The 72089-nt window shown below is 34.8% G+C and overlaps 1 protein-coding gene and 1 pseudogene across 10 annotated transcripts; both read left to right on the forward strand.

Annotated features, from left to right (window-relative positions):
• Positions 1 to 6656: 6656 nt before the first annotated feature.
• Positions 6657 to 6775, forward strand: LOC120596668 (uncharacterized; annotated as a pseudogene).
• A 4335-nt stretch (positions 6776 to 11110) lies between these two features.
• On the forward strand, positions 11111 to 55901 carry TSC22D2 (TSC22 domain family member 2). Of its 10 annotated transcripts, XR_005651204.1 has the most exons (6): positions 11421 to 13431; positions 24564 to 24635; positions 26154 to 26171; positions 34798 to 34956; positions 53117 to 53168; positions 54161 to 54220. XR_005651204.1 is itself a non-coding variant. In XM_039855067.1 (5 exons), exons 1-5 carry the CDS (start codon positions 11459 to 11461, stop codon positions 54419 to 54421), a joined length of 2376 nt encoding a protein of 791 aa, XP_039711001.1. In that variant the 5' UTR covers positions 11421 to 11458; the 3' UTR covers positions 54422 to 55901. The 10 variants fall into 10 exon arrangements, 4 of the variants coding, with proteins under 4 accessions (XP_039711002.1, XP_039711001.1, XP_039711005.1 ...); XR_005651207.1 differs by lacking the exon at positions 26154 to 26171; XR_005651206.1 differs by lacking the exons at positions 53117 to 53168; positions 54161 to 54220 and adding an exon at positions 51746 to 53086.
• Positions 55902 to 72089: the final 16188 nt, after the last annotated feature.

Genomic DNA, 72089 nt, shown 5'->3' on the forward strand with positions numbered 1-72089 from the left:
TTTCCTATAAATTGACGCACCTTATAAAATAGTTAATGTTCTTAAGGAGATTTTATTCTAAAAATAAGCTATATGACAAGGCTATTGTAGCTAATCATCTTAACTTGCTTATATTTTTCTGATTATATATATGGAAAATACTATTTTTATCAAAAATACTACCTATTTCTTCATTTTATATGTCATAGTAATTATGGGATTAATTACCCTAAAATTGAGTATCTTTCAAACAAACTGGTTTTGTCATCAGTTGTCATATGTAGCCTTAATGTTGAACAATAATTGGTAAAATCATTGTCAGTTTGATGGATTTAAATAAAAGTAGTGAATTTATAGTTCAGAATGAATATTATGATTATATTTTTTAGAAAGCACTATTCCCATTTAAGAGGCAATATTTTGCCCTTTGTGATAAAATCTTATGTTTTTTATCTAAGCTGTAAAATATAAACATTATAACCCATGGTTTTATGTGTTTCTTGTGATCAATGTGGTTAAATACTTAGAGCCAACTCAGTCTCTCTAAATTTGTTTCCCAAATTAGATGAATAATAATACCTTACGTTTATAATAATACCTTTGTTTTAAAGAGTTCATAATGTGTTGGACAACTCTATTATTAATTCTGAAACATTCCTGTAGGATTCATAGAGGGCATCTGTTAAACGTGGCTTACCAAATGGGAGCCACGGCCATGGGCTGAGTGACTTGTCCAAGGTCACACCAATGTAGAATTCTGACACATGGCAAGAGTTATAAAACCATAAAGCGTTACCAGAATGCAGGATATGACCAGAGATATGAACAGATCTGTGTTGAGTTCTTACAGTTATTGATTGCTATTCTTAATAGTCTTTTCCTTTGACTTTCTGGCCAAAACTAGAATAATACTTGCCAGCAAAAAATCTCATGGAGCATAGTGAAAAATAAGGAAAAGTTGGGAAGTATACAGAACTCCTGGGAAATACGAACCATTGTTATTTTCATGGATATTAATAGTGACCCCACTATTGAAGTAACCTCCACAATTCATTCATTCATTTAAAAATAAAACAATTAAGTTTGGAATTCTGACCAAATTCTAATTTGGGAATTGACTTTCAGTACCTCTGAATCTCTCTTGCACATCTACTCACTTTCCTACTTGGCCGGAGAATTATTGAAAAATCTTGTAGTGCATTTTAAGTACTTGCTACACTATGCTCTCTATACAACTACAGAATATCAGCAAAACTTGTGTATTATTCTCCCTTATTCTCAGAACTGTTCCAGAGTATAATAATCTGCTTCAAAGGGGTCTGAAGGCTTCTAATGAAAGGTGTTTAGGATGTGCCAAATACAATGGTTGCTATGAAAATTATCAACCAACTAGAAACATTAGCTATTTTTTGCCAAAAAACAAAAACAAACAAACAAAAAACAGTGTTTTAACAATGATTTCTTTTTGGTCATTAGCTGATTATTCTGAGTTCTCATTATCTTGAAATTATATTGGCCATCAGAAAAAATATGTTTTCAGATTTGGCCACTTTTATGTGATAGTTCCATCTCTCAAGTACCAACCATAAATTCTTTGCCTTTGGGACTGCAAATGCTTCAGAATGTAATGGAAAGTTAGTATCACATGGCAAGACATTTGTTCCCACTGCAGAGTGAGGCCAGCTCTGAAATTCAAACCCTAATGAGAACAAGTATGTAAATGAGAGCAGCCAAACCAAACAGATGAAGAAAATAAAGCTGGAGGAGTCTATAAAAGACATTTTTTTTTTAAGGCTAGGTATTTATTAATCCAGAGCATTTAGATTATGTGAATTAAAAATAGAGCTTTTTTTCCCTAATGGTTTGTGACTACAGTGACATATCTATAGATCTACATTTAAAAAACTAAATAACTATTTTTTTACCCCCAAAGTGGCTCTGTTCTCTAAATTTTTCTATGTAAAAAAAAATGCTATTTAAACTAGACTATTACACCAAATAAAAAATTTCAATAAAAAATATTTGAATGCACCTTGAATGAAATATGGTTAAGAATGGCTTGTGTCAAAGGAATGTGTACTTTGATCAAAATTTCAATCTTATGCTTTCTACAGAATATACAGTGCTGTATTCTCAGAATACTAAAGATGCTTTCTATAGAATACTTCTACATATGATCTAATATATAGCTTGCATATTTTCTGAAATTTTTGCAAAGGTTTTAAAAAAGCTTTGTCTAATAATTAAAATGACTCTTTTTTTCTCTTAAAGATAAATGTTTATTAAAATATCTGGTTTTATAGGGAATTTCCCACTGTAACGATGTTCCATGACTTGGACCCAATTTATTGCTTTATTTTCATATTGAATGGAAATGTTGTAGGATCTTATAAAAATGGGAAATTTATTTACTGATACAATATTTAGTGATAATCTAATATGTGCCAGGCTTTATTGTAGAATACAAGAATGAACAAGACAGATTAAAGTGTATGAGCTCCTTGGAGCAATCAATTTTAGTGTGGGAAGATAGACAACAAATAAAATAAGTTAATAACATATTAGAAAGTAATAAGTGCTCCAGGAAAAAATAAAGCAGGAAAAAGAGAAGGGAGTGAGAGAGACTTACAGTTTAAAATAGTGTAGTCAGCATAGGTCACACTGAAAAGGTGACATGTGAGCAGACCGGAAGTAGGTGAGGGAATGAGGCAAGTAAATATTTCAAAGAATAAGCAAAAGGAACAGTAAGTGCTAAGGTCCTGAGGCTGGAAGGTACTTTGGGGGATCAGGCAATAAATAACAAATTTGAATATTATCAAAGCAGAAGCAAAACATTTTGTGAGCCCATTTGTATGTTGGCTGTTAAATGCAAAACTAAGACTTTAAATTTGTCCTTTGGGAGTCTAGATTCATAAAATTTTAGAACCAAAAACAGCTATCTTCACTAACTCCTTATTTTACAGATTAAAGAATATGAGACTCAGAGAGGTTATGACTGGTTCAAGGACACATAGCTAGCTAAAATGCTGCAGAGCCTACAACAGAACAAAAGTTTCCTGACACCCCATTTTCTTTCAACTTTCCTTCTCATATTTTAATTCTTTTTCTGTCCTTTATGTCCTTTTAATTCCTTTTTATTTCATAAATTAACTCTTTAAAAGTGTACTTGCATTAATCTTATTCAACTGAAAAAGCACTCATTATTCCTAATATTATATTAAGGTGGAATTAAAATACATACTATTTCTGAGGGGCAATTTATCTTGGGATAGCAATTATGAAGTGTCATCTATCACATAACTAAAATTGTAGTCTCATCTATTGTGATACCTTTAATTTTGATTTAGGTGATGTGTGTGGATACATTTTTTTACATAAAAGTAATACATTCAGATAAAAATCATATGTGATCATTGCAGAAAAATTGGAAAATATAAGAATATCAAGTAAAAAAAAAAAAAGCCTATAATCACCCAGAGGTGGCCACTATTTAAATTCTGATGTATTTTTCACAAAATTCTTTTTCTATGTATGCATACATGCAATTTTCTTTCAAAGATAAAATATAATTTTAGTATTTTTTAATTTGATATTTTACCATATTTATAATTTTTAAAATATCGTTAAGTGATAAATGTTCATCTTCAAAATGTTTTTGATTTTTGAAAATAGAAGTCAACTAGAAATAAAAGTCATTAATAAGGTGGGCTATAAAGTTTGGGTAATATTTTCAACCCATAATAAGGTGCTATTATAAACTAATATGATCAAACTCAAAACTTTCAGAATTAAGTTATAAAATAATTTAAGTTTTAGAATGATATTGAACAAAAATGCTACACTAGAACATGTATACCCCTCTAAAAGAAAGACAACTCACCAATACCAAAAGGTATCACCTTGCTTCCTACCTCTTCCACAAAGTTCCCTGCTCTGTGGCCCTTTTATGACTAACTGAATGCTTTAAAGTATCACTAGATTTATCTATGTATATTTTTATCTCATTGCAAAAATGAGGCTCAGACTGAACCTCCCTAAAATTAGCTCTAAGTGTTAGAAGTTCTCCTTGTCAAGTGGTTCTATCACACTTATCTAATAATTACATTTAAACAAAATGGTTTCTTTTTTCACAGTTGTTCAGAGTTGTTTCTTTTTTAAGTGGGCCATTTCAAATTCTTCTTAAATAATAAAAATCACTGCCATTTAGTTACTTAAGTTTTCACTGAGAAAAAGATTTCTTACAGATCTTTAATCAGTTGTTTTGCTACAAAGTTGTTAAATTTCTGTATAAGAAATGTCATGTAGATTGTTAAATATGTCTACAATTTTGGTGTGATACAATATTATAGCCCTATAAAGAGAAACTTATCTTTGACTATGTAAAAGAAGTTTTTTTTTTCTTACACCTGTCTAAACATAATACACAACATATTCTTAACTATGAAAGGTCAAGAAAATAAAAAGTTTTCTTTTTAAATGTAAATCAGATGATGTTAATTCTCTGCTTATAACCCTCCTATGGCTTCCCATGAAAAGAAAACACAAGTTCCTTCATCTCGCCAACAGGGTCCATAAGATCTGGGCCCTGATCCTTCCAGATACCTTCTTAAATGCCCTCCTCTCTCCCCTAACTCACTCCCCACCAGACACTAGTTTCTACCATAGGGCCATTGTCCACACCAGTCTCTCTTCCTTAAATACTAGCTATTGACCATGAGCTTGCCCTTGGCTGAAAGAGCCTTTCCTCAGGCCTACCTGCCAGACACACCTAAGATGCCCTTGCCCTCACCTTCCGCTGTTATTTTGTTTCTTCTTAACACTTATGAATATTTGAAATTGCCATATTTAGTCTATTTTTTTTTGTATCTATTCTCCTATTAAAACATAACACCTATGAGAACAAGGGCTTCTTTTTCTTCTTGTCTAGTTCATAACTGTTTTCTCCAAGTCTAGCAAAGAGGCCTGCACAGAGGAGACTTCCAAACTTACGTTGAATGAATGAACAAACATATTTGGAGTGGTTTGTTCAAAATATAAGGTTGATGTTACTAGGTAAATTTTTTCTTACACCAAAATAAAATATTTCAAATAAAATATTAATAAGCAAAATTATTTTAAACACAATAGTTAAGCTTAAATAAATTCAATGGAGAATACTTGACTAATATGAATGAATTATCACCACATAATTTATCTTTTTTGAAAACACACATTTTTGTGGGATGGATTGATTTTTTTCCGTAGAGAGTAAAACCATTGTATTACTGGAGTACCTATAAAACAAGTAAGAATGCAATATTTACAAACTAAAAATCTAGAATTAGATCAGTTGTTGAATATACATATGCAATATGCAAAAAAGAAATACTAGTTTCAAAATCCAGAAAAAAATGGGGTGAAGATGGAGAAAATATTCTAAATATTTGAAGATGAAAATATATTTGTAACTAGTCAATTTAATTTAAAAATAGTAAGTGTCACAAAATGGGTGTCACAGTAATACTGTTCTGTTTATTCATTAGAGATCTGATGGAATGACCCTATAGTTAATATTTCACCAGTTTGTATCTTCCTCCTATTTCTTTATTGCTTATCAGCTTCCTTTTTCTCTAAAGATCCCAGGTTATAGATGGGGTTGGGGAGTAAGTATTAATTTGCAGAGAAGCAGTTTATTACATGGCCATTTTAAGTAACTCCCAAATCCTTGTGCAAACATGGATCACGGGCTGAGCTTTTAATGAGTATGAATGCTGTCAAACTAGGATTTCAAGTATTCTCAAGTTAAATGCTAAAACTGTTTTATTTCCAGTGACTAAAGAACTAGTTATTTTGGAATTAAACTATAACTCTGAGTACAAAGTAGTCAAGATTCTATCTGTGCCTTTCAACCCTTGGTTCCTATGAATTAAAAGTAGTCCAATCAGCCAGGTTAGAATAACTTTCGGATTATCAATCAATAACACTTAGACCATGCTTCATGTCTAAATCAGTTTATACAAGTTTCTACATTCAAACACATTTTTAAAAATCTTTAAGAAGATTTTTAAATCTTTAAGAAGCTGATAATATTAACATTCAGAAAGAACTATAATCCAGAAGTCTAAAAATTGGCAATGTCTTTCAAATTTCTTTCGTGTTAAAATTACAACTTAAAATTACAGGTACATTATCTACCTCTTAAATGCAAAATCACACACCTGCACATACACCAAATTTACACAGACAAGAAATACAAGATAGATAGTGATGATTCACTTTACCAAAGGACATGCCACTCAATGTCTTATAACTACTTCATGTATGACATGAAGTAGTTATAAGACACAAAATCATGTACACCTAGAAACTGTTTTCTTTTTTAATTAATGGTATTGATAATATTACTGCCAATAGGACCACACTGAGTTATGCTCTGTTCTCTCAAAGATGCCAAAACACTGCCACATGTGTTATCTTTTTCCATTCACTCTTTCAATGAGATTGGTAGTTTAAGACCTCATCACCACAAAGTTGCTTCATTGTAGTAATGGCAAACTGAGCAATTAATAGACCTGTCAGCAGTCACAAAACAAGTTTATAGAAAAACTGGAGTGTATTTGTGATCTCATTTTCTCCAACTAGGCAATGTAGCTTTCTTTAATTTTATCCAAGTGATCCCATAAAATATAAACATTAAAGTCTATGGCCATGCTACCCTGAACAAGCCCAATCCCGTCTGATCTTGGAAATTAAGCAGGGTTGGGCCTGGTTAGTGCTTGGATGGGAGACCACCTAAGAAGACCAGGTGCTGTAGGCGTAAAAAATAAAAAAATAAAGGATTGTAAACTGACAAGGTCCTTGCAATTCGTGAGGTCAACCAAGGGTTGCCTCACCTAAAAAAAAAAAATACACACACACACACACACACACACACACACACACACACATATACATATATATATATATACATACATAAAAAAGTAATTTGGTCATTAATAGATAATCTATTGAAGTTGCCTTACATTGCAGCATTTAAGCTAGATTCCAGAACCACAGAACTAATATTTTGGATTCTAAATTAAGTTCCATAATAAAAGAAACCAAGCTTTAATAGGATATTATATTATTAGTTCAAAATGCACCCTTTCCCCACCCCTCACACCAAATTGCTGTTTTGCCTGAGCTTCAAAGGTCTTTGGGACTCAAGGAAATCTTCTCTATTAAAAAAAAAAAAAAAAAAAGAGAGAGAGACATCATTGCTTCATAGTATGTTAAACTCTAGAAGTGTAATGGAACTTTTCTTATATGTGAAAATTTTACTTCATTCTCAAGTAAAATTTGTATATTTCAATCGGATTATATTTTTCTTTATAAAAATATTCACGGAATTTCATTAGCCTTAGTCTTGCTTTCATTGCATTTCCTCTCTTCTTGAATAACATTAGACAATGGTCTCACTGCAAGGGGTTAATAAGATATTGTTCCAGAAATGGAACTCCAGGAAAATCATACTAATAAATCAAGTTCTACTTGTTTGGACATCTGATATATATTTCCAGCAAACGCTTTTTAGAACCTGAAAACTAGTTCTCCATTTTTTATTTTTCTAGCAATTTAGTGATAAAAACATAAAAAATAAACATAAGCTATTTCTAAATTCCAGAAAAATTTGTTGGCTGGGATTCAGGCTGTTCAATTCCTAATGCACATAAAGAGTGCTCTATTAATGTTACTGTCTGACTGTTATTGTTAATTCTAAAGGGTTATTTCTCTTAACCTAAGCAGTTGCTTAATTTTTGCTGAAAGTATGATTTTCTTTTCTTTATTCCAGCGTGTTTAGATTAATATGCCATTACTATTTTAAGTTTAATATGCATTCATTGAAAAAAAAAAAAAGTTTTTGAGTATCTGTAGTTCACATTCCAGGATCTTGTGACTGTGAAACAGTTTACCATCTGGCACTGATATGGTCAGATAATAACTTAGTAGAATTTGGAGGTATGATGCTCTTAAATGATGAAAAGATCTTCTTACAGTAGTTTTTTTTATTTTTCATCAATGGAAACAGTCAGTGCCTCCCCCCACCCCTGCATTGTTCTTCCTAAATGTACTTCCTATACATTGTTTCAAATAAAGTATTTGAAGAAAGTACCGAGTGTAGGACAGTCAAGCTGGGGACTCTGGAGCAGTAATCAAGGATTCCTACATTTCCACCTAGGATTTCTGGGTGCAGGCATGGAACCAGGGTAGCTGCATTAAGACCCCTGGTCTTCAGATTTGAGATTCGAGGGATATCCCCCAATTCTAGTGAGTTAGGCTACCATGTTAACTTACTATCAACTCTCCACACATGAAGCATACATACCTGCATGCACATCTTGCTTTTTATCATTTTAATTAGTTATGTGAAGGCTTTTAATCCTTTGTGGACCAACCATGAATTACGTAGCTTTTTGTAGCATGATGATAGTTATACGATTTTTTGTCTTCTGTAAAATGATTCCAAACTTAATTGCAACAACCAGAATTCTTATTTCTTCGTAGGAGTTTTATGCAATAAATTCTCTACATTTTTAAAGGGCAAATGTATAAAAGAAGCTAGAGCCTTTAAAACTTTTGGAAAACTTGCTTTTGAAAGAATTATTTTATTAGTTTAAACACACACACATCCTTAAACATAAAGAAAACACTTAACTTTATCTTATTTTTTTAAAGATCTCTTTTGACATCTTTAATCCCATCCTTTCTGGAAATACAGCCCACTTACTGATCTCTTCTAAATTATCTTAATCATCACTTTCATTTCATAATAAATCCTTTCCAGTTCTTTAAGGAGAAATGGTCTTACGGATCAAGATTTTTCCTTAAAATGTGTGATTTGAGAGTACCATAACAAGTAATCAAGAACTTTATGTAATAACATAATGTAATGAGACAAGCAAGTATATGATACTATTTTCCCAAAAGCTGCATGATCATCCATTGATCACCACTTTTAACAATCTGGTAAATCAAATCTAAATTAAATTAAGCTTTTAAAAGTTCAAATTGAATTTAACCAGTTGATCTAATTTGATGGAAAACTGTCTCTAACTAAAATTACAGATTTAGAAATGAAACATTTCCATTAGCTATCTCTGCCACAATAGCAGCATAATGTTACACATTGTTCCTTTACTCTCTCCCACCCCCTTAAGAAACAAGGATGTTATTATATGGTCTTATTTCCCACCCTGGCCTCGGTTACCTGGGTTTGGAAGACATGGTTTCTACTAAGGTTAAAAGACATATTTCTGTATATTATTTACAACTAAGGACCTAAAAAGTTCTCTGTAAATTTTAATTATCAAAACATCCTTTAGGATAAAAAAGTATTTCTACTCTTCAAAGATTAGAGAACTGAGTATAATAAATACCTGATTTATGTAAGTGATCATGATATGACTGATAAAGCTATAGATGACATTTTGATTTCCAGCAAGGCTTCTTAAATTTTACCTAAATTATATATTAAAATGTCAAAGTTCAAGAGCTTCCTTCCTCATTTTTCTTAACTGTTTAAAAGAATGGCCTTACCACTTTCTTTTGCCAGTAAGTAGCTAAAAGATAATAAATTTGTCAGCACTTTCATAGCTACTATCTGTACTGGGACAGGAAAGGGTGCTTTCTGCATTGTTCTGGTTTTCATGGCTCAATCCAAACCATATAACATTCTGGCTCCAACTAAGAGTTTCAGAATAAACAAAAGAAAGAAGTGTAACTATTTAACGCAGTAGGTTCTACATTTATGGAGCCCATAAGCTGATTTCCTGGGGAAAGTAACAACAGTCTCAAGACTTTAAATGAACAAGAGTTCATTGCTGGAATCACAGCAAATTCAAGAAAATTAGGAATATGTTGGTAACCTCTACTCTTTTTTTAAACTGACCTCACCCTGGGCAAGTAACCATCTCCTGATGCCATTGTTGGAGGGGATTTCTGGCTGAAAGATCATTTTTCTGACTCAATCTGGCTTGCTTTTCTTGGTTAATTATCCCCATTTCTCTCAACATTTCACTCCTCTGACTATAGTTGTCAACATTTATCTTCAAGAAAGATTTTTTTAAGGGATTCGGTTCCCTCAGCCGTCTCCCTCTTTATCCTAGCTAAATTCCCCCAGCCCGCACGCCATCACCCTTGTTTCACTAAGATTTTGCTAAACATTAGACACAGCACATGATCTCCAGTCTTCACTGTTTGGAAACAGATATAAAAACATTCGATTGGCGAGGTTGTAAGCTTCCCTGGGCTTGGAATTTGAGTTATTAGCTCTTCAACTCATAAAACCCTATAGTGCAAAATTTAAATTTAAAAAATTTAAAATAAAAAACCGCTCCCCCTTTTTTAACCTTTAGCCACGCCCACTGCCTCCTCTCAATCCTCCACGCGAAACTGCAGGAAACCGGAGGGGGCGGGGCGGTGACGTCATGACGCCGGTGCGTCACGGAACGGCGGCGGCTACGGCGCTGGCGGTGGCTACGGCAGCGGCGGCATTTTAGTCGACAGCGGCGGCGGCAGCGGGGCTGCTGCTCCTCCCAGCATCCCTGGCGCGGCCATTTCAGCCCCATCTTGGCCGAAGGGAGGGAGCTGCAGCCGCCGCTTCAGCAGTTTGAATTTCAGTTTCTTCAGGGTCTGCGAACCCGGCGCACCGAGGAGGAACCGAAGAAGTTCCCGCTGCTACCTCACAGCAAGAGCGCCTCCGCTCGCCAGCCAGTCGGCCGCCGCCCCTTACTCTCTCAAGAGCCGCGAGGGGAGGCCGGGACTGCCGCCGCCTGCGGGGGTGGCTCCCCTGTGAGGGGAGGACTGAGCCGGCTTTTCCCTCCTTCCCCCGGAGTGGGTTTCCGCCAGAGACAGTCAACATGTCCCTGGGGCTGAGCTCCGGCTAGAGCCGGGGAAGGAGGGCCGCTCGCCCGCGCTGAAGCTCCGCCGCCAGCCCGCGACCCCTCGCTGAAACAGCCCCGGCACTGACGCCGGCACCGGCCTGCGGAGCCCGAACGGGGCAGCACCGCCCCTCACGCCGCCGCCGCCGCCTCCCCTTCGCCCTCGCATTCCCACCCCCAGCCAAGGCCTGCTGACCGCGCGGAGCGCCGAGCTGGACTGACCACGGCGGCCTGGAGACCTGAGGAGGAAGCAGCTGGCCCGCCCCTGGGATCACGCTCTCGCCGCCACTGAGTGGATTGAATTGAGGCGCCGCCGCTGCCGGAGGCGAAAAAGAAGGAGGAGCCGCCGCGCGAGTGAGAAGGGGGCAGAGCTGAAGAGACCGACACAGAAGGAAACGGGGAGGAGGATGTCTCATAGAGCGGCCGGCGTTCAGATCCTCCCGTGACTCTCACAGCGGCGGGCCTCAGACCCCAGCGCGGACTCGGACTTTGTCTTTGGGGGCCCGTGCTCTGCCCTTCCTGGTTTCCGGCAAAATCGCGGAGAAGCCGGCGTGCCTCTCCACCCTCCAGCCTTCCTCACCATGTCCAAGATGCCGGCCAAGAAGAAGAGCTGCTTCCAGATCACCAGTGTCACCACGGCCCAGGTGGCCACTAGCATCACTGAGGACACCGAGAGCCTGGACGACCCGGACGAGTCACGCACAGAGGACGTCTCCTCTGAGATATTCGACGTTTCTCGGGCCACGGATTATGGCCCTGAGGAGGTCTGCGAGCGTAGCTCTTCCGAAGAGACGCTCAACAATGTTGGGGATGCGGAGACTCCCGGGACGGTCTCCCCAAACCTCCTCCTGGACGGGCAGCTGGCAGCCGCGGCGGCTACTCCCGCCAACGGAGGAGGAGCGGTTTCAGCCCGGAGCGTGGTTGGGGCGCTGGCCAATACTCTGACGGCGGCCGCCACTTCAGCCACCTCCTCAGGAGCATCCAGCGCCCCCCCGGGCCCATCTGCCGGGCCAGGGACTGCAGCGCCATCGCAGCCCCCCACCACTTGTAGTTCCCGTTTTCGCGTGATCAAGCTGGACCACGGGAGCGGAGAGCCCTATAGACGTGGCCGATGGACGTGTATGGAATACTATGAACGGGATTCTGACAGCAGCGTCTTGACCAGGTCTGGAGATTGCATTAGGCACAGCAGTACTTTTGACCAGACTGCGGAGCGAGACAGCGGCCTGGGCGCCACCGGAGGGTCGGTGGTGGTCGTGGTGGCCTCTATGCAGGGGGCTCACGGGCCTGACTCGGGAACAGACAGTTCCTTGACTGCTGTGTCACAGCTACCCTCTTCGGAGAAAATGAACCTGCTGGCTTCGGCCCCGTCGCGGAGTTTTGGCATTGGGCCGCCCCAGCCGCCGCCGCCTCCCGTAGGTGGGGCTGTGGTTGCAAGCTCCGCTCCGATGCCGCCGTTCCCAGGAGCTGCGGCCGGGCCGCAGCAAATTATGGCAGCCCCGCAGCCAAACCAGCCCCAGGGAACCGGGACGGGCGCCGTCCCTCCGGGGCCCAGTGCACAGGGTCTGCCACTGACGAATGTAACCCTGGCGCAGACCGGCATGTCCCTGCAACCGCAGCCGGGCCCGGCCACCGGCGCTTCTGCGACGCAACAGCCCCAACAGTTCGCGTATCCCCAGCCTCAGATTCCGCCGGGGCATTTGCTACCCGTCCAGCCCTCTGGTCCGAGTGAGTACCTGCAGCAGCACGTGGCCGGCCTACAGCCGCCGAACCCCGCGCAGTCCTCTGCCACCGGCGCCGGAGCGAGCCCATCCGCGGCGGCCAGCTTTCCGATGAGCACGGGCCAGAATGCCTCCGCTGGAGGCGCGCAGCTCATGGGTGCCTCTCCTCTGCCCAGTGAAGCCGTGGCCCCGGGGCCGGGACCCGTGCCAGGCGGACACGCCGCGCCTTTTCAGCCGGCTGGAGTCCCCCCGGCTGCTGTAGGAGGCGCGGGGCAGCCGGGCCTGGTTCCTACCGGGGCCGGGAAGCCCCATTCTGTGCCTCCATCGCAGATGGGTGGCAGCAGTACGCCGTCAGCCGGGCCTGGTGGCCCTCACGCCCTGGTGCCCGGAGTTCCAAACGTGCCTGCCGTCGTGCCCGCTCCAAGCGTGCCTAGTGTGTCTACCACTTCTGTTACTATGCCAAATGTACCCGCGCCTTTGGTCCAGTCGCAGCAGCTGAGCAGCCATACACCAGTCAGCAGAAGCAGCAGCGTAATCCAGCATGTTGGGCTGCCCTTAGCGCAAGGCACACCCAGTGTACCAACAAGTCTACCACAGTCTGACCTAAGCCAATTTCAGACTCAGACCCAGCCTTTAATCGGGCAAGTTGACGATACTAGAAGAAAATCAGAACCCCTACCTCAACCACCACTTTCTCTCATTGCTGAAAATAAGCCTGTTTTGAAGCCTCCTGTTGCAGATGCCCTGGCAAACCCACTTCAGTTAACACCTATGAACAGTCTGGCCACCTCTGTATTCAGCATAGCTATTCCTGTCGATGGTGATGAAGACAGGTATGGAAATCTTATTTAAAATATTTGTTGGGATGCTTGGCCAAACGTTTAGGATGCAACTTTGGGAAAGTGTTTTTCATTTTGAGGCCCTCAGCATTTTTAAATATAAAAATTAGTTTGTGTTTAGTAAAGTTAATTTATCAGTTGTTGAAGACATTAGATTGCTGACGTGTGTAATGGTAGAATTATCTTGTCACAGTTCCTCAAAACTGAAGTGGATAAGGATGCAACGTTGTTTATTTTAAAAAGTGGATTTTAGCTTAATCCTCTCAATTTAGAGCTGGTAACTTAGTAGGTTATACCCGGTAGGATTGATTGTCCCTTTCTTAGATGTCAATCACACTTGATCATTTATGGCAGAGGCTTTTGTCAGTGTGAGTTTTGAGACAGACATAAAATTAGAAGTTTCCCATTCTGGAAACCCAGAAGGCCCTCCAGTAGAAAAAGATCCAAGTAAAGTATCTACCTCCTCCAAAGTATCTGGAAAGGCTGGAGAGAGTGGTGAAATGTCAAATCCAGCTTTGAAGAGCATATCTTCATTCAGCCTTTTAATGAAAAAAGCTAGAAAGTCAGGAGGCTTCCCAGTCACTCTAAGATACTTTTTTTTAAAGCAGAAGTGTATTTGAAGATGCTCTTATCTTCCATTAGTCTTTTTATTATAGGAAAGGGAGGTCTGAGATAAACTCTTTGGCAGTAGTAGAAGCTGTAGTTCTTGAAATTAGAGTAATTTTATAGTAAAAGGATAAATGTCAACAGTTGGCTCCCTCAATTTAAGGGATGCTTTTAATAGTTTAAGTGAAAGTTGATGTATTGCCATATCAGTTTTACACAGTTGATATTTGGTTATGGTCTGATGAGGATTTTAAATAGTTTTGAGGAAAATATTAAAACTTGACATAATATATCTAATGCAAATTTTTTAAAAAACTGACTTGTTACAAAGCTTTAAAATTATATTTAAAATTTCAGAGAAAGTTTCAGGTACTTCATAGGCAGACATTTGCTGGGGTTTTTGAGAGGTTAATTTTAGATGTGCTAAAAGATCAACTATTTTATGGGTTTCTAGAATAATTTATGTAAAATACAGTGATCTGTTAAAGCACTTTATGTTTCTTCTGAGTTTCCTTCACATTCTTAACTTTTCATTTCTAATTAGCCTTGTATTTTTGTTATATACTTCTGTTGGTTTGAAAATGCTCACTGAAATTCATCTTCTCTGCTTTTTGTAATTCAGAGTTCATCTTTTTTTATAGGTAATTTGCTTGTGGGGAGTCTTTCTTCCATTTGAGAACTCTTAGAGAATACCACGTGTCTATAAGTGAGCTCAGCTAGCTAGTCATTGAGAAATTTTATATGGATGGGACTACCAAGTAAAGAAACTGATTCCGCAAGCCACTCAGAAAAATTCCTCTTTACATTTGCTCCCATATTTTACTTTTCACACTTAAGGGCACACCTGAATGTGGATTGAGTTTAATCGTTCACCTCTGTAATAGTCAACAGGCCATCTTCCCTTTTCTACCTGCCAGAAGCCTTTTTTTTCTGATGGGTTGGTTAATAACCATTTGCTTACTTACCTCTCTGTTCCTTTTGTGTACTGCCTCCATATTTCTTCAAGAAGTAATGACTGGTTTTCCAACCTACCCCCACTCCCAGAACACATGCACACCTATGAATGAAGAATATTTTCTCTCCACACCTCTCTCAGTTTACAGTATATGCAGTTAAATTCCTCATAACTTTAATATGATATGGTGTGAAGCACATAGATCTGTTGACAAATGGAAACTCTGGGATATATTCTTTAGGGTATGACCTCAGTGATGCATTTATATCCCCTGTCTTTATTAAAGGAGTTAATGATTTCAAGAATCTCTAAACATGTGAAAGTTTGAACTACAGATACTACTGTATCAGTGTCCTTATCAGTCGCAACAGTTAATCCAGTGCATGGGTTTTGATGGGTGTGTAGTCCTATTTTAAATGCTGCACTTCCCTCCTCCACCCAGTCTTTTAAAATCTGCATTGCTTACCAAATGTGCATTTCTAATTTTTTTTTAAGTCTTTCATTGCTTTTTAATTTAACATGCTAGTTTCCAAGATGTAATCTTACACATTTGACTATTTTGTCATTGGACCAACACACCTGGTGAAGGAATAAATCCATTGAGTAGAAACAGTTTTGTTTCGTTTTGTTTTTTAATGGAAAAGCCTTTGTAAAGGGGCGTTTTAAAGTTATATGCTTAAAATTAAATAACACAATTTTTCCAGGCGTATGTTTAAAATATTGAGTTGAGTACTTCTGAGGAGGTGGTACTAACAAAATTGTAACTTTACCATAGTGATTTTGGGTTGCATTATTAAATTTTGCATACAGTTTTATTTGCAGTCATTCAGATGTAAAATAAAACATTGGAGTGAGAGGTCTTGAGTAATTATGACTTAAACTCTATGAATAGGTTGACAGATTTCAGATCTTAAGAAAATAATTGTTAATAGGATGTTTACTTTTTTAAAAAAATGTTGAGAAAAGAAAGGGAAATGGAAGATGAACAAAAAATGATTGAGGTGATTTAGGTCGATATATTGAAAACTGTCTTGTGATTTTGGTTCCATTACCTAATACAAGGTTCTGTATTGGCTCATTTTGAATTTTAAAGAATCAAAAAAGACCTTGTATTAATACATCTTAGTATTATACCTTTAAAAGGGCTGATAGTTGTATATACAAAGTAAGCAAATGTCTTAAAGTTCTTAGTTGACTTTGCCCATTGATCATATATTATTAATTACCATAAAGTTAATATATCATTTTAACTTTTCTCTTTAGAAAGACTAATGATCACTTGAGATTCATCAAATTGATTTTGTGTAACTGGGGTTATAATGATGATTGAAAATATAGTTGTGTAGCCACTTTTACAGTGAACGTTACAAAATTTGTTTAAACTACCTATACACCTAACAGACTCTTTTTTGGTAAATGGGGGAAGTGCAAAATATTACTGGCCCTTTTTTGAAAGTGAATGCAGTACAGATCATTTTCCATAGATAGCTGACTAATGCAAACTCTGTAGGTCACATTCCAGAAACTCATGAATGGCTGCAATTGTGAACTTTCAACCACAACCAAAAGACTGTTGAAAACCTGATTGTAAGGATCTCTTATTGGCAAATATCTCTATCTTGTTAATGGTTTTATTTGTGTAGTTTGCTAATGATTACTGATAAAGTATTATAAATTATGAACGGTTAGTGGTGTGTTCTGGTATATGCTATAAACACAAATTTTGTTTGTAGAGTTACATATATATGAGATACACATACATACATATCTAAATATATATATATATTTTTTAATGGAGTTAGGGGTTTTTTTTTACTTGACTGGTTAAGTGAGAGGATTATGTAAATGTGTATCAGGAGGCAGAACTGTAACTCTTACGTTTACTGTAAAATCCATAGATACTTTTTAGATCTCTGAAAGCCTTACATTTTTAATTTAGTCCTTAAAAATGAACGCTCCTTAAATCTGTGTTTCTTGGGAACTTATGTTTCTTTATAGTGAATTGTGGAGATAATTTTGCCCTTTCAGCTTTACAGTTGATATTTAAATCACACATAAGATACCATCTTATGCCTAAGTATCAAGGATTTTGTAATCAAAGTGTAAAATCCTGTGTATGAGTGACATTATTTACTATAAAAATTGATGTTGGTGCATTCATCAGAGAGCTATGTTGATGACTAAAGTATGAAGTTGGTGACTTTAGTTATCAACGTAGTTCTAAGTAAAGGAAATTATAGATTTCCAGAAAGGCTAATGATCCAAAAGTGCCTGCAATTCCCAAAATCATGTTGTATGTATAGGACTATGGCCTTTTTTTTTTTTTTAACAGCAACATACTGTTTAAAATTTTGTGTGAACTAAATCATATAGGCTGAAACTGATTGACTTTAGAAAACTTATGGGCTTGTATGTGTGAGCATAAGACATTCCAAGTAACTATTTTAGTTACCCATGTTTTTTCCTTGTAGAGGAAGGAAGGTATCTTGAACTAAATCGCCTTTATGAGAAGTCATTTTTTATAGTACTGGTCGTGAGGTATATATGTTTTCTAATTCCTGAGAATAATTGTAATAGCAATCTATTTGATAGCACTAATTTGGAAATAATAAAACATGACACTGGATTTATGGCTCTGGTACTTGCTAATTTGGAATGGAGTTTAGTCTTTCTCTGCACCAAAAGAGATTAGAAGTAGTCATGCTCTCTGGTGTTCTCCAATAACAAAGAGCAGCCCCACCAATCAGATGGTAAAGAAACGAGAATGAATCTCTTTCCTGAGGAGTGCTCGATAGCGGAGTGTAAAAGGATCTTGACTTTTCTTTCCTAAAATGGCAAAATTTGGGGGATGTGAGGTTAAAGAGGGATAGCAGATAACTAAGACAGAGAAAATACAGCGAAATGACAAGAAATGTGGTCTCATAAGGACTGGGAAGACTTGTTACTAGTGAGGAACAGTGGTCTAATACTTTTAATCATTTTAAATGGGTATGCATTTCCCTTTCTAAACAGATACTGTTTATTTTTTAATTGCATTACTCTTTCAATACTTGTATGAGGAAGAGAGGCTGTACAAAACAGATCTCTTTGGTTAAATGTAGCCTGAATCATAATGTTCCCTAAGTAATTTCTTATTAATGGGAAGAGAAGATTTTTAATAAGAAATCTTCATAATTCAAAGTATGAACGGGTATGTATAGCAAAATTCTTGAATTGGAATAAATTCTTTAAGTTTTTATGTTAAACCAGTGGACTTGTAATTTGAAGCTGCCTTTTTAGATATGGTATAAAATACAAATTACTGCAGTCACAAAGAATATGCATACCTGAATCATTGGTATAATTTAGGTCTTTCCATAGCAATTCTAAACATACCAAATTACTCAATATTTATTATATTCTTAATCTGGCATTGTTTAGGACAAAAATTGGGACTCCATAAAGATTTAGGAACAGTGACCAGTTTCGATCATTACCTGATTTTCATGATATATTTTAATACATGCACTTCAGATTCGACTGACAAATATGTTGAGTCCCATATTGTTGATTATCTGCTTTACCTTTAAAAATATGCGTAATTTCTACTTTTAAATCAGGTGAATTAAATTTAATCTATGCTGCTCTGGGTTACTTACTTCTCAAATTTAAAGCCCCAAATCAGATAGTTCTTTGTACCAAAACTAACATTTGCTTAAAATAATGAACTCTCATGCTTTACGTTATACTTTTACATGTGACAGTTACGTGAAAATTCTACAGATCATTGGGCTGATTTTTAATAGTGATCCCCTAGGACAGTGGTCCTCATTACCCTGGCTGTGGACTGGTACCGGTCCGTGGCCTGTTAGGAACTGGACCACACAGGAGGTCAGAGCGGCTGGTGAGTGAGGGAAGCTTCATATGCATTTGCAGCTGCTCCAAGGGGCAGCATCACCACCTCAGCTCCACCTCAGATCATCAGACATTAGATTCTCATAGGAGCACCGGTCCCTAGTGCCAGAAAGGTTGGGGACCGCCGACCTAGGACACAGACTATGAATGAATGTCTTGCTAATTAATATGTTACTAATCAGAGTAGGCAAGACACATAAGTGAAGTCTGAATTTTAAATTGCGTAAAGCCTCTTTTCCTGTAATCTTTCACTAAAATTTGACTAAAGAATATTGATGTATAGAAGAGAAACTGTGATTAATGGGTCAATTACTATAAATGCTGCTGGTGTATTTCAAATGTTATTTTTAATGTTTTAAGCTATTCTTCATTATTACACAAGTAAATTGTTTAATTTGTGAATGAAGGCTATCCAAAGCAAAGTTTAAAGCCAACTGGTTTCTAAAGTAGAATTAGAATTCAGTTTTACTAAATGGCTTTGTAAGTTAAACCAAAACAAATTGTTATTTGGTGTATGGTCTACCTAGCCTTTGAAAACAAAACAAAAACAGAGGAGAGGGAAGCTCTTGTTCAAATAAAATCAATGGTGTGTTTAATTATGTATTAGCATGTTATATGAATGACCATTACAGACAGTGGAGTCAGACATGTTGGCTGAAATCCAACTATGCTGAACACTTGAGGCATTTGACCTTGAGCTGTAGCCTTCCAAGCCTCTTGTTTCCCCATACGAAAAATGGGAAAACCTGCCTTTGAGAGTTTGAGAGGATTAAATGAGTTATGCAAGTAATTTGTGAACAATCCGTAGATATGGCAGTTATGTATGACAGAATAGTATTTCAGTGTCCATACTGCTCTCCCAGGTTACCCCTTGACAAGCTACAAATCATATCAAGAGTCTTCAGTTTTGATCTGAAAGTGTAATTGAATGAAATGGATGTAATCAGAGAAAAGGAGACATTGTTTTAAGACAGGAAAGTCTTGAGATAGTAAGAAGTACAGCAAATTGTATTCTAATCCTGGCTCTTCTACCACTTAGCTGGTTTCTTGGGTCAAGTCTTTTTACTTCTCTTAGTTTTCCTCGTTGGTAAAATTAGAATTTGAGGCTTGGTCAGATTTTAAGGTTCCCTATGTAAGAGTTCATACATTTAGGCACGTTATGTAAGAGCTGCCCGCTTAACCCGTCTCCTTGTCAAAACCGTTTTCCTTCCACTCAACTATTGTGTGACAAAAAATGAAGTTTACAGAAACTCAGTAAGTAGGTTGGATGCCCAAGAAAACATTTAAAGTAAATCTTAATCAACTTTCTTTGTGCTCTCTGAGTAGTAAGTACTGGGATAATCCTTCCCTTAACGATCTCAGGCTAAATGAAAATAATTAGCAAATAAATATAAGATGCTAATGGGAACAAGTTAAGATATCATGTCAGATTGATATGGGGAGGAACTAGTTAGACTGACTTAAAATTAATTTATTCTCTGCATAGGTAATACATTAATACAGTCCAAAATATACAAGAGTATAGATTGAAAGCCTTGCCTCTTTCCTCCATCCAAGTTTTTGACTTTAGAAGCAACCCATTATTATGTGTGCGTTCTCCTGTAAGTGTATGGTTGCTATTAAAGGTGTTTCTTGAAGCTTTTATTATTAAAATATGTATCTTGGTACCATTTCAGTATCCTTTTTAGTGATTATTGTATATTTTTAATTAAAATCTTGTGATAAAGTTATGTGTAAGGAAATCCTGGGGGAGCTCGGAGTCTCAGAAGTCAGAGTTCTCATCCAGTGGAATGTACTAAATAGGTTGGTATACCTGGCTCTGTTTATGTTTGCCTGAAGTAGTTTGTTTGCCTCAATATTACCTCAGTAATGATGAAACATTTTGGTATATATAAAGATACTCTACCAAAAATTGATTTTTATACAGCATAATTTGGAAATTAACTCTATGTTAAACCAAGCTTAATTGTGTTAGACCCTATGTATATATAATCTGGTTTGACCTTTTAAGCAATTCTAAGTGTTTTCCTCCCCTTTTTTATGAGTTAAGGAAACTGATGCTCTGAGGATTTGAGTTACCTAGCTGTTAAGTGACAAAGAAAGCATGGATTCACACTCAGGCCTTCTGACTCCAAAGCCAATGACTGCTCTTGGATATTCCCAGAATTAGTTTTGTTGTATTATATTGCTAACTATAGGATGGAAGAAAAGAAACCTACTATAGCCACTGATCTGTTGTATTCTAATCCTTTACCTAAAGGATGTTTTTAATCATTTATAATCCCTAGATAATGTTGGACATGGTCCTTGTTCCTCTCCTTATTGCATTTCCCTGGTTTCTATTTAGAGATCTCTGGAGTTGAGTTTTGACATAAGAGAAGATAGTGACTGAGTTCAGGCCTCCTATACCTCATCCTTTAAGCTTCAATGATTTTTGTAGCTTAATTTTGAAGTATAGTATATATGTGTGTGTTTTTTCTCTCTGCTATAGTTACCCTACATAGATAGTATCTTAGTAAGGCAGATCACATTTGAATCACTTTGTGATGTAGTTTTTTCATGTACTTGGAAATTAAGATGACAGACTAGTACATAAAGTCAGGGAGAAAAGAATATATTTTAATATATTTTATTCATTGGTTTTGAAAAATGTCTTCAAATAGGAAAACAACATTTTCATTTAGGTGGCTGAAATAAATTCAGAATAAACCATACCTCTTCCTAAGAAGTACTTCATTGGCTCTATATTTAGATTAGTAGTTTACATTGACAGTCAAATATGTTGTTAGGAAAATGGTTTCAAATTTTATTTCTTGGGCAGTAGAGAATTTGTCACCAGTGCTGCATAAAATTTAATATTTCTAATAAATGTTTTAATAAGTTGCCTCTTGGTTCCTTCAGATTTCAGAGACTGTAACCTTGAAATGAACCCCCATTAACAGCATTTTTCTTGGGCTCTTAGTTTCCTCAATTTTGTCATTCTAAAACAGAAGTCTTTGATAATCAAGCCCTTCAGGATTTACAAATGAGTCTTTTGAAGTTCTTGATCAGCTAGGTTTCACAGACTTGACTCCTTTAATCTATGCCCATTACTCTGTTTTGACTAATTATTGTTGCGATTAGCTAAAAATCCTTCAATTTATGGATACCATCCCAACTGAAGTATTCTAGAAACCAAAAATTTCATATTTTATGAGATTGTCTTTATCCTTGGAATATAGACTATTTACATTTTTCTTCAGTACATGATTGTATAACTCCATATAGCTTCTTCACTTTGAATATATGTAGAAAGTGATTGTTAACTGAAAGCTTTTGCATCCTAAATGTGTTTTTTTCTGACATGTTCTAAGGACTTTAAGTCCACGTATAGTATTTTATTTCACAGATTCTTTTCTCACCCCAAAATATACGACTAACTACAGATAAATTCTTTTTTTACTTCTACATTTAACTTACGAGGAGCATTTCATTAGTCCGTGCTGTAAAAATGCTGGAATTTCAGAACTTAAATCATATGACTTCATTTAAAACCAATTTATTTGGTATATGAATTTGATTCAAATTAAATATATATGTATATGTTTTTCCAGAGTCAGGGGATCTGAGGTTATTTTAAAGAATGCCATCCTTATAAATATATTAATACTCTTTAATGAATTTTAAATTTCAGACTTATAGAATAACTTCCAAGTTTACTCTTTGTTATTCTCTTGTATTTACTACCTTCCTTTTTGAGTCACTGTTTATTTTAAATCCAAGGTCTCCAAACAGACCTGTGTGAATAGCATATTTGTTCCCATATGGTCCTGGATAACCCTTGTAAAAAAGCCAAATTGAGTTTTCAGTTGGTTTAGTCGGCTTTCATTTAATTTGGCAGACTGATTTCTAAGTATAGTGAAACAAGGGGCCTGACAAATATATCTTGAGAGGGAGGATACAAGCTGTTAAATAAACAGTAGTTAGCAGCCTCTTAATCCTTTCTTGATATTAGTAGGTCTAATCAGTGCCTTTGATTGCCTTGGACATAGTCAAGAAAAAAAATAGTTAAAGGAATAGAAAGGAGTTGAAGAAGGATAAGCAAAGAAGTACACATACTGAAAACTTCCAATTAATCAAACAGTTGCTTTGGTGACACTCTGGCATCTAGTGTCTGTCTGCCTTTCCTAGTTTTGTATCATCTAAAAGGTACCCTTACTGGTTAAAATTAAAAATACCTTTTAAAAATGTTTTTAAGAAATTCAGTAGATAACAATGAGTCTTAATCTGAGTTTTGAAGTCATAGAATTCTATTGTGTATTCGTTTTGTTTGTTGGTATTGATACTTGATTGCTATTCCAGTAGAACTTAAAAATAGTTTTATTATTGGGCTAATAACACTGCAGAGACTCTTAAGGTACTTGTTAGCATCTCATAATTGCTGTATTGTATCTGAACCTCATTTCGATGATGATAACTCGTTTATTGAGCATTGACTATGCACCAGGAGCTCTGCATATAGTCTCAGTTCTTGAACCACTCTGCAAGACTAGTAATATTATGATTTAACTGATGGAGACAGACTGGGACCAGATTGCTACCTACTAACTCTGTGACATAAGCAAGTTATTTCTATCTGACCCAGTTTTCTTATCTGTGAGATGAAAATAATAATAGCATCTACTTCTTAGGGCTGTTACAGAATTGAGGTAATAAATGTAAAACACTTAGAATAGTGTCTGGTATGTAATAAGCACTCAATATCTGTAGCTTGTTACTGTTATTCTACAGCATGGATCAAGAATTTTAGAGGTATTGTTTCAAGTTTTTGTGAGCTCCTTAACGTACAGGTTGGGGGTGGGGGAGACTTTGGAAATATTCTGAGGTGGAGGGGGAGCTGCTAGAGAGCAGATTTTTCAAAAGTTTAGTCTCCCAGAGAAACCACTCCTGAGATATGAAGTGAATCATGCATGCTGGAATCCTCCCCCGATGAGCCTATCAGTGGACATTGTATGGAAATATCTAGGGAAAGTGTCCCCAGGGAATTGTAGGAATGGATGGTGATTAAGGTATGGTGAATAAGCTCTTACCTCCTAATGTGGGACTTATATTAATACAAGAAGTTAGAAAGCTGCCATACAATTGCAATATCATTTTTTATCTTAACCCAGAGAAACCACACATGAATAAATAGATTCTGAAGGTTGAAACAGTGTCAAGTCCAGGGTTTATCATCAAACCCTATCGAATAGATCCAACGAAGAATTTTTCTATTATGAAGGTACTTAGCTTGTTTCGCATGTACCTCAGAACAGCTTTGTTAAACTGCTAAACATATATAGGCATTTATAAAGTCATCTGATATAGAGTAGTGTTGATTAGCCTATAAACTGGTCACATTCATATGTATAGAGACATGTACACACAATTGAATACAAGTTAGTATTTAATTTGATCTCTATTACCGCTTTCTTTTAGAACTATGATCCTGAATTGTGTTCTGGGTCTGCTGGATTTTGTCCAGTTTTAATTTCTTTCAGAATGCTTTTAAGCAAGCTATGTGGCTTTTTCTTTTTATTGAAGCGGTTACGTTATTTAAAAATCTAAAATCTTTTATCTTTTTTTTTTGGAAAAGTAGTTATTTTACTATACTTTCTCAATCTCATTTCCATTTGATTCTTGGATCTCACAGGAATCCTTCATCTGCTTTCTACCAAGCGTTCCATTTGAACACGTTTCAGGAATCAAAGAACCTCTGGGATAGGTATGAATACTTACATATGGAATGCATACATGCAAAAGTGTATGCATGAATTGCTTTGCACTGTACTTGTTTCTCATCACTAAAACTGATCCTTGTTGTAGTGGGGTGGGGAATCACCTATCTAGCATGGGACAAAGCAGCAAAATAAACCAAAAGAACAATCTATTTTAAATAGAATATAAACTTTTTTTTTAATTGAACTTCTAATTATATTTACTTTTTGGAAGGATTTACATACTCTGTTGGATTTTATTATATGAAATATTTAGTCACCTATGTGTATTTTAATGTAAAAATATATTCTATACACTACTTATAATTATTTTAATTTTATGCTATTTTATATGATTTTCCGTAAGAGCATTAGTGACTTAAAACAAAATGTTATTTTATATTAAGAAATTGGAGAAGAGACCAGACGAGAGTATCAATGTAGTAGTCATTGTTTAACTCTTGGTGAAAAAATTTAATATCAAGCTCATTTGCTAGAACTTACTAGATCTGTGTAACTGTTTTGTAAACTCCTAAAATGGTTTATTTTCTCACAGAAATGTATACATTTTATTTTTAACTTTTTAAAATATTGAATGAAGTTGGAGTTAATTTATGGCAAAAGATACTTTGGTTTATCTTTCTGCTTTTAAAATACACATTTTAAGTAGTATATGCTGTGTTCAGTTATTTTGCTGAATATTTATTAGCACTCCATCATTCTGTGTCTAATAGAAGTTGAGCACAAATGATGTTTTTAAAATTCACACAAAGCTTTGTAAAATTCTTTTAACTCTGCCTGGCAACGCATTTGTGTCCTCTGGCATAGTTTGGATAACACTCATGGACTCAACTCTGTCTCTTTCATTAGAAAAGAGTATTGCTTAAGTGCATGTACATATCATGTTAAGACCTGATCTACATTGCCTAGAAATGGTAACAGTCTTTAAATTCTTCAGCTTAATTTGCTGTGTTTGTCACTCTAGAGAAATTTTCTAACAGTTTTTTTGATTATTATGTGTTTCTTACTAAAAATGTTTTTAAATAGCTACTTGTAGGACAAGAAGTTTTAAAATTTACAGTACCATGTTTATAAATTCAGTTTTAAAATTATACAGCTATAGCAGTATAATTTAAGATATAAATGTAAATTGTGACATGAAACAATCTTGAAGGTTTTATCATTCAAATGGCTTACCAGATTGTAGCCAGGGTGAATATTTTCAGGTGTACTTTTACTTTTAGAAAAAGGAAAAGCACACTGTATTTAGAAATGTAATAAGAACAGTTTTCAGATATGTGATAATTTATTTCAAATAGTTAACTTTAACGAGCTACCATGACATTAATATGAATGATATCCATTGTTTTCATCAAATGAATGTAGAAAGGTTTGAGCTTTATTTTTTATAATTTGGATTTAATATTAAAAAGGTTTCTTTTGTTTCATTATAAAACAGCCATAGAAATTGCCTGCTCCTCATTTGTTGTTACAGCTAAATACTCCTTATCTGTTTTCTTTTTTAGATACCAGAAACATTTAAGGTATCAGAAATGAGGCAAGTTGCTGTATCTGTAGTTTTTCATGGGTTGAAAATATTTTCTCGTCTTCTTGGAACCTGTTGTCCAGAGCCAAAGACGTTAATGGATACTTGTCTATAGTATGTTAAAGCCAAAATATCATCAGAATTTATATTCTAATTCAGCCATTCTTCATTAAAGTTGGCCTGTTGGTACCAAAGTGACAATCTCAACCCAGTAGAAACTGATTAGTGGTTTCCTTTTAACTTTTTAACTAGTTTATTAAATTTTCAATTTAGAAGATCAGTGGTGGCTAGCTTTTATTAGTTCCAACTATCTGCAACTTCAGCAAAGATCTAAAGACTTTTTATAATAGGTGTGTTAGCTAGTAAACTATTCTTTTTCATTACAAATGGGTTGAAGAATTGTGTTTTAAGCTTTAAAATATATATATAACTCTGACCTCTTGTGTTAGATCTCATCAAATTGCCTTTGTTCATTTTTGACTATTAATTTAAAATTTCTAAAAATTGTACTACTAACTTGGCAAACAAATATTTTGCAGTGTTGATTCTTTTAAATAGAGCCATTCAGGAGTTTAAGGGACTTCAAATCGCTTAGTTGCTTTGAGGTATAAATTTACCTATCAGTGTTGATAGATCACCATATTTCAGGCTATTTATAAAATCTTGGAAATCATTTTCAGTAGAGGCAGCTTTTAAACCCTGTGCCAATTTTCATTAAACCTACCTTAGACATCTGAAGATCCCTGGTTTTGCCTTACTTGAAAGACTGGAATCTTTTTTTCCAGGATTCTTTTCACAGAGTATCTTTTAACCAAAATATAAGTAACTAATATACCTTTCTCACATTGACTTCTTTCATGGCTCCTTTGTTTCCTTCCCTAATAAAATTAGAATTCGCAAGTTGAGAAATTTTTCACCAGTCTGCCTATATTTAGATTTTCTCTCTTTCCGTTGATATTTAAAGCTTTATTCGGTTATGGTACTAAAGTTGAAGCTTTCCTTTCCCTTTTCCTGTAGGTGCCATCATTGTTTTCTGGCTCCCCCACTTGTCATTTGCAGAATTCTCAAGGAATCAGCTGAAACCATGAACAAATATAAGGACAGTGTTTACTGATAGCTCAAAAATAATACAAGCCTTTCTTAGGAAGCCTCATATTTGTGTTAACTATTTATTAAAATGAATATTATAGCTTCCATAGTTAGCTTTCTGGGGATTATTTTACTATGAAGGAGTTCATTTTTAATACTATCATAGCCTATTGGCATTTCATTATAGTAGCTTTAAATTTTGACATCCTATTTTTAGCTTTAAAGGACAGCTTTCCAAACTTAGTTATTTATATTGCTTTGTTAAATCAGCACAGTAAGTTTAGAAACTTATCTTGATGACCACTGGGGAGCAGGTGCTTGTTGTGAGTCCTTTGTCTGCAAAAGCTCACAGTGAGAATTTATATTTTACCCTCTTGTAAAGATCAGGTCAGTAAGGTAAAGGAGTACTAGTGGGAAGAAGCTTTAGCTCAAGTAAACTAAAAGAAATCAGGTAGCTTGTAAGGATTAAACTTATTGATAAACACTTGCAGTATTTCTGCCTTAATGAGGATAATGATAAAATATAGTTAACAAATGAGAGTAACAGTTGCTAAGTGCACCATCCCTTTGGGTCAGCTTGTCTTTCCTTATTGATCAGCACCAATATTTAAAGAGAAATAAGTAGTACACATGACTTACTAACTTAAAATTAATGTCTGTGTGAGTTTATGGTGTGTCTTTTACTAGATACTTGATGATGTCATTTAATTTTTTTGCAGTAATTATTAATTTACATCTAGTTTTAAAATTACTGGGTTAAAAAAAAATTCTTGTTTAAGTAACCTAAAGTATTTTTGTAAGAAAAGGCTTCTGGAGTTTCCTGTCATTATTCCCTGTGAAATTTTATTTTTGAAATTAGGAGTAAATTAGAACTAAGCTGCTTGTATGAGACTCTTGTTTTGTTTTACTCATCCTCCAAGAAGCTTGGATACATCATTAACACCCACTAGTACTTGTTGACCCAGATGGTAAAACTGAGGATTCTGAACTTGGCTAATCTGGTTTTTGAATGCTCAGTAATATGACTTTTTAAAAATCTTTTCATTGAAGTATAATTTGTATCAGAGAAGACACCATTCATAAATGTACAGCTCAAACTGAACACACTTGCATAACCAGCACCCAGATCAAGATATAGAAAATTATAAGCTGCTTCATGACCTGTTCATGCCGCTACTTCCTTTCCCCTATACTAACTTCTAATAAGTGGAATCATACGCTATATATTTTGTGTCTGCCCTCTTTAAACCAATATTATATTTGAGATTCATCCATATGATTCAGCATAATTGTAGATCTGAACTACATAATTTTAAAGAATCACCCTAGTGGGTTACTTGTAGGAGATTGTTACTGGTTTAATGTCCTCTCCTAATAATTATATTGTTAAGAGCCTTGAGGGTATGAACCCAGACTGTTTTGTAACCACCCCAAATATATTTTCTAATAATTTGTATCTAGAACTTACATAATTTATTATCTGATTACATTTTGACCATATCCAGTTAAGGATATCTAGTAGAGGATAATCAGAGATGCTGAAAATTAGAGGACAACTTTTTAATGACCTGTCACCATTTAGTACTGGATCTCAGATTTAGATGAAAACCTAGGGACAGGCTTATAAAATGTTCAGACGACATTAAAGCAGGAAGTCATAGCTATCATTGGCCCATAGCATTTATAAATTTAATCTGAAGCATGTACAGAAATTGAGAAATTGAAAGAACTTGTATGTAAATTCAAGAAGATTGAAACTTAGGTTGAATATTTAGAGTAAAAAATACCTAGATATATTAATTGACTGCATTTTCTAGTATTGGTTAGCAAGTGATGGTCTTGCCACAAAAGCTAATGAAATTTTAGGCAATGTTTATAAACAACTAGAATAAACAGAAAAAGATGATGACAGACCTCTTGTTCTCCATTTCGATAGGATAGTTACTCTAAATACAAAGCTAACTAGAAAGTCTTTCTTTGTACTCTACCTGGATAGCCAGGTAAGTATTTCAATAGGCAGGCTTACTTTCTGAAAGTAGATGGGCCCCCTGGAAAATAGTCTTGCCATCACTAGATAAAAGGCTGTCTTCCTGGCTGTTAATCAGGAATGTTAACTTTGAGCAAGGTTTAGAGCCAATTACTTTTAAAATCCCTACTCTATGGAGTTTTATTTCCCTTACTCAGTTCTAAATGGAAAAGAATTGAGCTCCTTTACATCTATTTTGTCACCGTTGGCCATGATTATCAGAAAATCTCAAAGAGCTGTGTATTTGCTTAAGGAATGGAAAACTAGCAAACTGTTTTCTGTTAGAGAAGAATCCCATGTCATAGGCAGTTAAGTGGTGGTTCCAAATAGGGAAACCAATCAGCTGGGTCTTAATATGGAAAAAGGTAGAAACATCACATGATTGAAAATAATAGCTACTGCTTAAAATTCAAGCATTTTATGCCTCAGGTACAGCCGGTCAAGGCTTCATTAGGAGGTGGCATTTTGAGTTGGAAACTAAAAGGTGGGTAGAATTTGGTCATGAAGAGTTAAAGAACTGAGGGAAAAGAAGCATTCCATTCCAGTTAGAGGAAATACTGTGATCCATTATGAAAGGGCAAGGCTTAGGTGATAGGGATGGTTAAATTTGCTTGGTGGATAAAACATTTGAAAACAATAGAGAACTTAGATTAGATAGAAACCAAAGATACTAGAAAGGTAATGAAGGCCTTAATTAGGCAATGGAGATGAGGAAAGAATGGTTATCAGAAAGTAGGAATTACACAATTGCAACTGATTGTTTATGATAGGGAAGCAGTCAAATTTGACTCCAAAGTGTCAAACCTAATTGACTGAGAGAATGGTAGTACCATTGGACGTTTCAGTGAAAGAATTGCTTTGGCAGGGAGAAAATAGTGACGAAATTCTGTTTTTAGCTACTTTTGGATGAGTCAAAGAACTAGTGAAAAGGTAGAAATATTCGGAGTACAGCTGGAGCTGCAGAGCTGCAGACCTGCATCTTGGTAGAGAAGTTAAGGCTAGAAGAGACTGAAGATTGGCTGACTGACTGATGACTGATTTATGTTTATATATAGCACTTCTCTTCTCTTAGCTTTTCTATGGCTAGCTGAAATGGGATACCTGATGTGCTGACATTTTCAGCACATGACCAGACTTCAGAATTGATGATAAGAAATTACTAACTGCTCATCCTTTATTATACACTTATGCCTGTGTGGTTACCGTCTTCTTCTTTAGTTAGTAAATGTCCTCAGTGTAAGTCACCACAGCCTACTCTGACAGGTCATGTTAATTATTTTCAGGATTAAGTTTGAAAAATAGTCGAAAAGGTGGAAATAGTTGGTAGCTTATCATTATGTTTGTTGTTAAATTATTTTATTTTTACTTTTTACCAAATGGGTTTTCAGTAAACCAAGCCTTTGAGTAGAACAGAAACTTGTTTTTTTAAGTGTGTAAAATAATTTGCTAAATCAAATTTACTTTTTTCTACAAAATCTAGAACTGTAGCATAGCTTTTTAAGAAAAAACTTACTGAATTTGTTCAAATGAGAAGGAAATTTAAACGCAATCTGGGGTTGTTGAACCAGAACAAATATATAAATCTGTTTTGTTTTGTTTCTATTCTAGTCCTCAATAACTTAAAATTTTAAATTCACATTTCTTCAATGTATTTAAACCAGCAGATCGTTTGGCGATCTTTTGGGAGGAAAGAAATATTAAGTGCAATTTAATTTTTTGTTTTCATTAAGATTTGAGTTGGTAGGTAGTTAGGTGAGAGAAATGACTATATTCTAGCTGACACTCATTATTTGTGTTTGTGCATGCACACATATTAATACTCTAAATCACTCAAATCAGGAAATATATTAGATTTTGTGATTGATATATGGGATTAAAATGTGTTAGCTTGCCAAAAATTAGCTTCCATGTTTAGGTTTCAGTTGACTACTTCTACAATATTTTTCATATTTGACAGAAATAAATTTAAACAGATGGTGATCATTTAGAATGTGTATTCATTGATAAATATCCTTAAGAAATAGAATTTTTATGCCATTTTGTTTCCTGATTGTTTTCAAAGTTTGAAAATCCTTCATTATAAATACTAAAAAATTCAAAAGGTGTTCATATTTTTTGTTGTTGTTTTTAATTGTGATATTTGGCCCGGAAATAGTGGTATACATAACCTGTATCCTGGAATCCAAAAACATTTTTTTCTACATATCTACTTGGCATGTAGATATGTAAAAAATATGTAAATAAGGTAGTCTCTTCCCAGACCTACACACTACTAGATGGGGGAACAAGGAGGAAAAAGAATTGTAGTGTCTGACTAATCTCATTCCTTTTGTTCACAGTGACTATTAACCATTGCTCTTCAGAAAATTTATTTGCAGCAGCTGTTTCGGTTTTAGATATTGCTAATTTCTCCAGAAAAAAATGTTGTTGATTGTATGTCTGGGATGAAATGAGATATCAGTTCTTCAAAGCATAATACATGATGGTATCTTATATTTTAAGAACAATTATTTATATTTTCTAAATGATAGTTTTTATTAATAAAATTTCAGTCAAATATGCAGCTTTCTGTTAACAAAGCCTGCAGGCCCTTATTGTATATATTTGAATAATATATAACTGGCTTCTACTTTGTTGTTCCATTTTTATTTTCCTCCTCTATCCCTAATTTCAATTTCTTTTTTTTTTTTTTTGTATCTGTAAGCTGTTTCTACTCCTTTTGAACGAATGAGAAGTATAAATCATTTGTGAATAAACGTGACCTATTAAAAATATAAATAACCTATCTCGTTATAGCTGTTTTTTAAAGCGGTACTAATGAAATTCTTTAAGCTATACATTTTGCATACCTTCCATTAATAGGTGCATTTGATAATAACGCATAACACACTAAACATCTTTTTTTATATTTAGTATCTTGACTCAACCACAGACCTGTGAGATTTCCTGTAATTGTGTTTGTCTTTTTATATGTCAATTTCTTGGAACACACTATTTCCAGTATTCTCATGCTATTGGATATGTTTGGACTAATTTTTTTCTATAAGTTTATCTTTGATATTTCTAGCATCATTTCCCCAATACATAATTTATGGAAATACTGTATGTAATTTCTTGGGGGTATACAGGGTTGCCCGATTTCCACCTTTCTCTATTCAAAAATAAGCATTTCTCACCTTTAAAGAAGCAAGCATTGATCTGCCATGTTTAGGATTTCTCAAAACAGTCTTTTTAAAGAATGTGGTTTACACTTGAAATTTTGTATCAAATGAATCTAAGCACATTCATTCAGATAGTGAGTTCCTTTAGGAACTCTTGTAGTTTAATTTTGTGTATCCATTTCCAAATAATGACTTGGAAATTTCAAATCATCTACTTTTTTTTGCCCTGTACTGTTTTGTTCTCTTAATATAAATTCACCATAAAATTAGCTAAACTTAAGCCTAGTTCTGGCTGGACTCCACTATAAGAATTTTTAATAGCATATTCTCACTTAAATGGGATTTTTCCTCCTCACAAATTGAAAAAGAATGAAATATCTAAGGAAATAATCAGGATTTGTTTTTGATAGCAGTCTTGCCAGAGATTCAAGATTATGATTGAGATATTAGAACAGGTTTCTAAGTAAATATTCATTTTTAGGAGAATTCTAATTTTAAATTAAATTTAAAGGATATATAATTAATCTTAACTCTATTCATCCACAAGCCCTTCAGTTACCTAATTTTATTTCAGATTTTTGATAAGGATTTCTTACATGTTGGAATTTAGTGACAAACTCTTCAAGTTTGACCCCTATACTTGGTAGCAACTAATTTTGAAAATGCATGCTCAGAAAAATTTTTATATAGAAGTTTTTAATATTTTTAAATGTACATAGCTCTTAAGTTTAAATTTTACCATACATTTGTATAATGCACACACATTAAAAAATTGTTTTTATGAGCTTCATAGTGAAATAACTAAGTTTGCTTTATATGGCTGGTATAAATTCTATCTTCCAGAGTCTTTCCAGGTATTTATCATAACAATGCTTGTTGTAGCAGGCCCTTTAACAAAGAGTCTGGTAGTCTGCCTTTGAATGACCAGTTCATCAAAGCCTTACAGACATACACATATTTCAGGAAGCATTTACTTTGCTTTATTGCCTGGGTATTGTATCTTATCATGAGACTTGTCCTACAAGAGTAAATCATCAAAATAACATTTTTTAAAATTATGGAAGTATTTTTGTTGATAGGAGACAAGAGTTACATTAAAACTTTCTAAAAACATTTTGGTAATATGTTGATGAAATGGCCACAACTTTATTATTTAACCTCATAAGTATGGATTTTTGCCTTCACCAGGTGATTACATTTTAAGGCTGTGCTTTGACAAACAACATTAAAGTATGATTTTATTGAAGTCAAATGTGTTGTGAGATTACATTTGGAAAGATTATATTTGTAAATTGGAAAATCCTAATAGTTCTTCAGATTGTGTGGAAGACTTTTAAATAACCATGTGTAATAGAAAAAGTCCATTAAAATTTAAAATGAGTAACAGCATAACTCCAACCACAACATTTCGGTCAAATATCTCTGGAGATGGCTGCAGAGTTTCCTTTACAATGCTGTCTTTGACTTTTCAATAGCTTCACACATATTGATCTTTCTCAGTAATGGCCTCCTTCTTCCCCTCTCTCCCTTGCCCTGTTATGTCATTAGGGGATTAATTCAGGTAAAAATATACCCATAAATATGTGGGTTGCCTTTTCTGTGGATTATTGGCAACTGAAAATATGAGTATTCTTATCAGACAGAAAATTTCATTAATATTACCCTTCAGCAATTAAAATAGATGCACAATTCAAAGCTTTCTTAAAAAATTTAATGAATTTAAGATTATAGTCTTAATTAATTTTTACCATTATTAAATCTTCCTATTCCTAATTTTCTTATGTGCCCATACACAGATGAACAGTAGGACCACTTCTTAATAGGACACATTGTTATGGCTATTATATAAAAATAACATTTTATTTTTTCCATCATGTCGTCTAATTTTAAAATAGGGGGTGGTAGAGACAGACTAGGATTTAGGTATAAAAATTGCTGTCTTGAGCATTTTAATAGTTGGTATAGATTATTACTGATCCAGCCATCTGTGCAATAAGTCTAGAAACTCATATGGTTGTGGACCAGAAAATAGAATTCCAGTGCCACTCTTCAGAACTACAAAGCTGTCTACAGCAAGTTATGGTGTTAAATCAATTTCTGGATCATGATCTTAAACTTATAATTGATTCCATTTCTACTTGACTCTTTACTAACAAGTAATAGCCTGAAAGTCCATGTTGAAATTTAAAGTTTGAAGTATTCAGATCAAATATGAAATTATTTTACATTAAAAAAAATACTTAAGTACAAAATATCAGTTGTGTATCATGGTAAAACATAAAACTTTGCTATAAAAGTTTTTAAAGGCTATTTGATTAAAACACTTATTTACTTAAACTCTTTGCTAGAATTTTTTTTAGAATTCAGCATCGGAGGAGGAATGTGACATAATAATGATCGAAAGCCGAAAGTTTAAAAGTTGTGATGCCCTCACATGGTTGGAGGGTTATTCTAGCTTCTAAGGACTGAATGTTGTCCACAAGAGTGTCTCATCAGGTCATAAATTGGTAAGACTTAATGGATTAGATTTTATGTATTATACCTGATGTTATTGTATTGAGATGAATATTTATGAACAAAATGAGCACATTGTATAACTAAGAGTATAGTATTAAATATAAGTTAAAACTTGGAATTTTAAATACGTGGAAGTATGTACTCCTTTCAAAGTCTCATGAGGCTAAAGGCCATATCTTTGCATTGGTGTTTAATAAATAATTAGTTTAAAAAATAAAGTTACATCCTGTATTATAGTAAGATTATTTAAATATTGATATTGCATCTGCTGTAGATGCTTATAGTATAGGTAAGGGCCCCAGATACTTTCTAGTTATTATCCCAGGAGATACTTGAGAAATAATATATTAATCTTTTATTTCTTGGGGAAAAAAAAAATCATTCATTTTCTTTATAAAATAGAGTTTAAATTTTATTGCTTTGGGGATTTTATTTTTCTTAATAAAAGGCTTTTTTCTTCTAGCTGTCTCTGTAAATAAAGCCAAGAAAATTTTCTCAATTCTTACATTGAGAACACCTAGCATGCCAATATCAAATGAAAATGATATATTAGAAGTCGGTATACATTTTTGTATACCCTGAAAATTAAAACATTTCCTTTCAGAATTATATTCTGCTTAGAAAACAAAAATTTTAACCTGTTTTGTATACCTTTTTATTTTGCTTTGTTTTTCCACAGCCGTATTTTGTAGGGGGTGGTTCTTGGAATAATACAGTTTAGATTAGAATAAGATCTTATTCTGCAATCCAAAGATATATTTATTTTGTAGATGAAGAAAAAGAACCTGGGTTAAGATATATGTCCAAGGTCATACATTTGTAGAATTAATATTTTTGTCAAAATATGGTGTAAAATCCTACAGGTCTATCAAAGATTATTCAAAATTAACATCTAAACAGACTACCATATCTGTTTCTGACTTTTTTCTTAACCAGAGATATGTTATTCTCTACACACACACTCACATCCATCCTTCCTTTTGAACAATGTTCTAAATTGTTTCTGATATGGGATTCCATGACTTCGTATTGATCATATTCTATACACTTAGATTTCTTAAACCAATAATTGCAATCAGTGATAGTCTGGAAAGAAATACAACAAAGAAACAATAGTTGTCCCTTATTCTGTATACTCTTTTTTTTTCCATTTTCCACAATAAATCTACATAACTTTGGTAATTAGAAAATAATTTCTAATTTCTTAGTGTAGGATATTCATATCTAATAATCATTGGATGAGCTTCAGGGGATCACGAACCCTATGGAATTTTGGATGAACTTTATGTATGTTCGGTTTTCAATGAAAGTTTCAGAGCATCTGTCAGATTTCCGAAAACAGTTGAGTAATATGGCTAATGAATGTGTCTAAGAGACAAGCCTTGTTAGACACCTAAGTGTGTAACTTATGAAAAAAATTTTTAATGAGTACACTGATTCTATAACTCTTATTGATATTTATCCACGGCTAGTTCATTATAAGTGACCAGTAGACTGATGGAACAAATCAGAGCCTAGCCACTTTAATTTAGGAATTTCATATTATTGAATCTCTGCTCCAGTTGTTTATTGATTTCTCCACAGAGTAGTTGTGTTTTGAGTGATTACAATGTGTCATATACTGTGCTGAGTATTTTTAGCATGTTATCTCATTTAATTTTTATAACAGCCATGTTATAGAGATACTATCAATATCCTCAAGTTTACAGAGAAGGAAATTAATAGAAAGTTTTACAGACATTAAATAACTTGCTCAGGCCACAGAGCTGTTTAGCTATGATTCAAATCTAGCTTTCTAACAGAAACTTGGGCTCTCAATTTAGGTATGGCAGTATGCAGAGTAGTCCTGGAAAACTTGATGAATAAGAGAGAATTTATGCTGTGTGAAGATGTGAATACATAAATTCGATTTCCTTTGACCTTCAGTAGCAATGGGTCATCTCTATTATATAAAATGTATTGGACTGATATTTTGACATCTGCGAAATTATCCCTTCCAGTTTTTCTTTCCGCTTCGCCGATCGTTTCTTTTCAGTATCCTTGGCAGGCTTTTCCTGTTTGTTCAAAATATAAATTTGGTCAGTTGCTATCTAAAATTAAGTATTTATTGCATTAGGAAATAATCTCTTCAAATTTAATACTTTTCATTATAGGCAAATTTATTATATGTGTATGATAAAAGGTTTAGTACCTACTAGTAGAATTGTACTAAGTGTAATCATTAAGGAACTCAACCTTTAATATTTAGGATTTATAAATAGCAAATACTGAAAAGTGGTTTAAAAAACTGCTTTAAACTGCAGATGTTTCTAGGGTGAGGGGGAAGAATCACTTATAAAACCCCCTACTAAGTGCTACATCAGTTCCCCATTTGTCCTTAGTTGAGAGTAATTCTATTAAGAAACCTCTTTTATGTCTACTTTTAAAATATTTATGCAGCAAATTTAAATTTTGGTTATGTGGAATTTTTTATCGAACACCTGCTTTGTGTGAATCCTTTGGTTTAATTTTATTCTCAAATGAGCTCCAAACCTTATAATTGTTCTCTATTTTTAAGTGTTTATAAAAATGTTCTTTTATCTAAATATGACTTAAAGTTAAATCCACAATAATAGTACTGCTTAAAAAAATAAATAAAACCATAAGAATATGTTTATTCTTCAGTTAAATTGAAGTAGTCTGCAGATTAAGTATAAACTTAATTTCTTCAGGGCCATGGTTAAAAATGTACAGATGATAGGTCATCAGAGTATGAGAATCCTATCTTAAAAGTCTTCTTTTAGATAATACATTTGTACCACAGCTACTTTAGTAGTAATGTATTTGCCTTTTCAAAATTAAAACTATGGAAAGTTTGGGAAATAAAATAAGAACTATCAAACCTAATCCAAGTTTTTTTTGGTTTTTTTTTAAGTAACACTATTACAGTCTCAACATTCACATATTCCTTCCTGATTTTGAGTATATATGCATAGATATTAATAGTTACGATCATGGTTAAGTAGCTTTTAAGTCGTTTTTTAGTGTTCTAACTATTTGTCCATTTGTACAAAGCTAATACTGAGATGTCATAGATTTTGGATTTTGGACTGATATTTTGACATCTGTGAAATCATCCCTTCCAGTTTTTCTTTCTGCCTCGCTGATCATTTCTTCTCAGTATCCTTGGCATGCTTTTCCTGTTTGTCCCTTTAAGTATTATTGGTGTCCTCAGGATGTCATCCAGACCCTCTTCTCATATTCTTCATCACACTAAGAGCATATAGATGGTGTTGGGTTTCACTTACATGTTGTATGAAGCGATCTATATGCTCTAGGTGCTCAAATTTGTTACCTAGGCTTCTCTCCTTACATTCAAACTCCCCCTATCTCTCATAGCTAGTTAATCATACAGTGCTACCATGTTTGCCTCCTGAGTATTTCCTCAGCTTTACCATCTCTCTCATCTCCATCCAGGGGACTCTCCTTTCTTACGTGGAAATACAACAACCTTCTAACTGGTCTTCATTATTTGAGTTTTCTAACATGAATAACTGTACCACTGTTCTTTTTACTTGGAACATTTTTGTGTATGTCTCTTTTCGTCTCCAACTTCAGAGGTACATCCTCCACTAAACATTTGTTCCTGACTGTGCCCCCTAAACACCCTCTAAAATCTTGCCCTGTCTTAGCATTTATCAAGTCTATAACTTGTCTGTCTCCTGCACTAAACTGTAAACTCATAAACTCTGGGATTATGTTTCTTTGATATTGTAACCCTATAACAGCATTTGATAAATGTTTAAGTACATTAAAATCCCTCTGCAATATAGCATCACAAAATTTGGTATCTGAAAGGATGTTAGAAATTATTATATACAGTTAAAGGCAAGAGTCAGATGTAGAAACCAGATCACCTAATTCCTAACTCAATGCTTCTTGTGTATTTTGTGATATTTAGATTTTGTCACTATACCTTACTAATACAAATGATATAGTTAACATATTAAGTGTTTACCATGTGCCAGACACTAATGTATTATCTCACTGAACCCTAGTATCTGGTCCTAATATCCTTTGGAGAGGCTAAATAACTTGGTGAAGTCGTATCATAAAAGTGATGGAGTTGGAATTCACACCCGGGTATGACTCCAGAGCCAAAACCTTTTATTCAGGACCACGTCTGAGTTTATATTCTGAGTCTAAAATTATAAATCTGGCTTGGAAGGGGATTTAGTGGTCATTTATTGCAGCCTTTTTTCTCATACTTGAATCATGTCTACCACACACCTTCCAAGTGGTAATCTAATCTTTGAACACCTCCAGTGATGTTTATCTTGTCATCCTGGTCTCCTTTTTCCATTTCTCTTTTGTACAACAGAGAATCTGTAACAGGAAGCAGAAAAATCAGATGATTGCCATCACTTAAAGCATTTAGTCAAGAAATTAGGTTCGTGTAAAAACACAAGCTGCACTACAAATTCTGTGGAAACATTGAGCTGAGAACATTTTCTAGTTATTTCTGTGTTTTCATAGCTGCCATAATCAAGAATATGGGTTCCCATTCATTGCCATAAGTCATTGGTGTTAATACATATTTCTAAAGTTCTTTTTCAAAAACTGGATAAGGAGAAATTGTTTAGCATATTAGAGATCACAAGGATGTTTGCTCCGTAACTATTGGTTCTGGTGATTTCACGAGACTCCTTATGTATACTTTGATCCACTCTGTAAAAAGAGTGAAATACACTTGAATTTCTTCACACTCCTGGATCTAGTTCACTTAGAACTTCTACTTGTTCATGAGGCATGTTTAAAGGCATAGCAGTTTGAATTGTCTTCAGTAACTTATGTGACCAAGCCAGTAAGCTTTTAGCCTCCCCTTTCCACCTTTAGGATAGCTTTTGGTTTCTTCTTCCCTTTAGATGCAGTTCTAATTGTCTATATAGTATAATATTGGGCAGTTGAAAGAACCCACAGATGGATATTTATGGGTATGATTATACAATTAAGCCTTTTACTAGGTTTACAAAATGATTTCTCCCTAGATCTGTGATTCTAAGATAAAAAGGTCTTTGTCAGGATTTTTATCTAAAAAGGATCGTTAAGAGATTTTAAAGTCTACTTTATTTTCCACAAAGACTTTGTCATCACCATGATCAGTATATGGAACTGCTAAGTTTTACTGGTATAATTTTGTCAAAAGTAACCTGAAAATCCATAGAGCTTTAGCTTTTCTGTTCCTCAAACCTAAACAGTGTTTCTCCTTATTTCAGTTACCTATATTATAGAAACTGCTAAATTTCTTCTTCCTCAATGAGTAACAACCAAACGCAAGGAACATCACAAAAAGGTTTATTGGCTTTGTATTTAAGCAATCTTTGTCAGAAAAAAAAATTCTCAGGAGGTCTACCCATTTATCTGTGGAAGAATCAAAGGTGTGGGGCCTCTTGGCAAGAAAGGAAGAGCACAAAGAAAATGTAGGTGAAGCATCTGGTTTCAGATGACAGTCTTTAGAATCTAAATTGAATTAACAAATTTTCAGGTCATGACTTAAGTCTAAAATTCATTATAAAAGATTTTATACAAATTGATGTGTACAAACTATAGTAAAATTCTGTCACTATATTAGAGAATTGTATTGCCTAGATTCAAGGACACAGATCTAGATTGAAATGAGAAAAAATTGTTAGTTAAAAATTTCTTGTCAATGAAAATGTACCTAGTTGAGTACACAGTTCTCCTTAAGTGAAAAAACCTTAAAACCCTTTAGATTTTATAGTAGTGCTACTTTGTTCTTTTCTCTATTATCTTGTACCAGAATCTCTTTTTGAATTAGGTAATTCTAAAGCAGTGATTTTCAACTAGAATATGTGGTTTAGAAGCAAAGCAACACTTTATCCCATTCTTCTGATTTGTTTTTCGTACTATTTATTGTTGAAAACTCATATAACACTAAAGGAAGACATGGAATATTTTTAGCTAAACATTGTTTTGGAAATTTTTGTTTTAAATTAATTTAGTTATATCTCAGTGGCCTTTGGAAAAATTTCCCACAGTAAGTTAAGATTATTTTTATCCTGCACAATGAAACATTGAGATCCTAAAGAGGATCAATAAGAACCTTTAATGTTCAATCCACAGGACTGCTGTGCTAATAAATATTGATGTAAGTTTAAATCTCAAGTCAAACAATTTGTATTGTGTATATTTGGTGAATACATTCAATCTTTAGCATGTAACTGAGTACATAGAAATCAAGTAAATTTAAGGTATAACTAGGATTGTTTCATTCTTTGGGTGAGGCATAAACACAAAAGCTGTTTCTTAATACTAATTATAATTGATTTTTATTTGTACCTCACTTTATCACTTGTAATTTAAGGTACATTGGGTTAGTCGTCCTTCTACAGTGTCTAAATCCAAATTCCTCCAAAGAATAGAAGGAACTAATTTATTTTAAGTGCTTGCTATTGTAAAAAGTCCATAATCCTCACAGTAATCCTTTAAGGTAGATATAACTATGACTCCATTTTATAGATAAGGAAACTGGTTTCACTGTGTTAATTTGCTGTGATCACTCAACTTGTGAGTAGCGGAGTTGGAATTTAACACACGTTCATATAATGCTGAAGCCTGTGCTCTTAAACCACTTTATTGTTCCTTGAGAATTCAGCCTTTTGCTTAGGCCGCTGCTCAGAGGTAAGCTTTCTTACCCCAGAATGTCTGCCCCCAGAATGACGTATAGAGCAAAAGAGATTTAAGCCAAGGGGTAGTAACCTGATAACCTAGAAGACTAACTCTTCGGGGTATATATTTCCAGTACTTTATATTTGTCAAAGATGAGCAGTCTAATTCTTTGCTCAAACCTAAGGCAATCTAAAACTTTAAAACTTGCCAAATGCAGAACATTCACCAACTTATTAAAAATAAAATAGACCAGATTTTTCCTTCTACGATATTCCCTTCGTTGTATTAAGGGGTGATGACCATGCTTAGTGTGCTGCCCCTTTGGTCTAAATCAGAATGAAGCAACTACATCTATTAAAACTTCATTGTACTCTTTCTTCTGGGTTTATCCCTATTTTAAATAATTCCTTCATAGCTTCCGTTTTATTTATTACTGTCCTTGGACTTTGGGGACAAATCGAGAAGGGATATAAAGTAGAAAGGAAAATTAGTTGATAACCTAGGAACAAAAGCTAAGTTTTAGTCAGATAATCCTAATGGCCAGCCTAATATAATTTTAATTTGTCAAATACATTGTCCATAGAATTATGCTTTTTATGTAAAGCTGTTTTAAGTAACATCTCTGCACCTTCAAGAAATGGGAATAAATGAAAAGATTAGCTATGAAATGAGCAAAATTATCTATGTACTCTTCACTGGTAGTTGGCATTTGGTATTCGAGGGAATAGTCTCATTTTTACTCATTTGGTTAAGCTTCATTGTGGAAATGGGATTAAGAAAATTTGTTTAAGAATCACTGTTTAGTTGGGGGGAAAAAATAGAATGCTTGAGAAAGGAGGGAATTATAAAACCAGTCGATGAAATAATTAGGTTTCCCAAGAAGAGTAGTTTCTTCCCAAGCCCATTTCCATAACTCTTCACATGTTGGTGTTCTCCAGTGTTTTGACTCCATTTGTCTTCTCACTGTTTAAGCATCATCATCTCACACAGTTTTAGCTACCTACCACATTCTGACAACTCTCATATCTAGACTTCTAGGCTAGATACTACTCAAGTTCTAGAGACCTATTTTCAGCAAATTTCTTCCTATATTTTCAGGATCTACATTTCAGATGTCTCAAAATTCAACAGTCCCAAGTGAAACCTGGAAGTTTCATTTTCTCATCTTTATTCCCTGGTTCCTCTGCCACTCACTCTTCACTCAAAAATCTAGCTTTCTTCCTGTAACACATTAACCATCTCCCCAAGTCCTATTCAAACCAAACTAAAAAATGCATGCTTCCTTGGCATTTTTTTCCTCATTATAGGTGAGCCCCTTTATCATCCCTCTGATCTCTCACAGATTCTCCATGCTTCAGTTGTAAAAACTATATCATTTTACCTTGCTTAATGCCCATGACCAAACATTTTGCAATGTCCTGCTCTCCCTTCTTACCCCTTGCTTGCTTAGGTAACTTTTTTTCAATGCATGTCTTGAATGTACTATCTTTCCTTCTCACCACCCTCTCCCCACCTCCTTACACAGAAAGTCACATTGGAGTGATTACACAAAGTTCCATAAAAGTCTTTGAAACTAATGATGAAGGGAGAAAGCCCAGTGAGAGTAACTTGCCGCAGGACATGGCTAATCTAAGGTGAGGCCAAACTACAAGATGTGTTTGCTAATTTCACATCTAGAGATTTTCCCACTAATGGACACTGTCTAACTTTGTATTCTTCCAACCGACATTCATCGAGTGTTGGGCCTTGTGCAGAGGAGACAGATGGAGATTTATCATTTTTTACAAAAGTATCACCTAGAAAGATAAATGTTACTGAGACTCAGCTATATAAGAAACAGAGGCAAAGTTCAGAATTTATGACTCGATGACTCCAAAGGAATTTAGATTACCTAGATGTATGAATTAGATAGTAGGCATGAAGAATATATGGCAAGTTCAGTTTCAGATCGAAAATGAGGAATGAGATAAATATTTCCTTAATTATTTGTTTTGAGTTTAGTTAAAATCATAGCATTACCCATGTCCTAGGACTGTGAAAAAAAAAATACACTGTCATGTGTAGGAAGTAGCTCTGGGGGTGATCCAAAACAGCTTCCTCATGTTATGGTTAGAGAAAGTACAGTGATATATTTAGAACTCAGATTCCAAGTATACAATTCCTGAGTCCAGACTTCCACAGCATATGAATTCTTTAGTAGATAGCTGCCAGCCTTTTGGTAGGTTTTGTATAGCACACATACCTTTGTCTAGTAAGAGATAGATGCAACAGTTAAACACAGCCTATGTAGTTAGCGCTATAAGAGTAGTATGGGGCATGACTGACTATACTATTTACTAGGAGAGAAGCCCTTACAAAAAATATATTAGCTGAAAGCTATAAAAGAATGGTAGAATTTCCATGGAAATATTCAGAGAGTAAGAAACATTATAGGCAAAGAGAGTGGAAGTAAACCGTGGAGGGTCTCAAGGAGTTTAGGATAGCCAATTTAAAATTTGAGCTGGCATTTGGAACTGGTCAATGTTAGGAATCGATTAGTAAACTCGGTCCTGATTCGCCTCTCTCCCCCCTGCTTGGCCCATCTTTATGTCGTTATTGAAGAGTTCTGAATTACTTTTAGGAATGTTAGATGGAGTTTGCTATATAAGAAGGTGGTTTTTATAATAGGCCTAGTGCTGGGTAAAAATTATCCATCTCTAAAATGAAATACAAATTTTAAGAGCTTTTGTTTTCATTTCCTTTAGCATTCTTTTCTATCATGTTTCTTCTCCAACTTTGTTCATCTTCATACATTACACCATGAAAATTTCCTTAGATAGTAAAAGTGCTATTTCTTTGTACTCAAAGGGAAGGAATGCTGTTGTCAGCCTTTTGAAGTAGAATTGATCTTTACAACAAAACAGCTGTTAAACAGAGTCCTTTCCCTGGAAGGCTTTTTCTAAATCTTTATTCTTTTCCTGCTACAGTTAAAGTAATTTGAACTTTTATTTAGGTTTTTAATGTCTTCATTTATATTAAGAATTCTTTAATTTTTCTCTCCTGTTTAAATTTGTTTAAATTTGTTTAAATTTTGTACTGTCTAGGAAAGATAGTCTTTAAAAATCAGTATTGAAAAACCTAGATCTTTTATTAGATTAAGGTACCTTTAATCACTGAATTCTGATGTTTTTAAAAGTTGGTTGCCATCAGCTTCTATACCAGAAGATGAAAGGAATGGTTTTAGAATATCTAGAATAAATATATGTAACTACATTCCCTTAATTCTTTATCAGTGTAACTACATTTTTTAGATTTTTGTCATGTATTCTGAGCTAGATATCAGTCGGCAAAATTTGAAATCCTTTCTGATCACTCTCCCTTTTTTTACTCTTAGGTACCAGTGTACATCTCAGTCTAGATAATTGTCAGTCATATACTGTTTCCCCAGTCCAGGAAGTAATTTAAAGTAGCCAGGACTATAGTGTCAAATTTTTAATTTGGGCTTAAGCCCCTTAGTATGTATCCTTCATTCCCCAGTAATGAATTGTGCTGTCATCAAATTACCTATGGCTGCTATGTAAACAGTACAGTGAAATCTCTTTTAAGAGAGCTTGCTCTCAATGTAAGCACTCCAACATTGGGGAAATGCCACCCTCCTACCCCTTTCTCACACTCTTTCTTATTTCACTCTGACTCAGAGGAAGGAAATAACTTTTTCATCTTGTCAGACCTTGCCTAATGCTAGTCTATTAAGAAATAACTAGCTAGTACATAGCTCATTTATCTTAAGTAGATATGATTCCATGTTCTCATAACGTTTAAGTATTTAACTTGAAATAATAGAATATTGAACTTTCTTAATTTATTTGGAATATTTGGGTTATAATGGTAAAAATTGCTGTTCAGATTTCACTTTTGTATCCGTCTAGTTTTTTCAGACTTTATTTTTAACATTTTCCATCTTGAGTGTTTTAATAAAATTTTAGTCCAGCTAATTTTTGAGTTGTTTCCTTAGAGTAGCTTTACGAGAAAAAACTATATCAGACTTTTACTACCAAATACTAAAATAATTCCCCCAAAATGTCATACCTTGGAAATGTAAAGAGATCTGGAAAAAGAAGGTAAAGTTCATACTAATCTTATCCATACCTTCTTTGGAATGCTTTTTTAATGTAACATTTTTATTGTGTAAGTTTATGTAGCCTATTGTATCATAGATGTTTATATATATATAAAAAAAATTATTTACTTAACCAGAATCATTTTGAACAGAAAGAACTATACTGGGATTTATGAACGTTATTTACACCATATATTTTTAAAGGACTATCATTCACCCTAAGCCAAGGAAATAAATTTTACACATCACAAATATAACTTACATTGATTGTTGTTTTTTTATGTCAAACATAGTACCTTCTCTTCCATAATGAAATAGTTCCTAAAGAAAGCAGAGTTGTTGTCTCCTCTTCCTTCCTTTCTCCCTTTTCTGTCTGCCATTTGTTCATGTCTTGAGTTCACACTGTACAGGGTAATAACTCCTTCATGAGTCACTTTCATTTTGGAATGTTTTTCAGTGCTCTCCAAACGCATTGAAAGTAATCTTGCTTCTCTTCCTGTCCCCCATCTGCCTGCCTTCATTTGTGTGTATCCTTCCAGTTTCTTTGTGCATATACAAGCAAATATAACATATGTATATTATCTCCCCCTTCACACAAATACTAATATACACACATTTGTACATTTAAAGCTCTCCAGGATACATTGTTTCCATTGTTGTATACAGAAAAGCATCTTTGTGGTGTTTTTTTATAGATGAGTAGTATTCAATTGAATGGGTGGCTCATTTAACCAGTTCCCCTGTAATGAGTAGCCTTATAAGTACATTATTTCCCATGTATGTAAAATTATCTATGGGATAAATATCCAGATGTAGGATTCTTGGCTCAAAGAGTGAATAAATGGGAGGGAGGGAATGAGAATGTGTGTCTATTAAATTGTGTTAGCTATAACCAAATTGCTCTCTGTACAGGTTATATTGTTTTACCACTTGCATCAGCACTGTATAAGAAGGCCCATTTCCCACAACCTCACTAACAGTATATTAAATTTTAATGTTTGCTAGTCTGTTTAGAGAAATGGTATTACATTAGTGTTTTAATCTGTATTTTTATTGTGACTGAGATGTTGAATATTTTTTCGTGTCATTTCTTTTGAACTGTCCATGTGAATTCAACCCATTCTTCTATTAGGATTCTAGTCTTAGATTTATAGAAGTACTTTACATTTTAGGGAAATTATTGAAGAAGGTTTTTGAGACATAGAATTACAAAGACCCACTTCAGAGTATTAAATTCTTCCTAATTGAACTTTTTAAAAGGCCATTAATACAGATGATATAGGAGAGGGACTTTGTATTGATTACATACCTTTTTGTGTACACTCCTTGAATTTACTTTTTACCATGTGCATGTTTCTTTTTTAACTTTCATTTTGAAATAATTATAAATTATAATTTTAGATTCATAATAAGTTGCAAAAAAAAAAAAGTACAGAGAGGTCTCGTGTATCCCTTCACTCAACTTCCCCCAGTGGTGACATCTTGAATGATTGTAGTATAACATCCACAGCCAGGATATTGACATTGGTACAATCCATAGCATGTATCATTTTTTTACCCTTTTTAAGTATTCTTTTCTGGCCAAGATTTTGATCTAAAATTAGATGAATGTAAAATATGCCGAGGGCATTGGTGAGCAAGGTTTTTGTAGATGTTAAAAACAGGTATCAATCTTTATATAAATATTTCACTGGGTTTTTAATAGTTCCTTGGCAAAAGCCTTTTACCACTCACCACTGTAAGACTGGTTACTTGAGCAAATAATAGTTTTGTGATTAGCCATTTTATCTGCTTTGCTTAGCATGATAGCTTTTATCATCTACAAAAATCACTTATTTTGTGTTATCAATAAAAATCATGGTATTTTTGTGAGTTTTTAAATCATGAAATGTAACATTATTTGTTTTTACTTTGGTAGAACTTATGATCAATAATTAGAATACATAAAATTTTGAGGTCTTACCTTAATTTATTTTTAACTTTGATAGTTTTTATTCTTAATCACAGAAATTTGCATTTGGCCAGAGATTAAGTCTGCATGAATTTTATCTATCTAGGCTCCTTTTTGGAAAGATAATTGTTATTTGCTCTTAAGTAAGTATTAAGCTATAAATATTTTTTTAATTCCTCTTACAGAAGAGTGATGATTTTTTTTTTCTATTTAACCTTCACAGGCTTGCTGAATTAGGTTCAATAGATTTATTTTTTTTTTGCAATCAGCTAACAGTTTCCTTCTATAAACAAACATGTATTTCTTAGAGAAGAGGCAAAATGTTACCCAGGTTAGAATGAATGCATTTTAGTAGTAGTGATGTTATTTATAGACCCTACAGTGGAGGACAGGGGTGAAGGTTATACATGATATTGGAAACAGTACATGATTCTTAAGGACTGCCATTTATGAAGAATCATTTTTACCTGGTTTGGATAAGGGGGCTTGGACATAAGTATTTATCAGGTTTGCCAGCTCAATCGAAGAAGTTTGTTCTTAACACAAAAGATTTGATTAATTTAAGAAAATCCTCTAGTGGATTTTGTGATTGCAAGTCAACACAGAGTTAGAAGGGTCTTTGAGTAAAGCAAGGTAATTTTTTTTTTACACTATTCTGTGTATGGATAGATAGAAACCAAAAGAACATTTTAGTTCTTAGCAAATAGGTAAAACTATACTGGCTGTCTAAAGATCACTGAGCAAGTGCCTTTTCTAAGAAGTTACCTCCCTTGTTCTCACAGCTTGAACCTCATCTAGGAATGTGTTAGATAAGAGAAATGTCATATTATGAACAGTTTTAATCTTTGGATCCATGCATATAGTTTCACAATTAGCGTGTGGTGCTTAGTCAAAGCGCTCTTCATCATATGCACAACTCTTTTTTTTAGATCATTATAGATACTTGCTTTCTTCCTTTCACAGTCTTACTATTATAGTAGATTAAAAAAGCATGTGTTTTGACATTTAATTGGGTCTAGCTTTGAATCCTGACCCTAACACTGTCTTTGAGTAAGTTACTTGACCTCAGTTTCCTCAACTGTAAAATGAGAATGTTGCTCAGGCTTTATTTAATGAGTTTATCAGATTTATGTTATAAATCTAATGTGTGCCTGCTGTAAAGTTGGCAGTCATTTAAGTGTTCTTTACCTGTTGCTTTGTTAATTAGCATTTGTATTGAGGGGAGAACAGAAGAAAATAATCAAAATGTAAAAGAAGAAATAATCAAAATGTAAAAGAAGGAATTTACACTTTTTATTTTAAACAAGTAGCTATGATGTCTGTCCACATTAATAAAGAAAAAGTTGATTTCTCTTAGTTTCTTTTTCTTTTTTTTTTTTAATGTGAGATCAAGTTAGCATGGCTCTTTGATTTTAACTTTTAGAGAGGAAAGACTAGAGATGGTTTGCTGAGCTGAGAGTATGGATGAAACAGTTAGCCTTTTAAGAAAGATAAAAATATAGGAAACTTGTGAAGCCAGAAGTTTATATCTGGCCTCTTGTCTTCTCAGTGAGTTGCAGGTCATTTATTGCGATAAGACTAGGGAGGACTGGGAAGAAAGGCTGTGGTTGGCAGCCAGTTGAGATGAATTAAATGATGGAAAGCCAAGCTGTCTTGCTGTAGCACTGATACTTTAAGTGAGTTTTACTTTTCCTTTGAACGTGATTGCAATTTACTTTTTAAAAACACTAAATTCAAGCTTATTTGGTTTTCTTGGGGCTTCCATTCCAGTAAATAAAAATTCATCATCGTTCTTATCTTTTTACCCCTACAGTTCTATATTCCTGTCCATTTTTCCACAATTTTTCACTCCTCTAGTAAATGCTAATCAAGATATGATTTTATTCTAAAAGAGTGACCCATAGCAAACAGAAAGTTTCTTTCTTTTAAAAAATTATCCCTCGCCTTTATATAGCACTTAAAGTTTACAAGAATAGTTGCAAAGTCCTAGACAGGAAGCCTTTCCTTAAGAAACTTAGGTTCAGAAACTGCTTAACCATCAAGTTACAGTGTGGTGAATGCAATAATGAAAAAGAAACAGTTATAATAACATAACATTAGGTCAAGGAAGCAAACATAGGAAAATTATTCATTCTGCTTCAATTTTTCTCATTTAAAAAGAGAACTGACAGTTGTTTTGACTTTGAACACAATTGAAAACTTGTTACCCCTCATGGAGACAATATTCTTAAACCATGTTCTGGATCTTGAAGTCAAATACCCTCTTATCTGCTTATTTAAGTGTTCTTTACCTGTTGCTTTGTTAATTAGCATTTGTATTGAGGGGAGAACAGAAGAAAATAATCAAAATGTAAAAGAAGAAATAATCAAAATGTAAAAAGAAATTTACACTTTTTATTTTAAACAAGTAGCTATGATGTCTGTCTACATTAATAAAGAAAAAGTTGATTTCTCTTAGTTTCTTTTTCTTTTTTTTAATGTGAGATCAATGTGAGATCAAGACTACTGTATTGATATCTTTATTGTAAATCAGGTTATTTAAAGCAGTAGTTCTCAAACTGTAGTTTCTATCAGAATCACCTGAAGGAGTTATTAAAATAGACTTCCTGGGTCTCACCTCAAGAGTATCTAATTCAGTAGGTCTGGAGGAGACCCAAATATTTACATTTCCAGTAAGTTCCCAGGTTATGCTGATGCTGCTGGTGCAGGGACCATACTTTGAGCACTACTAATTTAGTGAAACACAAAAATTTTTATTGGCTTTTTAGTATGAACCAGTAATAGTTTCAAATCCATTTACTATCATAGTGACTCTTTCAGCATGCATTTGAACTCTTATGTGCCAAGTACAGTATTCACTTCCTCAGAGGTGAAGAAGATAAGGGATCTCCCTCAAGGAGCACAGAGTTAACAATGGTGGTGTTATTTAAACTCAGTTAATCCTCACAGGAGTTTATGAATTGGGGCATACAATTCTTATTTTAGATGAAAAAAATGAGGTTTAGAAAGGTTAAATAATTTCCCAGAATGTACACAGTGAGGATACGGAGAAGCCAGAATTTGCTATTCCGCTTTCATAAAAAGTTTGTGAAGATTAGTGGAGCACAGGAGGGTCTGGAGTAATTGGCTCTGCCTTAGGAAATCAGAAGGCATCACAGAAAAGATGGCACTGGAGCATCTTAAGAAACAAGTAAAAGATTGCCAGATGAATTTGAACTGTCAGCATTTCCAGATGAAGGAGCAATTTCTGCAAAGGCATAGAAACCTGAGAAGAATGTATGGTCCACAGACTGAAAATAGTTACAATATTACACAGGCCAGATGGAGTATGAGAGGAAAGGAGACTATAGAAGGCAAGATTCAAGGTCATGAAAGGTTTTGTATACAGGCTATTAAGATTTTTTTTAAAAAATAGAATTAGGTTTTTGTTACTCATTCTCTTAGAACTTTCATTTCTGTAAGCCAGTGATTCTCAAAGTACTTATGGTCTGTCAGGCAGCAGAATCAGCATCACCCGGAAGCTTGCTAGAAATGAAAATTCCTGGGCCCCACCCTAGACCTACTGTATCAGAAACTGAGGTGGAGTCCAGCAGTGTTTTAGCAAACCTCCAGATGACTCTGGTGCATGCAAAAGTTGAAGAACCACTACAGATTATAGAATTCTTGAATAACAGCCTTCAAAGTAGCCAAAAGTCACTATAGTGATAGCAATTGTACCTGTGACTGATTTAATTCCGTTAAAGTGTAGTGCTTAACAAAATGAAAATATTAATCCTTTGTTTTTCCTTGACATAGAAATAAAAAATATAGAAAGTATAATTTATAATTCTCAGGTAAACTCTAAATGCTTATCACTATCTTTTTTACCAAGTTGTGGCCAATATGTAGTGAATACAGACACATGGCATCTGGCCTGAACTTTACAATGAAGCTTTAATGATTTATGTGGTTATTCTGTACCTTATAGTTATATATAGATGTACTTTGCACAACTCCGTATAAGCATTAAAAGGCTAGCATATATAAGTATTTATTAAATGTGTGTGTGTATCCTTTCCAGTTATTTAGGTGTACAGAAGCCCCTTTTCACTCAGAAATAGCAGCAAGAAGTGAAGTAGTATGTTGTAATTAATGTGGATAATGCTCAGGTAAACAAGCTTAGTATTTCCCTTGTTTTGATTCAGAGCATTGAGGATTTAGAAATGGAAAGCCCATTGAGACATTGACACCAGTCTCTTCATTTTACAGTTGAGGAAACTGAGGTCCAAGGAAGTTAAATAGTTGATTTGCTGATGGTCACATAGGTAGTGAGTAGCAGAACCAGGAATATAACCAGATCTACTTGGATTATAATATAAAAGGCGCCTCTACACCAGACAGGATATTTCTGAGCCTCAGTTTGATATAACATTGAGGGTCCACATCATCTAAAATAAAATAGTCTTCAGGTATATTAGCACATAAATTTTCTTAGGTGGGGTATACTTTATGAAAAGTATTTAGTAAAGTCTTACATAAAAGTTATTTAAACACTTCTTTTTGTATTGATGCAGTGGATTAAAGTATCAGATTTGTTTTTACAGGAAAACCTAATAACTGCTCTTCAAAATTTACAAAAACACCAAGAAAAGAATATAGACCTTCACTACTCTTAGTGTTTAAGTTAATACACAGGAAAATGTAAACTGCCAAAGAGAACAGTTATTCAGCCTTCTGTGTCACTATCATACAAATGCTAAAGCGATATTTGAACTTGGGATGTACTTACCAGCTAGACTACTTTCAATTATTTCCAGGAAAAACTAGTCCAAACTCATACCTTAGATGATTTTTGCCAGTGAGTAATCTACAATCAAAGCATATAGGTCTGCCAGAATGTTGAGTTCCTTGTTAACCAGTCCAGCAAGTAGTGTTTGCCCTAAAGGCCTCTGAATCATTTTTAGAAGCCAGTTCTAAAAAAATTTTAAACTAGATCTTAAAATATAAAATCTATAGAAGAAAAGTCATCATCTGAATTTTAATGCAATAAGTAACTATTGGAATTTCCACCTGAAAGGCAATTAGAATATGTAGTTGGTAAATGAAGTTTAAGATATGTGGAGAGGGTACTGCTCATTTAAAATTTATCTTTTTAAGTTTACTGAATTGAGAACTCCTGAGTAGGATTGGAAGTTAAAGTAGAGTATTTTGTCATAGGCAAAATAGAAAAGTTGGAATTACAAAGGATTTTTAGAAATCATCTATTTGCCGAGATCCTTATTTTCAAAATGAGAGCTCTGAGGACTAAAATTGTGAGAACAGACTTAAATAAGCTATTTTAAATTACTGTTTTTGTTTTAAGTAAAACACAAATGTTCTTAATTATCTTAAGAGTTGGAAGGGAGAATACATTTTTTAGAATAATTTAATGAAATATTCTAATTTTTTCCAGTGCATCTGGGGGAGGTGGTGTAGCCATTGACAACAAAATAGAACAAGCAATGGTAAGTAAAAGTTTATAGTCCTCTCATTTCATAGATTGTTGGTTGTATGAAGCACTTGGTTTTTATCAATTCTAAAAAAGAAACACCTAATTTCTTTAAACCAAGATGACCAAAGTTTGTTTTTGATAATGAAATTTAGTTGCAGATGCTAGAACATTGAGAAATTTTAGTGTAGAGATACCAGTGAAGTAAATATTTCCCCCATTTGAACATCTCACATTTAATGCATTACCATTGATAAGGGCCATTTGGGGGACAGGGGCATACAAAATCAAAATGCATGGTGTTCTCCCAAATATTTCAGCGTCAAAAACAGTTTAGAGATAAAAGTATTAAAATGAAAACTTCAATAGGAAATTGTTCTCCTTTGGTCATTTACAGACACTGCTTTACTCAGCTTTAATAAATAGACTTGTTTCTGTTGATTCTGGTTCTGATTTCTGCTATTTGTATCAAATTTTTTTGTTCCCTTAAAGATACTCTCTATTTATATTACATAAAATATTTTGATTCAAGCCTATTAAAACTGTAGGTAGGCTATAAATAAGAACCATTATTCTCAAACTATTTTTAAAAACTAAAGTTTTTAAGTTGGAAATTATATATCACTTTATCTGTTAAAGCAGTACTATAACTAGTTTAATATTAGAAAGTTTACTGTCCTTTGTTCTCTTAGTCCAACATCTAAACATGTAATTTTAAACTGATTTTGAATTCTAAGCTTATAATTGATAATTTAAGGAGCTCGTATTTTTGGAACTAACTCCAAACTTTGAAAAGAAAATCATGGGCTTGCTATCCTAGCTAGGAACTGGATTTTTTCCACCGCATTTCCCTTAGGGCCAGTCAAGATATAGTAGAAACATTAAAAGCAAGAGTAGGAAAACCAATAGAAAAACATCTGTGTTTATAAGGCACCAGGTAGGCTAGAACCAAATAGCAATACTTTTCCCTTTCTCTCTTTTTGACATTCCCAATTTTGTTTTTCACAGGATCTGGTGAAAAGCCATTTGATGTATGCAGTAAGAGAAGAAGTGGAAGTTCTAAAGGAACAAATAAAAGAATTAGTTGAAAGAAACTCTTTACTTGAACGAGAAAATGCACTGTTAAAATCTCTTTCAAACAATGATCAGTTATCCCAACTCCCAGCCCAACAGGCCAATCCTGGTAGCACTTCTCAACAGCAAGCAGTGATAGCACAGCCTCCGCAGCCAACACAACCTCCACAGCAGCCGAATGTCTCCTCAGCATAAACCTTTCTTGCCTCATTAAGGAAAAAAACTGAAAGCAGTCTATCCTTGTGTGCCACTGGTGTTCTTTTCACTTTATACGAAAGCAAGTAGCCATGCTTCGGTTGTGTGTTTGGCCTTTCAGTATTAGACAATCATTCTACAAGAGCTTTTTTTCTCTTAGAGATGTCTGCATCACTGTTGATGTCCAGTTTTATGTCATCAGTACACAAGGAGAATAATAGGTGGGGTTTATTAAAGCAAGCAAAGTCTGCATTTTACCTGGTGCACATGAGTGGGGTCTTTTAAGAGCTTTGGTGGCTCTCCCATTTTTCCTATTACCCCTGGATTTACCCTGAGCCTTCCTATCACATTATAAATAACAGTTCATCTAAAGAGCCACTTTTCTTTCAATATCAGTAACATTTGCCTACATAAGTTTTCATTTATTTGTGTTTTATTTATTACAGGGCTGCTATTTTCATAATGTACATGAACAATGTCACAGAACTTTTTTAATTTTTTTGAATAATTATAAGTATCAGTAAAGGAATTGAAAGACAGGATTGCATTTAATAGATAAAACGTTTAGGCAATAATTGAACAAAAGAATCCTGGCATATTTCTAACACTAATGGCAATTTATCTTCGGTATTTATTTTTAGTAAAGACCCAGCTTGAATGTAAATTTTGTATAGTGTAAGTATGAAGAACATAGTGCAACTGTACAGGTAGTCACCAGTTATTGTGATATAATAAATAATTGGGCTATTTTGATGAAGAAAACTTTGTTCATTTGTTTCTACTTTCTAATAGAGAAATTGCCACGATTCCTCTGCTTTTTGACATTTCGTATGACTTTTTTTTTTTTCTTCGGGTGGGAATAAAAAGCTGTGAAATTGTTCAACCTACTTTGTAACCAAAGAAGCAAAGCTGTGTAATGGAGGTTTTTTTGTTTTGTTTTGTTTTTTTTTGTTTTTTTTTTACAATGCACATTCTTTATGTATTTTTATTTAGTGTTTTCTCGGTCACAATTTTCTTTGCTGTCTAGCATGATCTGCATGACCTATGCTCTTTGAACCACTTTCGTACCTCATGTTTTTATCCAGCACTCTTATCGTAATATGTACTAGTCTGTGAACAATGTCAAATAAAAAAGAACGAACAGGTAGTTATGGTGGAGCTGAGCTAGTGTACTATACACTAGTTGTAAAATACAAGAAAAAATGAAGTGAGCCATCTTTTGTTCATTTAAAATGGTGTTTTGAATTTCGTATGCAGAAAACGTTTTGTTACATTGCAGATTTTAATGTATTTAATAAATGCAACATGCAGATTAAGTGCAGTGTATACTGAGTATTTAAATTAAAATGTACATTTCATAAATACAGTTTCAAGAAAGCATCATTTTGTGTATACTAACACATTAAGTGTATGTCAGAAATTGATGTATAAATATATATTTTAACACATTTTCTGAAATTAAACTGCAGTTTTGTTGAAATATTTGGCTCTATATGTGTTCAAAATTTAATTTGATTAGATTTGTATTTTCACAGTTCAAAATATTCCTTAAATGAAAACCTGTGTTATTAATAACCTAGTGATAGTTACTAAATTTTCAAGGTAAAACAAAGAATGCAAGAATATTGAGCAATATTTGTACTCAATATTCATACTGTGTCAATGACATTTAGGTAGGAAATCCTTTTCTACCAAAACATTTACTTGAATTCAGAAAGGTGCCTGTAGAAATTAACATGCTCTGTATCTATAGCCAGCTAGCTAATCAGGAGTTAATGAGAACCAGTAGTTAGCTCTATGCGTTAAAAACAGGATAAATAAGGTTGTTTTTTTTTTTTAAATAATCTGATTAGCCACAAACTGAATGAATAAAATCAGGATGTACATGGGATCACCAAATATTTTATATTCTAGTGCTATAGGATATATTGTTCAACATAAACTAAATTTTAATGTTAATGGATAACATTAAAAATAACTAAAAGAACTAACTATGTAGGCTTGAATAAGCAACTCCAAAGATGTGGGTAGAGTGATTTTAAGTAGAGTCATCACAGGTGAGATAGAAAGTGAAACTTTCATGTTGGAATGTTAACCAAAAGGCTCCCCAATTGTGCCCCTCAAGTGCAAACTGTGATATTTAATGACAGGTGGAGAAAAACTAATTTTAGAAAAGAGAATTTGTGAAAATACAAATTTTGGTTCTGGGGATAGAAGAACACTTTATAAACCTAAAAGTAATAGTCACAAAGGAAATGATTAATGTATTTTAAAACAGTTACTATTTTTACATTTTAAAAAGCACAGAAAAGAAAACGTGGATAGTTCACAGAAGTAATAGATGGCAATTTCTAAAGGTTCAACCACTGATAATCTAAGAAACAATATTTAGCAAATGATTACTTGTCTTTTAAATAGCAGAGTCTAATGTAAAAGACAAGCTTTCCTGTGTACTTTTAGAAAGTAGTTTGGCAATATGTATCAAGAGCCTTAAATATTAAACTTTTTAGTTTAATGACCTGAGAAGATATTCAGCTCATGGTGCAGTGTTAAAAAATGCAAAATTATATAGTAGTGCCTGTCCTCTGCTTTCCTATCCTTCCTTCCCTTTGGACCCAACCTCCCATTATGTACACCCCCAAAGATAACTGAAAAGAAGCCTTTACATCCAAACCTACTCTGATGAGGCACAGCCCCACTCCAAAGTCAGGGCCAAACTTAAGAGTGGGAAAGCTGCTGTTTTTCAGCATCAGATACACTATTTGGAAACGTGGCATTCCCCCAATTGATAAGTTTTTTACGGTCTGAAGTAAATTTCAGTTTTACCTTGGAGATTTAGGGTCTCCTCCACATCACTGGAATGTTTATTGAGATGCCAGTTTGGGGCCACTGTCTCATAAGAATGCCATCTATTATTTTTTCAGTACAATGCTCATAGACCAAGGTGCCACATAAGTTTTCTGTTGGTTTACTTTTTAGCCAACCAGAAAATCATAGAAAATTTTGTTTCTGATATAGCAATGTGTCCGTAATACAAATCTAACTTTCCCCAAAGAAAATTCGTTTTAGGTAAAATGTGCTTTTATAGCTTGCTTGCTACACATCCCTCCCCCCCCCCAAAAAAAAGGGGGGTATGGTGGTAGTTAATGAGGTGTTAATGTGCAGTGAAACAAAATAGCTGGATATTTCCAATTCTATTTCTGAAGTTCTGAGCTAAGTAGAAGTATCACCACAAGAATTGCTTTATCATTAAGCCCCCAGTGATGGATAATCCCAAGGAATTGTCACAGGTCAGAGATTATGGTATTTCTTCAAGTTCCAAACTCTAGTCACTCTTGAACCTTTAAAAAAAAAAGTTGCGGGGGAGGGGTCCTTTAGAGTAAGCAAAATACCTGTTCTTCATGGAGGTGTATTTTTGGAGAACCAGAAATATCAGCTAATCTTCTGGAAACAAACTTCTAAGATGAAGTGGCAGGTACTTTGTGATATGACTCAATTCTCTTGAATAATCCTGCTAAAAAGACAAAACCCAGCCCTCAAAATTCAGTTTAATGAAGGATATAGGCAAACCAACAGATAAAATGCAATAACCGAGACTTATACAGTCAATGATGGCTTCGTCAAGGAAGGCTTCCTCAAAGAGGTCACAAAAGAAAACTGCTCAAAAGCTTAAAGGAGAACATAAAGCTTGAGTAGCCACAAAATTGTTTCACCAGAGTCAGGCAATGACTGCCTCACTGACCTTAGTAGTTTGGCATCTCTTCAGAAAGCAAGAATGATTTATTGAATGATTTTAAGCAGTGGCATTGTGATCAGATTTGCATTTTAGAAAAATTATTTCAGTGGCAGATGAGAGGTAGATTGGGGGCCTGAAACTGGAAGCCAAAAAATAATTTAGGAGGGACAACAGTAATCCAGAAAAAATTATATTGGCCATCTTGTGACACTCATGACGGAAGTTTGTCTTTCATCTTTCTGTACCATTTTTTCCTCCACGATGAACATTCAATTCCCAATATCAGGTTCCTGTTCTTTCTTGCTCCAAGGATAGGTCAGAGAGCCCCAGGTCTTAGAGAGTTTGAGTCTGACTTTTCCTTCCAAGAGCCATATATCGCTAAGAAAAGAAAGTCTGTTTCCCGTTAAAGAAATTTGAAGAATTTAGCAAAAGGAGAGGAGGATAGGGGAGCCTTGGCTGTGTGTAAATTCAGCCCTAAAGGTAAACCAAATTTGATCTTTTTATGGTGACTAAGATTAAAGTGACCCCGAAACATAGGTCCAAAGCCTGTCCCTTGGAGCCATCCCTTCCTCCCCAGAAAAGATAGTGGGGCTTCTGGACCCACTGCAGATACTGACAGCCCAAGTCAGAATAGGTTTTGCTAGGCTTCAACTTTCCAGTCTTTGCCACAGTTCAATACAGAAAGCTTTTTTCTTCCCTGTAAGTCTCCTGCCTAAGTGAAATTGAACCTTTTTTCCCACTTTCTTATGCCTCAAGCCTAGTAATCCATGTTTCTATTTTCCAGCAATACTAATAGTTTATTATTTAGTCATGTATATTTGCACCCTATTTTCTCCTTTTTGACATTCCGGAATGCATTCTTGTTTCATACATTTCTGTGCCAGGTCACACAATTTCTATAGCAAGATCTGTTTTTGAATGCATATATTCCCTTTGTCAGAGGAGAGATTACTGTACAGTGCTATTTAACAACTTTCTTAGTGGACTACAATTGGTATGACATGCTGTGTTCACAGATGAAAAATGCTAAGCGAAGCACTATACAAAGCAAGTTAAAGGTCTTAAATATTCCTTTTTTAAAAGAAACAGCATTGTCATAAAGTAAGAGCCTTTCAGGACTAGCAATGGTAAAGTAAGAAGCTGGTATTTTGTACTAGCACATTCTACTTGATCATAAAATTTATTTAACATACTTATATGATGAATGAGCTTTATTTTCCTTCTCACCAGGGAAACTGATAGATTAGGCAGTTTGGGGAATTTTCCCACGGTCTGAAATCATGGGCTGAGCTATAAAACAGAGCATCTAAGTTGTGGACTAAGACATGTCCACAGAAGCAAAAATTATTCCTTTGAAACAGAGCAGGAAAAGGTGTGCTAACTTAATCCATAAAAATAACTGAATTTTAAAACAAAGCCGATGCCACACTTCTTTCTCATAAAAAAGCTGAGTTTATCTTTGCATTTCATTCTTTTGCATGCCTGAGGTATTTCTATATAACTGTAAAGTACTCTTGCCCACTACACTCTAAAATGTTTTCCAGGTCAAGTTCTTGCCATCCTTTCACAGCAAGAATGCATCTTGCAATAGATTATACCTGAGGAAGTCCATGGACAGACAGCGAGGGAACATTTTCCCCACATAGGGCATGAAATAATATCAGATCAGTGTATAATTCTAGTGTTCTAACTAAAAAAAAATTACATATATAATTTAATCAGGTGACAAATGGACAAAATAATAATATGTGTAACTTTATAAAGCCCCTAAAGTGAAGATTTTGTTTTTGAGAAATTTGAGTTTTATTTTTATTTTATAGAAACACTGTTGAAATGCAATTCAATTCTATTCAGGTGCTGCACCCTGTACTAGATATTTGGGGATAGAAAGATGAATAAGACATGATTTGTGCACTCCAGGAGCCCATAGTCCAATATAAAAGTAAAAGCTTAAGTGCCATATTATTTATTCCAAGTATATGTCATACTTTGTGGACCTCAAATCATTTGTCAAATGAAAGGTTCATATAAATCCACAGTAAAACTGCCATGTCATGTGAAACGCTTTGACATTGCCAGTAAACAACCTGAAATCACCAAAAAAGCTTTAACATCAAATAATACTTTAAGAAAGGGGGGACCTGGTGAAAAGCTTTCCATCTCTACATTGAATCTGTGAGGTGTCCCCTAAAAAAAGAGGAACCAATCTGAGAGAAGTTTACACATTTTTTTAATTCTCCAGGTTTGTAGATAATGGAACTGATTTACGTCAAACTTAACTAGAATAGGATTTGTGTATCATGAATTATATCATCTATTGTCTCATAAGCAACACATTATCTTGGCTGACAAAATCACCTATCATTCAAGGAACCAAGTTAGGAATAACTCAGGTGCCTGATGCCAAAAATAAATCTGATAGAGCTGAGAATCCGGAAACAAACACAAATATATATTCTGTAAATTATAAAAGTGACATTTCAAATCAGTAGAGGAAGAATGGTTTATTTGACAAATAGTATTGAAACAACATAACCATTTGTGAAAAATAAATAATTTAGATTTCTAACTTACAAAAACTAATTCTAGCTAGACTAGCAGTGAGTCTTATGCGTTTTGATTACGTATCCCTTTTAGAAATCTCCCTGTGAAATGCACATAGGCAAAAAGTTTTACAAATAAGTTATGAAGAGATGCCCAATCTCAGCAAAATAAGAGAAATGCACATTAAAACCCAAGAAGCTATCTCAGATCCAACTGGCAAATATTTAAAATATATATAAATCAAGAGCTGGCAAGGGTGTGGGAAAATAGGAATCCTACATTTCAGGTGAGTATATAAATTGGCGTAGCCACTTTTAAATGCAATTAAGTGATATCCATTAAAATTTAAAATTCACCTGTCCTATGACTCAACAATTCCAATATTTAATAAAACACACTTTTTTTCACAAGGTGGCTTATATAATGATGTCAATTGCACCTTTGTTTGTAATAGTATAAAACTGGGAAAACCAAAGTACCTATCAAGAGGACGGAGCATGGTATACATTATTAAATACTAGGCATCAATGAAAAAGAATAAGTCCTGCATGTACTAACATAGAAGGATCTCTGAGATACAATGCTAACTTTTTTTTAAGTTTGGGAAAAATCGAAAGACAATACATGTACTACTTATGACACCATTGATGTTAAAACACACACCACAAACATTCACATACGCAAATACTGTATAGTGTACTTCTTAAGTACCTATTTGTGTATTATAAAAATGTATAGAGAAGGTCTGGAAGGATAAAACCAAACCATTAATGGTAGTTTGGTGGAGTGCATTACCTTTAACTGTAATGTTTGATGTTTTTGAGTATGCATTTGTGTATTGTTGTGTAATGACAAATTAATAAATTAGAAATAAAATGAAATAGAAGGTGTTTTCTTCTTATCTGCTGCTAATGCCTCCCCTGGTGCTCTGGGTCTCATTGTCTTCAGCCTTCAGCCCTCCCCAGATTTGTTTTTCCCTCTTGCTCTCATTTCTTCCCACTTCACCCTCTCTTCCGGCTCCATCTCATCAATATTTATACAGGCTCAATAAGTGAATAAATGATAAATAAATAACCCCCCTCCCCTAACTGAGAATGTACTCCCTCCACTAGCTCTTTCTGCTACCTCTTCTTCCTTTCCACTTCCGTGTCCACTCACTGCTTATCACATGCATTCTGGTTGGGGCTCACACTGTGCCCCAAAACCATTCTCATCATGGTCATCAATGAGAACTATGTTTCTAATTCCATCCAATATGTTTCAGTTTCTTATCTTATTGAACTGTTTTACTTAATTTCCATTTGTTGTTTGTTTAGTCTAGAAGATTGTTTTCTATCTCTTCGTTTCCCTCTTCATTTTTTTAAGGGTTTCTCTTTTTAAAAAATATATGTAGCTGAAATTTTTAGCCCAACCTGTCTTTTAATAAATTACTTTGTTCCCATTTTTTAATCATTACTGGCATACTTGGATGTATTTCTTCCATCTTATTTTATCTCTTTAAAATGCTTTCTGTGTTATTTTTCCTTTTTCCTGGCTTTTATTCAGTTTATTGTTTTCTTACTCATTTGTTATCCCTCTACTGGTAGGGAAGTTATACAGTCCATGTCCATTCTTCCAGTTATTAATCTTATGATTTATCATTTGCTGTGGAAAGTTTCAATCATATACCAAAGTAAACAGTATAATAAACTCCTATGTATTTATCAACCAGCTTAAGCAATTACCTACTCATAGCCAGTCTTGCATTATTTAAACTCACACCCATTACCCACTATCCTCTGGATTATTTGAAAGAAATTCAAGATATCATAATACTTCATCCATATATATTTTATTTCAGTATGTATCTCTAAAAGATAAGGATTCTTTTTTTATATAACCATAATAGGATAGCCCACTTCAACATTAATAATTCCTTAATATCATTAAAAATCTCATCAATGTCTATATTTCCCTGCTTGTCTTGAATTTTTTATAGTGCATTTGTTTAAGTTCAGATCAAAGTAAGATCACACATTGCAACTGATTAGTATTCCTCTTAAGTCTCTTTTAATCCCCTATCCTTTTTTCCCTTGAAAGTCTTTAAAAATTTGAGTTGTTTGTCCTACAGCTTTTCCCAAGAATTTTCCTATTGCATTCTAGTAGAACCATCTGTCCCCGTATTTTCTGTAAATAAATTATATCTAGAAGCATAATCAGATGTGGTTTCATATTTTGTCAAGATAAGTAGTGGTGTATACTTCCATCACATAATGTGTGGTTGTCTCTATTTTGTTATTTTTGGCAGCAGTGATGATCCTTGCCTAGACACATTAGCCTATTAATTCTATCATTCATTCTCAATCATTAGTGAAATACTTCTCTAAAGAGAAACTCGCCCTCATCAACTGCTCAGTTATCTCGAGGTACAGTTCCTATAAGGAAGGCAGAGATTTAATTCTTTCCTTTGTTTCTAAGTTTATTTCTGAGTTGAGTACCTAGAAAGGAATAAAAATAAATAAGGAGCAGTTGAGGAAGTTTTACTCTTTTATTTTATTCTGAGAAGAAAGAAGGAATAAAGCAAATTGTTTTAGGATGCTATATTTCAAATGTTATTGGGGAGAAGCCAGGAAATTATAACCCCAAAAAGTTGATGACAGGAAATGACAAGCTGAAGACTTTGTTCACTGCTGAGTCTGGGAATAACCTCTGAGTCAAGAGTGCCTTGAGGGAATGAGGGTAGGAAATCCATATCTGAGCTGAGCAGGGGCTGCTTCAGAAGCAACATCTGGACCACAAAAAGCAGGTCAGGGTGCCCTGATGATCCAGGGAGTGAAGAGTTACACAAATGAGCAGTGAACTTTTGTGTGCTTACTTTCTGCCAAATGGAGACTGGAGATATTCGCCTGGCAAGCTGACAACAAGCCAGGAAGTTTGCTAAGAAACACAGCATAAGATGAGTAACAATTAACTTATGCAGCATTACTTGTAAGCAAAGCAATAAAGATCAGCAACACTGGTACCCACGTATTCTGCTGCGTTTGTTTGGTATGCCTTGACTTTCCATGAGAGTTGGTTTCTTTATCATTCTTATCGTCTTGCCCTGGACCCAAGAAGAGGTTTGAGTGTCAGGACATCAGCTTAAGAATCTATGTGGTTAGTACAAGAACCTAGGTTTGTGTGGCCCTTCTAACAGCCACTCCTCTCCTATCGCCTTTCTACAGCCCGCATTTTCTCCCTTTCTTCTCCCCTTTCCCAACCTCATCCTGCCCCTAGTTGACTGTCCTTGTTTAGCGCTCATTGAGAAAGACTGAAAAGGAGCCCCTTTCCCAGGAGTATCACCCTTTCTTTAAATGAGACTCTTGAAGGCCACTCTGTCCTTTTTTGCTCCAGAGAAAATGATCAAGTGTAGACTTGGCACCAGCTGTAGAAACACAGCCAGCCCCTTTCGACTTCGAGTTCCAAACCTGTGAGTCTTAGCTTTTTCACTGACTTCAGCTTCCTAAACCCGTCCCAGTTCAGCATTAGGTAATGGCTATGATGACAGCTGACTCATCCAGAAATTCAGGTTTCCTGGAAGTTTTCTTTGCTCAGATAATCACCTTGGGAGGAAAAACTGGTTAATACAGCCTTTTACTCCTGAATATTCACGAGTGTTGGAGCAAGGTGGGGAGTCTCAGGGGGGGAGAGGAAAAAGGGCATCAAGGTTCTGGGACCTATCTGTGGGACTTAAAGTGAACAGTCTAGGAAATATGCAGTGGGAGGGTGCCAATGCTAGAGCCAGAAGCTGTGTGGTATAAAACTGAATGAGAAGTCTTCCTTTGCCATTTGATAGCTGGGAAACTTCAAACCAAGTCACCCTTGAAGGCAAGTTCTGTGAAAGCAGGGACTTCTACTTTTTTATTCACAGTTGCATTCCTGGTACCTAGTACTATTATTAAATGGATGAATGAATGAATGAGGGTTCACATTTATGTTACATATTCTTTATTCTTAGAGTGTTCTGATCCATAAATGTAGCCTGAGATAACTAAATCATAGGTTCGTTGAGAAGGTTAAACAAAATAAAATATCTACGTCACTTAACTGGCACCTGGACCATAGTAAGCATGCAATAAATGCTTGTTCTTGCTTTCCTTTTTACCTCTTGCTAGTCATCTGGTTGAGGCCCTGATCTCTTTCGTCATTGCTTTTGACCAAAAGTTCTAGGGAAAGACTGGGTGAATTTTAGGCCTTGAGAATAGCAACTGTGGTAATTTAGGTGGCCTAAATAAGTTAAACCACCTTCTCGAAAATCCTTTTCCCCTCTTAATCTCATTAGATCCTCACAACTACCCTAGTAAGTCTCGGGAAAGCAAGTATTTTGCTCATTGGACAGATAGGGGAACAGGTTCAGAGAATCCAGAGAGCTTGTAACTTGCCCAAGATCTCAGACCTGGTTAGTGGTGCAACTAGATTCCAGGCTGTAGGACACCATATCCTGTTTTTCCCCACATTGTACTCAAATGGGTTAGAGGTCACAGGAAAAAATAACTTCTTTTCTGAAATAAATTACATTGAAGCTGTACACAAATCATTTCTAATCATTGATTCATCTATTAGATTTAATTGATTCAGTTCTGTGAGATGCGCAAACGAGAACAATATATGACAATATATCCTCCTTGGAATGAAGAAAGGTAAGTTGCCATTTATAGAATATCAAACAGATTGCAATCATCTTACTGACATCTCTGATTTCTGCAGCCTCAGTGCAGAGGAGAGGTGCTGACTGTTTACTTGTTAGAAACGTGTATTTTCTTTAAAAGTAGCACATACTCATTGAAAATTTTCAGTAAAGAGGTTTTGGGTTTGTTTTTTTTTTCTTTTAAAGCAAAACCTCTCCTTCCAACTCATCCTCGACCCCACTCTACAGAGTTTATCTCTGCTAACAGATAGTTTTCTCTGCATATAATACAGATACACATGCGTATACACATTTTTTTTTACATAAATGAGATCATACTAAACATATTCTTCTACTTGCTTTCTACAAATCTACAGTAATCATGGACACCCTACCATAACAGCACAGAGATTCTTTTAAATGGTTGCATAGTACTCTATAAAAGCCATACCAAGGCATTCCCATACTAATGGACATTTAGATGGCACTAGATTTTTTCCTGTAACCAAACTTATTTCTCCATATATCTTTGTCCAGTTGTATAAGAGTTTATTGAGAATAAGAATGGCATTAGCCAACATTTCTTGAATCCTTTGCTTTTACATCATGTGGATAAGACAAGAGAATAGGTATACAGTACATCCCTGTGACTTTTTAATATTTTATAATGGAAGCTTGTGCCTCTCTTTCCCCTTACTTTAATTTTAAAAAATTAAATGAATAAATATTTTTTAAAAAGCAAGAGTATGGCTGAGCCATGGGTGTAAGTTCATTTCACTGTAAAAAAAGTAGGGAACTAAGTCTCATAAAGGATAAAGCCAGAGTGTTTTGATAAGCAATTAAAGCAGAAACACAGTTTCCTAGTCCCAAAACCCAAATTCCCTTTATCCTCCAAATATATTGATATTCTAATGATAAGATACCAAAAGGCTGTATTGCTTTTATTTGAACCTCTTGTACCTCTCCATCCCACTTAGCTATAAAACCACCTGCCTCCAGGGGAAAAGCAAAAATGGTTAAAATCTAGATGCTCTCAGGGAGGGGATGAATTGAAGCAGAAAAACATTATTTAAAATAACCTCTTATTTTAATATATTTGTATCAACTTATTGAGATATAATCTATACAATAAAATGCACCATTTAAAATAAAATTTGATGATTTTTGACAAATGTGCAGTCATGCAACTGCAACCACAGCCGAGATGAAGAACAGTTCTGCCACTTGGAAGAGTTCCCTCCAGTCCCTTTGCGGCTGAGTCCCACCTATTTCCTGCCCTAGTCTGTTTTTTTGACACTTCATATATCCCATTTCTTGAATTTTACATAAATGGAATCATGCAGAATTAATCTTCTGGGTCTGGCATCTTTCGCTCAGCAGTGTTTTTGGAGATTTGTACATGTTGCTCCATCACTAATTCCAACCACCTCAGCTTTCCCAGACTCCAGTCTCTGTCTTCTCACTTCAGTGACTGCTCTCTCCTATAAATTTTTGTATTAGACTTCCATCCCTGTGCAGTGGTCTGGGAATCATCTTTATGCAGAAAGCTAGGATGACCATGGGCTCATCTCGTTTATTTTCCTTCTGTCAGGGATCACAGTTCTGCATGGTTTTTTGCCCAGTGTTTGGAAAGAGTTGTTTCACCTATTTTGTCCAGTTTTCTACTTGTTTATGGCAGAAGGTTAGATCTGGCTTCAATTACTCCATTATTGCCTGAGGTAGAAATCCAATTTTTTTTTATTTTGAAAATTTATAAATTTATTCTAACTAAAACCTATATACGTTCATTATTCAAATTTATCAATTATCAAGGTAAATACATTCTGAGGATCTAATATACAGCATGGTTACTATTGTTAATGATACAGTATCATATACTTAAACATTTCTGAGAGTAGATATAAAATATTCTTACCACATGCACCCGCACAGTTAACTGTGTGCGATGATAGACATGTTAATTATCTTGATCTTGGTAATCATTCCACAATGTATATTTATATCAAGTCATCATGTTCTACACTTCAAATACAATTATATTTTTCAATTATTCCTCAATAAAGTTGGAAAAATAAATTAATTAACTGAATTAATCAATTATCAGATTGTGCCTTTCATTCTGTAGTAGGCTAAGTGGTGCCCTCCACCCCAGAAGATATGTCCATACCCTAATCCCTAGGATCTGTGATTAATATTGCCTTACAAATGGCAAAAGAGTGATTATAATGTGGCAAAAGATGTGATTAAGGATAAAAGATGTAAGTTAAGGAAATTGAGAGGAGGCACTTATCCTGAATTACCCAGGCAGACTCTAAATGCAATCACATATATCCTTATGTAAGAAAGAGATAAGGAGTTTTGACATAGAAGAGGAGGAGGCAATATGACCATGGAGGCAGAGATTGTAGGGATACAGCCACAAGCCATGGACTACCTGGAGTCAATGGAAGCTGGAAGGGGCAAGAAATTGATTCTCCCCTCCAGTCTTTAAAGGGAGTGCAGCTTTATCAACATTTTGACTTTGGACTTTGGCCCTCCAAACCTGATAAAGAACAAATTTCTGTTGTGTTAAGCCACCAAGTTTGTGGCAATTTGTTGTTGCAGCCACAGGAAACTAATGCATATTCCTTTTACTTCTTTTTCCTTGCTGAAGTATTTTGAAGCAAATCTCAGCTCAAATGTTATCATTTAACCTTTTCTTCTCTCCTCCCACCCCTATTTCCTGTAAATAGTTAACTCTAGAGGCTGCTTAGATTCGAGTTCCACATTATTGGCAAGAAGCTCCTATATGGTGCTCTGTGCCTCATACTTCACCACATTAGCAGCACACAGCATCTGATTGTTCCTTAATGCATTTAACCAGACCCAGTTTTCAAATAAATTATATGATCCCTGCCTAAAGACAATTTCCGAACTAATTTTAAACCTACATTTAAAATGTGTCTTCTAATCCAAGTATAAAAATAGCGTTTCAAATAATATTTGGTTGAGAAAACTATTCCTATTCACACTTACCAAAATTATCCCCAACTTTCTTGCTTCTAACTCCAAATTACTCAAAGCATGTCTCCAGCTATCATTGAGTAACTACTCATGCTGTAAGGCCCCCAGAATGATCAACGCATAAAATAGACAACTATCCATTAAATAGCTATCCATAAAATAGTAACTTCCATTTTCCAAGAGGCCTATAGTTTGCAATTTTCAAGTATAGAGCTTCACTTTTCCTCCTCAATGACATTGTAATGATACAATAGAGACTGCAGTTATTTTTTCTGGTCACTATCTCTCTCTTTGGCACTTTACTCTTGCTTCAAATCTCCCTGACCTCCTCCTGGAAACTCAAAAATGTGAGTTTCTTTCTCTATTCTTCACCTCAGAATGCTTCTCTGACAACCACCAAACTAACAGAGGGCTACAGGGCTCACAGTTTATTTTCTGGTCCAATACCTAAGGACCAGGTGTGATTATTTCAAAATAAAAATTCTTCTGTATTGTAAGGAAAGTATAGTGGACTAAGAGTCAAAGGATCTAGGTTCAAATAGTGGCTCTGGCTCTGTGTGGCTTAAACCTTTATCAGGGGGGACTTACCACATGATATAGGGTAGAGTTTCCCATCCTGTGTAGACATTTATCCAGCAAAAACATAATGATGATAATAATAACAATAATAATAATAATAATAATAATAATAATGAGTCATATAAAAAATTATTCAAATTTCAATAAACTCCCAATTTGTGTGATTAGGTCACCTCAATTTTGTGTCATTGTGCCTTTAACATCTCTGTTAACATTAGATATTCTCTTTTTCTTTTTAATTGTGCTAAAATACACATCATAAAATTTACCATGTTAATCATTTTTATGAGTATAGTTCAGTATATTCACATTGTTGTGCTACCATCACCACCATCCATCACAGAATTCTTTTCATTTTGAAAAAACTAAAACTCCATGACCATTAAACAGTAACTCCACATTCTCCCTTCCCCCCAGCCACCCTTCTGCTTTTTGTCTCTTTGAATTTTAGTACTCTAAGTATCTCACATAAGGTAGAATCATACAGTATTTGTCTTTCTGTGACTGCCTTCTCTCACTTAACATAATGTCCTCAAGGTCCATCCATATTGTAGCATGTACCAGAATTTTCTTCCTTTTTATGGCTGAATCATATGCCATCATGTGTATATTCAATATTTTGTTCATTCACTCATCCATCGATGGACACAGGGACCTTTCATCTATTGCAAATAATGCTGCTAGGGACGTGGGTGTAACATTGGCTATTTTCCCCTTTAAAGAGAGAGGCTCAGGCCTATCTTCAGTAGGCTCCTAAGCATTCCAGCTGAAATTTAATGACAGAACATTGTTTTATTGTTCATTGTATTTGTTTTTATGGTTTTATTTTTATGGCAAGTATATTAGCTTATGAGGGCTGCTATAACAAAAAAAAACCATAAACAAGGTGGCTCAAAAAACCAGGAATTTATTGCCTTCAGTTTTAGAGACGAAAAGTCCAAAATCAACGTGTTGGCAGAGCCATGCTGCCCCTGGGACTCTGGATGGAATCCTTCCTTGCCTCTTCCTAGCTTCTTGTGGTGACCAGCAATCTGACATCCTTTGGTTTGCAGCTGCATCACTACAATCACTCCCTGCCTCCATCATCACATGGCCATCTTCACATTGTCTTCTTTCTGTATGTGTCTCTGTCTGTGTCCAAATTTCCCCTTTTTATAAGGACACCAGTCAGACTGGATTAGGCTCCACTCTAATGACCCCATTTTAACTTGATTACCTCTGTAATGACCCTATTGCTAAATAATGTCATATTTTGGGATAATGGAGGTTAAAACCTCATTATATATTTTTGCAAAGTGCAACTTAACCCATAACAGCAAGAAAAACTGGTTTTCTATTTATCTAGTGATACACAGCAGTAGAATCAAAATTCCGTAGGGACTAGGTATCCATTACCAACTAAAAATGAACAAGCTATTCTTTAACAGGCAGAAATTGCACATGGTTCCTTTTCTCCTTGAATTTCCATCTTCTATTTTCTCTCCCCACAAAATTATAGCCTAATGCAGTGTTTCTCAACCTTGCCTGATTTTGCCCTATATGCAACTTTTGACGATAACTAGACAGATTTTTGGTTGTAATAATTTGGAAGGAATGGGCGCTGCAGGTATCTAGTTGGTAGAGGCCAGGAAGCTGCTAATTATCCTTAAGAACGCAGGAAAGCACTTCCCTAAACAACAACAGAGAATTAACTTGCCCCATAAAGGATTGTGGTTAAGAAACGTTCACCCTCTGTAATATATCCTTAAGCCTGAAAGTCTTAAAAACCCTATTCTACTTACTGCAATGAAAATACACTTAATATTTTATTAATAACAAAAATAAGAATCAAAATAAACTTTTGTATTAGACTGAATGTTTGTGTTCCCCCAAAATTCATATGTTGAAATCCTAATTCCCAATGAGTTGACATTAGGAGATGAAGCCCTTGGAAGTGATTGGGTTCATAAGAGTAGAGCCCTCATGAATAGAATTAGTGCTCTTATAAAAGAGACTACAGAGAGGTCCCTTACTCCTCCCACCATGTAAGGACAGCAAGAAACACAAAGGAGAAAGTTTTCACTAAACAGACTCTGCTAACAGCTTACTTTTAAACTTCCCAGCCCCCAAACTGTGAGAAATAAATTTCTGCTGTTTGTAAACCATCTGTGTCTAAGGTATTATTGTTATAGCAGCCAGAACAGACTAAGACAATTTTTATTACCCAAGACATAAAGTTCTAAATGTTAAATTTTTTCTCCTATATATATATATAACATGCTATTGAATAGTATACTTGAAACTTATTTGATTTTATTACTATCACCCCAATAATTTTTAATAAAAATTTTTCTCAATTAGTTGTCATTATAGCATTATAATTATACCAGTATACAATTGATCAAAAACCTAAATATATTCAAGGTCATGATAAATTTCAAACTTGAAAAGAAAAGCTGTACTGGAAACACATATCTTAATAAAATGAATATGGCTGATGTTTTTAAGGTAACTCATGTATCCATGGATGAAAATTACTTACTGGTTGAATGAGACAGATTTAGCATCTATTCTATTTCTATTTTTCGTTTTTATAGATGTCAGCTCTGAAAAACCTTGTCGACATAAGTACACGGGAATCCGAGTTTTGTTACAGCAATATCGATCTTTGAATTCATTTGAGTTCCATCCCAAAATCCACATAGTGATCTCTCCTCAGATATTATTTTTAGTAATCAATGAGCTTGAAAATTCAATTAGGTTTTTCTTTGATTTTGCCAAAATCAAAACTCGAGAAACTCCTCCCTCACAAAATGACTTGTTACGTGTCAATACCTAAGCTAATGTTTTAATTGTACATTTGTTTGGCCCCCAGTGATGTTTATCCCTCAGGGCAAGGCCACACAATAAAAATGGAATGGGAATAGGGGTTAAGGGAGGAGCGCGTTGGCAGGCAGACCTGTGTTGGAAAAGTTAGGAAGTTGAGGATCGGAAAATCAATTGCCTTAAAACTATCCTTGCCTGGTTCCCTTTGTAGTGTCTTCATTCCCTCCTTTGAAGATCACTGATAAAATTTCTTTTTACAATATGCTTATGTAAAAACCAAAAGCAAAAAGAAAGAGTCAATTTAAAAACATACCTTAACCAAAAAATAAAGCAGCGGTACGTGTGGCAAAATTTTA

This window comes from Pteropus medius, unplaced genomic scaffold (genome assembly GCF_902729225.1).
Source record: "Pteropus medius unplaced genomic scaffold, Ma_sr-lr_union100, whole genome shotgun sequence".
Taxonomy (NCBI): domain Eukaryota; kingdom Metazoa; phylum Chordata; class Mammalia; order Chiroptera; family Pteropodidae; genus Pteropus; species Pteropus medius.

Coding starts and splice junctions, on each gene's coding strand:
- TSC22D2 (XM_039855067.1), top strand. CDS start 11,459: ATGTCCAAGATGCCGGCCAAGAAGAAGAGCTGCTTCCAGATCACCAGT. Junction 13,432..24,563: donor GTCGATGGTGATGAAGACAG/GTATGGAAATCT, acceptor TGGATCTCACAG/GAATCCTTCATCTGCTTTCT. Junction 53,169..54,160: donor ACAAAATAGAACAAGCAATG/GTAAGTAAAAGT, acceptor TGTTTTTCACAG/GATCTGGTGAAAAGCCATTT.